This window comes from Chionomys nivalis, chromosome 2, assembly GCF_950005125.1.
Source record: "Chionomys nivalis chromosome 2, mChiNiv1.1, whole genome shotgun sequence".
In the NCBI taxonomy this organism is placed as follows: Eukaryota; Metazoa; Chordata; class Mammalia; order Rodentia; family Cricetidae; genus Chionomys; species Chionomys nivalis.
Window position 1 is genome coordinate 30,887,607 of NC_080087.1, and position 71,684 is coordinate 30,959,290.

General features: G+C 43.3%; 2 protein-coding genes across 2 annotated transcripts; both read left to right on the forward strand.

Annotated features, from left to right (window-relative positions):
- Positions 1-7,298: 7,298 nt before the first annotated feature.
- Ifngr1 (interferon gamma receptor 1) lies at positions 7,299-32,950 on the forward strand. The gene is made up of 7 exons (XM_057763033.1): positions 7,299-7,455; positions 17,773-17,887; positions 21,018-21,181; positions 23,488-23,663; positions 26,086-26,272; positions 29,985-30,109; positions 31,875-32,950. Exons 1-7 carry the CDS (start codon positions 7,344-7,346, stop codon positions 32,427-32,429), a joined length of 1,434 nt encoding a protein of 477 aa, XP_057619016.1. The 5' UTR covers positions 7,299-7,343; the 3' UTR covers positions 32,430-32,950.
- A 9,997-nt stretch (positions 32,951-42,947) lies between these two features.
- Il22ra2 (interleukin 22 receptor subunit alpha 2) lies at positions 42,948-54,071 on the forward strand. Its single transcript, XM_057763228.1, has 5 exons — positions 42,948-43,058; positions 45,404-45,539; positions 47,636-47,814; positions 52,572-52,741; positions 53,922-54,071. Exons 1-5 carry the CDS (start codon positions 42,998-43,000, stop codon positions 54,069-54,071), a joined length of 696 nt encoding a protein of 231 aa, XP_057619211.1. The 5' UTR covers positions 42,948-42,997.
- The last annotated feature ends 17,613 nt before the right edge of the window (positions 54,072-71,684 follow it).

Genomic DNA, 71,684 nt, shown 5'->3' on the forward strand with positions numbered 1-71,684 from the left:
TATAAGCCTGATCATAAGCAGCCAGGTCTTTCTTTGTATTTCCAAGGAGAACTGTCTATACTAAGGGAGACAAGATTTCTCTTTATGTCTCAAAGAACGTAGCTACCTCTTTCTTTAGATGTAAATGCCCAGGCTGACTTTGGAAGGTGCCCTTGCCTGCATAGGCACCAGTAGATCCAGGGTGACTGACACTTGGGGTACGAATTTAAACAAGAGAGGCCAGGCCTAGTCATACACATTTGCATCTTAGGCTGAGACAGGAGGCCTAAGAGTTTGAGGCTAGTCCAGTTGAATGACAGACTTTGTCTCGATAACAAACAAGCAAAGGACAAGAAGTCTTTTATTTGCTCTAAATAAGAAATAATCTCCCTTAGAGACCATCACTGACAGTCAATACAACAGCAATAATACTATTAAACACTGAGCAGGAATGTATGCCCTCTTTCTCTCTGTCGACCGAATACAACAAGCCTCTTACTTGAATCCAATCACCAAACTGCTAATGTAAGTAAGAAAAGGCACACCCCTCTTTTGAACAATGAGCGACCACATCATTGGTGGCAGTTCAAAGATTCCTTTGTTCAGGGAAAAATAAATTAATTTCTGCTTTCTTTTTAAGACTCCCACCGGCCAACACCATTTCTGAACATTCATATTGCAGTTGACTAAGAACTATTTTAGGGTCAACGCATTTATTTGGAGTGCCAGTCCCAAACTGATCAAATACTGATGTCAGTAAACTAATTTGTTTAATCATGCCCCAAATCCATGTTTAAAAAAAAATTTGCCTAGATGTAGGTGAAAGGGAAGAATGGAGAGAAATTTTAAAGCTTTGCAAATCAGAGCAGCTCTAGCCAGGAGGAGGCTCTTTGTGTGCAAGCAGTGAGAGAAAGAGAACAACGTCAGGCACAGGAGAGCTGAGTTCCCTTTCTGAAGTGGAGAGGGGATGGGGGTTGAGGGTGATGTGCACTAAAACAGGAAGTAATGGGGCACTGGGGACAGACTGTTTGCTTCTTTAGGTCACTCAGTTCTTGGTCGCAACGCTTTTTTTCAACCCACTATTTTGACCCATGCAGGGAAGAGTCTCAAAGTGCACGGGAGCTATCCTTTTGGAAGACTGACCACATGGCTGCAAATTCTACTCACGGTGTTCTTGTAACTGCGAAGCTCCAACACTCCAGGTGACCAGGGATGTTACAAAGGGAGAACTTCCTTAGGATGGTCTGACACTGAGTGAGAAAAAAACTTGGCACAATGAATGGAAAATCAACTTGACAATAGTTTCAACCAATAAGCATTTGTTTGTCAGAGACCAGCGTTGACAAGTATACCACTTACCAGGGTAGGGGCATAGGGGTTAGGAAAGTTAGTAAAGGGTATGAAGACAAGAGTGGAAATAATAAAACAGAAAACATAGGATAGTACCGGGAGGGAGTTCCAGTGAGTACTGAAATCACCCATGTTTAATTTTCATTTGCTTAAAATACCCCTGGTCCCAAAGGTAGGAGCATAATAAAAAACTGTGTTAACATGATACAAGGAAATGAACAGACCAATTGAAGATTGTGGGCTGCATTCTTAGTTAAACATTCTGTTGCTATAACAAAACAAGTCATGTTCACACCCTAGACCAAAACATTCTGTAGGCAAACCACTCCCTGGGTGGAATCCATTGTTATCTCCTTAAGGGAGTAGGAACTTAGTAGGATCCTTTGACTTTTGTGGGGTATAGAAACATTTATTTTCCTCTCTGTGGCAAATGTGCCTACATGATAGGTCATAGACATTGATACAATGCTCAATACTAACACTGAAGACTCAGGCTTCCAGTATCCACAGTCTTCCATTAGTGTACATGGTGTGTGTGTCGGGGGGGGGGGGGAGGGTTAAGGGTACATAAGTGCATGCATGTTGTAATGGTAAAAGTAAAATGCTGCAGATCCCCAAGTGTCTGCAGTGGGTAGCGAGCCCTGAGACCACGCAGCAGGTCCCCCAAATGGGGGGGGTGCACTAGTCCCAGGCAGGGGCCACGTGGTGGGTGAGAGACCTCAACGGGGCAGCCAGTCCCACAAGGAGAGACAGACAGACGAGCACGCCACAAGACCATGGTCTCCAAAGGCGGCTGGTTCCAGGCAGAGAGCCATATAGCTGGCGAGAGACAGAGACATGGATAGCCATGCCATACAGAGTGAGGTTGGATATTTATTTAGTGGGGTATGGAAAGAAAGAGGAGAAGGGGGAAAAGCAAAGAGAGATGGGGCAGGGGAGGAGAGAAGTGGGGAGAAGGGAAAGACAAAAGCTGTCTGGAGAGGGAGACTGAAAAGGAAGGGACTCAGGCTGGAAGCTGAAGATCAGCTTGCCTCAGTGGATGGGGGTGAGGGGTGGGCATGGCTTGTCTCTTAAAGGGACAGAGCAGACCATTACACATGTATATGCTCATTTGGGTGTGCAAGTGAGCATGCATAGTTTTCACTGGCATAAGGAAGCCAGAGGTAGATTGTAAGGTCTTCATCAATTATTCTCCATGATATCTTTTGAGACAGTGTTTCCCATTAAATCTGGAGCTCATCAGTTTGGCTAGAATGACTAGCCAATGAACTCCGAGGATCTGCTCCATCACTGGTGCTACAGACATTTTGCTGGTTGCAAAACATGGGTGCTGCAGATCTGAATCAGGCCCTCACGCTTATGTGGCAGACACTTTGCCAACTAAGCCATCACCCCAGTTGCACTTCCATTTTTAGCTGTTGGTTTGTTTTCTCCTCAGACTTATTGCAGGAGGGTCGCCCATTGCCACTGTGTGGATCAAGCTAGCATGTTCTCTTGTTGCTTCTGTTCTTATAAAGCTCTCCAGTCATGCAATACAGACTCTTGCTTACAGATTATTGATCAAAATGAAGTCATAGGACTATATTTTCCTACCCCTAAGGTTGGAAAAGTAATATTGAGCTTTTAGAGCCACAATAGCAAGAACGTTGTGAGGACAGGAGATTGAAATGACTTAATGAGATACGTCTGACATGTGCCACAAGGCACACAGCAACTCTTCATGTAGCCCTCTAAGAGAAACCGTATGGTAGGTGTCAGTTTCCAAAAGAAACCCAGGGCAAGTCACACTCAGTACCTGGGGCTCCTCCCAGCACCTCTTATATCACCCCAACCCCAAAGCTCTCCAGCCCTGGGGCTGGGCTTTTCTGCCCACCTCCAGCTTCTCCTTCCTACGTAAATCAGCCATTTGGGCCACTTGCTCTCTTAGTCCTCTGGGTTCTTCTCTCCCTCTCGGTCTCTTGGCTCCTGACTGGCTCACTTTTGACCTTTGGCTCGCTTGGCCTCTTGGTTCAAGGCTCCTTTCTTGGTCTGCTTGTCCTCTCCCCCATCTCTTCTCTTCCTCTCCCTATCTCCCCACTTCTTTCTCCTCTTATGGTCCGTTTAGTATGGACCCCTACCAGATGCCCCTGGCTGTGCTCTCCATCATATCTACAATAAAATACTTCTCTCCTCATCCATATCTAGGAATGGTCATGTCCTCATTTTCATTCAGTGGGTGACTTGCCTGTCCCACAAATAACTGACTTTAAGGCAGGGGATCAGATAACAGTGTGACAAATGAGAAGAGTATGAGTAGCAAAAATAAATAATGCTTTTCTTAGCATTGGTATGATATGTAAACACTTGGAACTCCCACCAGTGACCCAGTTATATTATAGCCAACTACAAACTAAATTATATATGATTCCACCCTCTATCTCTTGGGGTTTTTTTCTTTTGTTTATTTGATAAAGATTAATGTGCTGTTAGATACTTGTCCAGGGGTAAGAGAAGTGGCAGTGAGGGAAACAAGGAGTTTGTCTTTCTGGTAAAATACCTAGTAACTTTCCATCAAAAGTTTAGCTTTCTAATAAAGAAAGACAAGTTAAAGAAATGTGTGTGTGTGTGTGTGTGTTACACATTTACCCACCTATGCATTTCTTACATCTCATATAAAATCCCTTTTTGTGTTCCTATAATCCTGCCGCATTCTCTAGTAATCATAAACACAATTTCATTAACTATTTGTGGTGACAGTGTCGCCTAAATTTATACAATTTGTAAAAAAAATAGGGTACATACAACACATGTACTTTGAGTGTATATAATTGTAGCGAGCTCTCCAGATGGTGATAAAGACTCCATCAAACGGAAAGTTAGATAAGGAGCAGTGTGCAGAGGCCTGGGGAAGCGTGTGGGGTTAACGGTATTGGCTATAATTTATAGACTGGGGAAGAGAATGTGAAACTCTGTGCTCTAGCTACAGACTCTCAAGCTCTCTGCTTTAAAGGGAAGCAGGCAAACATGCCTGCCCTGCTAAAGGGGAAGGAAATGCCAGGGCCTAGACACAGTGTGTGTTGCGCATTGTTCTCGCTGGCTCATGCTTTATTTCTAAGCTTTTAGCTTATTTTATTTGGCTTATTGATTTTTTTTTCTAAGCCATGGTAAGTATGGCCTTCAAACCATAGCTCCCGTCCTGAGCAGCAATTTTACGTCCATTTAGCTTTGGATGATCCACCCTTACCTCAAATTTGTTTTCTTGGTTTAAAAATCTACCTGAGGCTACAAAGGGGACCATCATATAGTTGGATATTCCCCAATGATTAGGCATTAGAAATTGCCAAAGAAGCCAAAGCACTGATTATTTATTCCTTTCTGTATTGGCTTCACAAAATTTGTATAATTGGATTTTTAAAATATATAAAGTTTATTTTTCTTCTAATCTTATTAGCTTGTAGAACTTACCCCTTGTCCCACCCCAACCTCCTAATTTAGCAGGCTACAGCATTGTAACGTCTTTCAGAAAAGATTTCCTGGACTATAGGTACAGCCCAGTTGGTAGAGTACTTGGGAAGCATGCACGGAACCCTGGGATTGCACCCCAACATTGCAGAAACCTGGTGTGACGATGCATACCTATAATCCCAACACTCAGGAGGTAGGAAGATTAGGAAGACAGCATGATTGGAAGTTTAAGGCTACTAGTGAGTATGTAGCCAGACTGAGATACATGAGGCCCTAACTCAACCAACCAGCCAACCAAACAAACAAATAAACACCTTTTCAAAATTAAAATCTAGACTCAGCCACCCCCAACCCTACCCTCCATCCCCCACCACACATACTTAGGATACTTTAATCTCATTGTTCTCCTTGAGAACTGGCTAGGCTGTGGTATTGCCCTTTCAATGCATGTCCCTGAGTAGACGCAAGCTCCGTGGGGGTAGGTGCCATGTCTGCTTTGTTCAGGTCTGTACTTAAGCTCATAGCTATCTTGGGTAGTCACAGAAGCACTCGACAACATTCAGTGAATGCATACGCATCCTCCGTTCCTGAGGGACAACAGTATTTCCGAAAGGATGTTCTGCTTTGTGCGTGTGTGGTGTGCTTGTGAACCTTTGTCCAAACCCTTCCTCAGAAATGGAAGACTTCGTCCCATCCCCCACCTGCCACCAGGAGGGCTGCTGCTAGGGATCACCTCAGCTGCGGGCCTTCTTTGGGGAGGTGATTCAGCTAAAGTCACTGGAAGCCCCAAATTGTGTCCCCTTCTAGCTTGTGTTCAGGACTGGTAAGGCATGGTTTCACTTCTCACACCCATCTAGGACATCCCTAGGGTCACCCCAACTCCAGGTGCAGCTCGTGAGGTTGGGATGTCCTCACACAGCAGTTCTTGTGCTGCTTCTTCCAACCTCCCTTTTACAGGGGTTTATCCCAGCAGCAGCACCTAAGAGATGTTCTGCACCTTGCTTTCCAATTCCTGTATCCACTACAACAAAGTCTGCAAATCACGTAGCGTGGTCTAGCCTACTCTACACTCCTAAACAGCAAAGTGCAGTCATTTCCCTTCCCACCCACACAATGCCCAGAAATGCGATGTAGATCATAAGCAAACCAAAGGAAATCGGCTTGCAGATGGCATAAAGCCTTTCTATTCCAAGGAGCATGGTATTTCCTGTGTACCTTTTCCAGAAATGCAGAAACATCACTGATATCTATACTGACATTAAAGTCTAAGAAATACTAGGCATGAGGCTAACATATACAGCATGCTTTACCTGGTAATTTCTAGTCTGTACAATGTCTTCATAACAGTTTGCTTAAAGACAGGACTTTCTTTCGTTCAGCAAAGACTGACTGAATGTCATGCGGAGATTTCAGCCTTATAGAGCTTGCATTCTAAGAAGCAGAGAAAACCAATCAGTGTGTATATTGTAGTGTGTGTGTGTGAGGGTGGAAAGATGTCATTAAAAATAGGGTGGGATAAAGAGAATGGGAGAGTGAGTTGCAGTCTAAAATCTTTGCAAAGATGGTGATAAGCAGAGGGCAGAAGCGGGTGAGGCAGCTTGTTTGAGGATAAGTCTTAAGTAGTGTCTATATTAAGGGTAAGGACACTAAGTGGATGTGAGAGACACAAAGGGGCTGATCTCTTGATAAGAGACTACGTGATAATTTGCCATTTAACAGTTATTTATTAAAATGGACATGTACTTTTTTTGTGTGTGCTTGCTTTTTCTAAGAACGAAGTGCTTACCTCAAGCACATTGGGTTTGCGTTTTGGGTGTCTGCACAAACAAAAACCAGGGGTTCAAGTTCCACAGACAAAGCAGGCAGGAATTGGAGAAGGCTTTTTGAATTCTTCTGAAACCCTAGGCTCCAAGACGCCTAGATGGTAGATGGATGAGATAAACATGGTGTCTGGGTTGTGCTCCAAGACAAAGCTCTGCAACAAACACAGAAAGAGGAATTGCTGAAGGTTGTGTCAAGTTGAAAGAAAATGGTAACTTTTGGAGCAGAGTTCCCCAGTATCCCAGAGGTCAGGTCTTGAATAGAGAGAAGGCACGTACAGCTTCCAGCCTCGGGCTAGTCCACTCCTCCAGCTCGCCTAATCTTTCCGCTCACGCCCTGCTCCGCGAGCCAGACCTCGCAAAGCCAGACCTCGCCCTTTCCCGGCGTCCCAGTTCACTTTTGACCCGTCTAAAACCCGCCTAAGACCCGCCTTCTCGTGGAGACCCTACCCCTTCCCCCACGCTCCAGTCAATGCTTACATTTGCACATTGTTCTCGCCCCTCTGCCCAGACCCCGCCCTGACTCCGCCCCCGATGGGCCGTCTTTACCTTTGTCTCTACTCTTCGCCCTGCCAAGGCTCCGCCTCCTTCTAAAGTCACGCCCCTCAGGGGCTGGAGTCTTTGACTTTGGTCCCGCCCATCCCTCCAGACCCGCCCCCTACGGGTTTAAGCGCTACTCGGGCGGACGTGACGCCAGGCCCGAGCCGTGGGCTGCACCGGGACCTTGTCAGACCTGCCACTTGCTCAGGAATGGACCCGCTGGTCGCAGCCAGCAGCATGATTCTGCTGGTGGTCCTGATGCTGTCTGCGGAGGCCGCGAGCAGAGCCGTGACTATCACCGAGGATCCAGAGACGCCCTCGGGTAATGACTCCGAGCCTCTGCGGGCAGGGTTGGGGCTGGAGGTCAGGCGGGAGGCCGGGAAGTCCCTTCTAATCGGGCTGCCTCTCTTTGGGCAAGGCAGTCCCGGGTCCGGGGACCATAGGGACGCACGGCTCACCGCGGTTTACACGCCGCTCTTGCCTCTTCTTTGCCAACGCAATAACGCAAACCTTTAGTAACTAAAGTTTAATCTGTTATAGTTAGTTTCCAGGGCAGCGTTTGGCATTGCAAATACAACTCACTGTTTACAGACTTATTTTCCGGGTGTTGTCCAAATTCTTTGTGTAGGAGAGAAGAAAGATGTGCCAATTGATAGTGATTCTGGTTTGCTAGTCTGGTTTTTAAGTATATAACTGTAGGGATTTTAGGGGTTCTTCCTATAGAGCAATCCTCAGAACCTTTGATTTCACCCGCTAATCACATTAACCACCAAGGAATACATATTGGGGATAGTTTTCCGTGAATAGAGCTCTAGAAAGAGCGATGAAACTTGGCATCCACTCCCTCCCAGTCGCTGGTCTTAAGTGCCAGAGATGTTTCCAGTTAGCAGCTGCTGGAAGGCCTGGAGATACCCAACCCCCTTTAACTCCCAGGCGCTCCAGTTAGGTGTGCAACATTCCGGTTCAGCCCTGCCTTGACTTCATCTTCAAAGGCTAAGCAAAACTAATCATAATAGATAGGAAATAGCCACCTAGATGTCAGTCAGCAGAAGAACAGATAAAGAAAATGAGGTGCGTATACAAAATGAAATTCCATTCAGGTATAAGGAAACAGGAAATAATAATTGCAGAAAAATAGAATTAGAAATAATGTTAGTTGTGTTAAGTGAAATAAGCCAGGTTGAGAAAATTCAGAAAACAAATACTATGTTTTCTTACCATATATAAACCTAGATTTTAGGTGTGTGTGGTGTTTGCGTGTGCTTGTGTGTGTGTGCGCGCACGAGTGCGTGCGTACGTGTGTGTGTGTGCGCGTGTGTGTGTGCGCGCAAGTGTGTGTGTGCGCAAGTGTGTGTGTGTGCGTGCGTGTGTGTGCGTGCGTCAAGGAGACCATGAGAGGGAGGAGAAATAAAACGATAAAAACAGGGTAATAAAACACATGCATGGGACATGAATGCAAAAGGGAGGGTTCTTGGGGGAGGGAGGCGACCAGAAACAGAGGCAGGAGCAACTGGGGGACAAATTAGAAAGCATGATGACATGTATGTAGCCTGTATGAAAATGCTGTGCGAAAATCTATTACTTTGGTACTTTAACATTTATAATTAAATAGAGAATGCAGTCAGTCATTCAAGAAAATGTGAAGCAAACAAATCGTTAGTCATCCCTTAGGATAGGCATGGTGCCAAGGGCTAGGAAGACAAGTTTGGTTAGGACTTACTGGGTGCTGGCAGCTGTCTTAGCAGAAGGCATAACAGGTCTGTTTTCGCAGTCACCTCTAATGTAGCGGCGCTGGTATCTCCATCTACAGTGAGGCACACAGGGCTGCCCAAGAGGTAGAGACCACGTTCTTAACCACTCTGCCAACAGCCATTACCCAGGGCAAGCTGCCTGTCCCCGTGGGCCATTGCAGCACACCGCGATAAGAACTTGAACTTACTTAAAGGCTGCTGGGAACTAAGATAAGAGTCCTAAACCCCACCTAGGGGACTCTGAGAAGATTTCACAGAGAAAGTTAGCCCAAGCTTAGCCCCAGAGGTCTAGAGAGAATCGCATTTACAGAGATGGGAAGTGCCATGTTAAGCTAGAGGGATAGTAAGTGTCTTACCATAGACTGTGTGTCAGGACAGCAGGACGAAGCAATTGAAAGTCTTGTGTGTAACAGAAAGGGATGGAAATGTGGCTTTCGCTGAGAAGTTTATTGGTTCAGAGAAGCCAAGATAAGCAGAAAATGAGGGCGATCACCTTGGTTTCAGGAAGCTAGCACTCGGAACACAGGAAGGCTGCAGTTTACCATTTCTTATTTCTAGAGGCCTGGCTATGGACAGATTCCCTATTTGGCAATAGTCGTGAGTGCTGGTAGCCTTTGGGTTTTAAAATCTTGCAACTTCTATCCAAGCAAAATCCCACAAGGAAGGCTCTGATTTCTCTAGCTTGACTGGATGCCAACTGGTGTAGGAAGGACATTGTTGGAAGGTGTGGTATGGGATTTTCAAAAATAGAAGCATAATGTTCCCGACAGGAGTGAAGGGCCTGCGCCAAGAAAATAATGCGCCCCCTATGCCTGGTGTGATGGATGACCTCGTGCAGGTTTAGATAATGCTAGTTAAGAAAAGCCAGGCATCATATAAAGTAGTCTGAGGAAGAAAACCCATTAGGAGGCCAGAGCTCAAGGCGGCAGAGGGATTCCTTGAGGAGTGGCTGTGTAATGGAGGAGAGGCGACCTTTGAAGGAATACTGAGAAGGCAGAGTCCCTTGGACTCTGGCTGTGGGCGGAGAGAATGATCCAGCTGCCTGGTGGGGCAGAGCCTTAAATGGAGTGCCAGGCACTTCCTTCTGCTGAGGTTCCTCTCTGTGACTTCGTGGTTTTCAAGTCTTCAAATCCTGCCTTCTGTGATAAGTTCTGCTCCCTTCTGCACTGTACCCTAGCATTTTATACTAATTTTTAATATATTATTATATATTATTTATATGTTAATTCTATAATATAATTTGAAAAGTTAACATGCAAAATTTAGCAACATGCAGAAATGGTGTATATGGTTTTGTTTTAATTGTGCAGATAATCAGAACGAGATTTTGGTTAGTATGAAGTGACTTCAAGAGAGAAAGGAATTGGTTCATTTGTAATTTTCTTATTAAAGGGGCATCTTTATTTTAGATTCATAAATAATAAGAATACAAAATACCCATTTTAGTCCTGTCTGAGTTATGGAAGGGACTTGCTGTAATGCGTTATTCAGGTTTCGCGGTGAGCCATAAAGCAGCATGATTGCGTGAGGCAGATTCTTGTGAAGTTGTCAGACAGAAATCATCTCCACTCTGCCTTTCTATGTGGAGGCAATAGCCCTTGTTTTAGTAAGCAGTCACAGGGATGTTTAGTGAAAACGAACAAGGCACTGTGTGCTGTTATCTTTTCTTACCTTCCCTAAAGTTTGTTTTCTCCTTCATAAAGTCTGTACCATAATCCTGCCATTCATGGGATGGCTTGGAGAATATCTGAGCTGTGCCCTGTAGAGTATGGTATACAGGAATCACTATCACTTAGAGTGTGTAGCATTACTTCAACAGATAATAGTTAATGTTAAATTATTTTAGTTATGTATGAAGATCTGGATTGGCCTTTTTAAAAAAAATCATCAAGATCAATATAAGAAATTTAAAATTTGCTCAGGAGTGAAACTCGTTTTTCTAGCATTCACTTGTTTTTTTATTTTGTTTTTATCAGAAAAGGCCAGTTTGCTTTTTTTTTTTTCCAGTTCCCATTTTTTCTATTTTTCACTTTAAGAATAAATTAGCCCAGGGGCTTCAACTATAGTTCAGTGGCAGAACACATGCCTGGTATCCACAAGGCCCTGGGTTCAGTGACTGAAATAAAGGAAGTAGAAAGGAGTCTGAAGACACCCCTATTCAGCTTAACCCACGACCTGGGGCTGCCTCCCCAAACAGAAGCTGAAATGCATGAAGGGAAACAGCTCTTCCCACAGATTGGGAATGGTCCATTCCAGAGGGAGAAGGTAGTCATAAATTTATTTTGACAGAAATAACAAAACCTTGGTATTTTCTACTTATGTAGATTCCTCATTGCAGTTCTCAGTTTGCAATAAGACATCACCCTTGTGAAAACAGAGGTGCCTCCATGCAGCTCTTCTATCTGCAGGCCAGTAGACCTTTGCTCTGAAGGTCAGCCATTTGGAAAAGGGCCCAGATGTTTGATTTCATTATGACCTTTGGTTTTGAGTTGAAGGAGTCTGGGAATTAAATAATTCAGAGCCCTTTTTCTGAAAACAAGTTCCAGAAAACGTCTGTTTTCAAGAGACCACAAAATCTGTAAGATTGTTTCAGTCTCTGAAACTATTCTAGCGTCATCTTAAACTCCAGAGATAATAATGCCTCTTTGTTTCCTCTGTGTGTATTTTTACTTATACAGTGTAAATATATCCCGAATAGAAGCTTGCTATGAACCTTAGTTACGTCAACCACTCTGCACTGTAATTTAGAGGTCAGGTGATAAAATCTGAAACTTACTGAAGAATGTGACAGTTGTCGTGTAAGTTTGGCAAAGACAAAAGTGGTGTCTAGTAGCCTAACCACATGGTTTCTCTTCTGGTTGTATTAAACCACAGGTGATGTCATTTGGTATAATAACCAAAAGTTTCTCTTTAGTAGTAAGTCATGCTATAATCCGTTGAAACTTCTTCCTACCACCTGTTTGCTTGATGTGGGATATATAGTGATTTGGAGGTCGGCCTGGGCTACTGTCTCAAACAAGAAGGTCGACACACGTAGATAGTATTTTATTATGATGAGGGTCATCACACACAATTCACACTCTAAATTCTTCACTGTGGTTGTAAGCCTATCTCCCCAAGGCTGCTCTCCTGGGCAACATATCTTAGCTGAAGGTCAAGTCCAGTCTCTTAGCAGTCTCTGATTCAAGGGCCAGGATCCTGGGAGAGTCTCTCCCTCCTTCTCCCTCCTGTCACAGGGCAGATCAAGCTGGCATCTCTCCCGATGTGCAGAGCAGGGCATTGCCCTTGGTCTCTGCTTATATGCTGTCCAGTATGAGTTTTGGAGTACTAGTCATGTGTCTGTTTTCTTGAGTGAGTGATGTCCTTGGATTCTGGCTGTTAGGTGCAGCCTTGGGTATAATGGTGATCCTGACTAAGCTGATTTTATATGTCTAAAAGACGTTTTTTTACTATGCTCATTACATCTACAGTGTGATCCTGTCTCAAAAAAGCCAACCAATCAATCAATCAACAACAAAGCACCCGATGCTGTACAAGACTGTTATTGCTTGCGGTTTTAGGTTGCATAACTCAGTGGCTTCTTCCTAAATATAAATGAACTTTGATAATGTTGCAAGGATTCAGAGTGGCTTCTTTGTGCCTTTTCCTCAAGGCAGGAATTTCATATTGTATATATACAGTTAGAAACCGACTTTACTTCTATTGGGAATAGTTAAAAAGAGGATCTTAAGGGGGCTGGAGAGATGGCTCGGAGGTTGAGAGCATTGCCTGCTCTTCCAAGGGTCCTGGGTTCGATTCCCAGCAACCACATGGTGGCTCACAACCATCTGTGGTGGGGTCTGGTGCCCTCTTCTGGCCTGCAGGCATGCACACAGACGGAATATTATAAACATAATAAATAAATAAATATTAAAAAAAAGAGAAGATCTTAAGTAGTAGAGAGATAACTCAGGGTTAAAGATGCTTGCTGCTCTTGCAGAAGACTCAAGTTTTGTTCCCAGTATCCATATGGCAGCCAACAACCATGTGTAACCATGTATAACTCCACTTCCCAGGGATCAGGCCTCCACGGGCACCAGGCACTCCTGGGATGTGCACCTACACATGCAGGCAAACACTCATGCACATAAAAATAAATCTTAAAAAACTTAAACGGTTTTAAAAGGAAGAGCTCGCTGTTAGAAGTTGGAGGAAGGGGCATCCTTATACTATAGAGGAGGCTTAGCAGCTTTCATGATATACAAGTAGAAAGTGTGCTCCTGGTCCTGGGTGATCAGCCCAGGAGGCTCCCAAGCAAGGTGTGGAAGGCACCACCTGGTCTTTGCTCATTTCTTGTCAAAATGTGAACGCCAGCAGGTTAACTATGGAAAAGTGGTTTAGAGGAAATCAGGATAGCAGATCTCTCGTTGAGGTTCCTGATCCATTTGCAGTTTTGTCCAGGGTGAGGGATGAGGGTCCAGCTCCATTCTTCTGCGTGCAGCTGTCCGCTCTGTCCAGCACCGTTTGCTGAAAATGCTGTCTCTTCCTCAATGCGTTTTTTGGCATCTTTGTCAAAACTCAGGTGACTATAGAAGCATGGGCTTACATTTGGATCCTCAGTGCTACTCAGTTGATTAATGTCTCCGTTTTTATGCAGTCACTATGCTATTTTTATTGCAATAGTTTTGTAGTATAGCCAGAACTCAGGGAATGTGATCCCTCTAGCAGTGTTTCTATTGCTTATGATTCTTTGGGCTTCCCTGTGTCTTTTGTGCTTCCATATGAATTTTAAGATAATTTTCAGTTTCTGTGAAGAATTGCTTTGGAATTTTGTTGAGGATTACATTGAAGCTGTGCATTGCTTTTGGTAGGATGGCCATTTTCAGAATATCAACCCTACAAATCCATGTACACGGAAGATCTTTTGTCTTCTGACATCTAATTTCTTTCCTCATTGTTTTAAAGTTTTCATTGTACAGGTCTTTTACTTCCTTGGTTAGGTTTATTCTAAGATAAATTGTTTTGTTTGTTTTTTAGGATAAATGTCAAACCATTCAAAATCCCATCTTGGTTGGGAGAAGGAATCATGAAGACCTCCTCTCACTAAGGAGCAGTTGACGGCTACTGGGGGAAGGAGAGTGCCAGTTAAATTCAGAGATAGTCTCACCCCAGCCCCCTCAGGCTGTATATGTTCCCAGCAGATGGCTCTACAGCCAGGCACAGACAGGCAGCCTTAAGGGACTTAGAGCTCTTAAAAAAACAAAAAAACAGCTCCAGAAGTTTAGCAGGACACAGGGTGATAAGGGATATGGATGGAGGGAGTGGGGGATAAATTTGATCAAAACATCATGTGCATGTATGCAGTTCTCACAGAAAGAGCAAGGAGAGCGAGAGAGAACTGATGTTTTGCTGTTTTCAAGCTCTGTAGAGGCCGCCGATGCCGAAACCAAGAAATGACTTCTGAAAGTAGTTCAGATTCATCATGAACACCCACCTCCACCTGACCTGTTTTTTTTTTTTTTATTATTTTATTTTTTAATCTCACAGGCTGATCTTGGAATTCTAAACACTCCCATTCAAATGCCACTTAAATGCTGGCATTATAGGCGTGCCCCACCACACCTGGTTCACTTAGTGTGTTGGTTTGAGATTTATGTGTGTGTGCGCATGTGTGCGTGCGTGTGTGCGCGCACACAGGCTGCTTGACTTATATATGCTGTAGTCATTGTGGGCTGGTTATTTGGTATTAATGTTGAATTGTTCTTGAGAGGGGGAGTAGAAGCTTTTATTTATTCTTAAACCATGGTTTATTAACTGGAACCTAGGCTGTTTGGGAAGGCAGAAGTCCAGACACACTCTCTGAAAGAACACCCTCCTAAGGGAGCCCCAGGTTTCCATACTGTGAGTGACCGTGGGTAGTCTTCAGGAAATCAGGAAAGGAAGGAGCCAAGCAAGAGCAGTGTGTTTAGGCTTGCCCTCAAGGAAACACTTAGAAAACCAAAGCTTATGGGTACTGATGTCCCAGCATGCATCTGTGGTGTTTCTGGAAGCATAGTAGAAAGTTTGCAGTTGTCTGGCTAATGGCCACAGAAAGATCAAGCAAGTCCTGTTGAGTTCCTGAATCTGGAGACAACCACCCCACTCCCCTTCTTCATAATCTCAGTCTTTGCCATAAGCTTTACCCTATGTTGATAAATAATATAGAAACTAGATATATTTTCAAAACAAATGTACTGGGAAAGAATGAAATACAGTAATCATAAAGCATTTTAGAATAAAAGCATTTCCCCCTTCAAACAGTAAAGAGCAACTTAAAATTATAAACATACATAGTGCGTTTCTCCAACTGTTACCCTCTTGACCTTGAGCTGGATATTCGTTGCCATGGTGCTCCTCTGTCCATAGCATTGTTGGATCCTCAGCAGCCTCTCTGACCTTTACCCTCCAGATGCCTGTGGTGGACCCCTTCCCAACTTAGAGTCCAAGTTATCAGGACCAAAAATGTCTACAGACATTGCATACTGTCCCCTTGGGGACAAAGATCATGTGTTTTTGTAAGTCAAAACTTAAGGAAGAAGTACTGGGGGGAGGGGGGAATGGCAGTAGGATTTGTGACCTTTAATGTTGTAGCATGGGGTGCAGGCATTGGAATATTAGCCTGCAGCCTCCCTCATACTAGGCAACCACTCTTTCACTGACTTACAGTCCCCTAGGTAGAAAGATAATGCATGTGTTAAACCATTATGAATTAAAACAGCGGAGCAGTGTGGTCTTAAATATTAAAAATGTTTATTATAGGAGAAAACATCTGGTAGGTGTTTCCAAGCAGGTATTTTACATATGTAAACTAATAGGTGTCCTAGTTTTATTTCCGTTGCTGTGATGAAAACTCCCTGGCAAAAACAGTCGAAAGGAAGAGGGTTTATTTGGGCTCACATTTCCAGATTACTGTCTGTCATCGCGGGGAAGTCCAGGCACAGGGAACTTGAAGTAGCTAGCCACATCATACCCACTCTCAAAGCACAGAGAAGGGAATGAATGTGTGCATACTAATTGCTCAGCTTCCAAATCCAGGAATTGCACAACCCATTTTTAGGTTTCTTCACGTCCACACAGCAACCTGATCTATGTAATCCTTCCCTGAGACTCTCTTCCCAGATAATGTCTAGGCTGTGTCAAGTGGGATAATTAAAATTATCACAATGTCTCACTCAACAGAAGACAAAGTCCAAAAGAGCGATCTAACAGATAACTGGGAAAGGACCAGGGTTTCTTAATGATTTGGCCTGGGGTGTAATTCTTGATTAGAATAATCTAAGTAAGCATAATTCGTATCATTATATTGAAAAAAATATAAGCATGGGCATGGGTGCTCTTAGAGCACTCGTGGAAGATGGCCAGGTGTGCAAGGGAGCCACCTTACCTGCGCACATCCTCATGCATTGATGGGCTTTAGCTTTCTAACTCAGTCATGCTTAATGTCCAGGTAAGATGGAATGATCTTAAATTTGGGGTCACATCACCATCTTTACATTTATGGTCATCCACCAGCCCTCTCCCTGTGATTCTTGGGAGTCCTCCCTATAAATCTTTCAGGAGTGGTTTAAAGGGAGAAAAGGCACAGCCCAGGAAGCAGTGTTGATGACCAGTGTCTGCTTCAGTTGTTGCTAGGCAGATTTCCGTGTGCTGTTTAGAAAAGAACAGCACACCTTCCCCCCGGGAGGCAGCGTTGAGAGCCTGGTGGCATTCTCGAGTAAGAGTGTGGCCAGTTCTTCTGTAGACACCGAGAGAGCAGTCTGCGCTGGCAAAGACTGAGAACTCTGTGATCACAGTGATGCGAATAAAGATTGTTATTATGGTAGGCAGTGTGTTTGTTTATTGGAGCCGTTCAAATGTTGTGGGAGTTGTCTTATGCTGTGTTTGTTTTTTGTTTTCTTTGTTTTTTTTTTTGGTTTTTCGAGACAGGGTTTCTCTGTGGTTTTGGAGCCTGTCCTGGAACTAGCTCTTGTAGACCAGGCTGGTCTCGAACTCACAAAGATCCGCCTGCCTTTGCCTCCCGAGGGCTGGGATTAAAGGCGTGCGCCACCACCGCCAGGCTTCTTATGCTGTGTTTGTGTTTCCCATATATAACAGTTCATGTTCCCGCTGCTGTTTCAAAATACCCAACCAAAGCAACTGTTTTGACTCACAGTCTGAGGGCTGCAGTTTGTCCTTGGGAGGAGGGGTGGCAGCAGAGGGGAGGAGTCAACTCAGTCACACTGAACCCAGTCAGGAAGAGATATAATGATGATCTCTACTTCTTCCCCCACCTTTCTCTTTTTGTTCAGTCTGGGACCCCTTAGAACAGTGGTCTCAACCTTCCTAATGCTATGACCCTTTAATACAGTTCCTCATGTTGCGGTGACCCCATCAACCATAGAATTATTTTCATTGCTACTTCATAACTATAATTTTGCTACTGTTATGAATCACAGTTTTTTTTTTTTTTTTTTTAGATAGAAAGTTGCCATAGGGGAATCAACCCAGGGGTTGAGGACCACTGTCTTAGAATGATGCCTCCCACATCCAGGGTGGGTCTTCTTTTCTCAGCTAGCTTCTCCAGAAACTGCTAGACCTGCCGAGGTTTCTCTAGTGGGTGACTACATATATTCAAGGGCACATCGAGGATTAACCATCACGGCTTATGTCGTGGTGATGTTGCATAGCCTAAAGTGAATCAGAACTCGTCTGCACTTTTTCAGTAGGACACGTCCTATGTGTTCGCTCTGATTGAAATGGCTTCAGTAGCTGCTGCACTGCCTCCACTTCCGGGTGCATGTTGGACTAACATGCCGTTGCATAAGGCTTTCTGTTGCTGATGTTAGTTCCTTACTGTGACCCCTTTTGGTTTGGTTTTGAATCTCTTACAGTGCCTGCACCAACAAATGTTCTGATTACGTCTTATAACTTGAACCCTATCCTGTGCTGGAAATACCAGGATATGCCAGAGACTCCCACTTTTACTGCGCAGATAAAAAACTATGGGTGAGTATTGCTCAGTTATTATTTCTATTCGGTTTTAAGCCGGATCCTTTCGTAGTCCATTCATCTCTGTGATCCTCCATCATCCCTCATCAAACTTACATCAGCTGTCTGCAGATGTCACAAAATGCTAAGGATCCAGATTAGCCCCACTCTGGTCTCTGAGTAAACTAAGGTTTGTTAGCTGTTAGCAAGGACTAGCCACATACAGTGCAGTTAAGGTCAGAGAGGGCAAACACCACCTGGACAGCGGCTTACCAGTCTTTCAGAATACATACTCACAAGTCAAGTCTTGGAAAACAAAACTTCAGTGTGGATCTGTCGCCTCATGATTTAATAAGGAATGGAGGTTAACAACTTGATAGGCATGCTACAAAGGCAACCTTTGTATCTGCCCTTCAGATCACAGTGAATGCTTATCCCAGGCTTGGTATCATGCAAACTGGTAATTTGATAAAGGTGTTAGCACTCAAGTCTATCCTGAGTGTGTTCTTTTAAGTAACCTGTGGAGCAAAACCGCACGAAGGCATGAGTATCCTGTTCAGCACAAGTCCACAGATATTTCAGGAGCTGTTCATTACTATAACTCTGTCTAGTTAGGCTTTCTGTTACTGCAGTGAAGCACCATGACAAAAGCAACTTGGGAGGAAAGGGTTTATTTGGCTTACACTTCCATATCACTGTTCGTCACTGCAGGGAGGTCAGGACAGGAACTCAAACAGGGCAGGATCCTGGAGGCAAGAACCGATGCAGAGGCCATGGAGGGATGCTGCTTACTGGCTTGCTCCCCATGGCTTGCTCAGTCCAATACCACCAGCCCAGGAGTGTTCCCACCCACAGTAGACCGGGCCGCCCCCATCAATCACTCAGAAAATACCCCACAGGCTGTGTCCAGGCTCCTTTTATGGAGGCATTTTCTTAGTCAAGGTTCCCTCTCTCAAATGATTTTTAGCTTATGTCAAATTGACACAAAACTCCAACACGGTCTCTTAGTAAATTGACAGAAACATTAAACCCTGAAAACATTCTGTTTGAAAACTCGGGGAGACAGAAACCCTCATAATAATTAATATGAATGCAAATAGATCTGGCTCTGGGGAAAGAACTTTTGTCTGACAAACCTTACTATGCATACCTTGGCACATTTTTTTTTGTGGTGCAGGAGATCAAACCCAAGGCTCTACACATGCTAGGTAAGCTGTCTACCACTGCACTGCACCGCCATCTCCCATGCTACATTTGTGTTTGTTGTATGCATGAGTGCAGGTTTGTGTGTGTGTGAGTGTATGTGTATGCAAGAGTGTGCGCATGTATGTACACATACATGTGGAGGGTGGGGACAACTTCAAATGTCATTCCTTGGTTATTTTTTGTTTTGTTTAATGTAGGTTCTGAGGCTTGAACTCAGATCCTGATGCTTTGCACAGCAAGGACTTGATTGACTGAGCTGTCTCTTCTGTCAGCGTTTGCTTTTAGGGTTAGGAACTTACCTGAAAGACACACTGTTCTACAAATACAACTTGAGATTCAATAGGAGATTGAACACATGACTGCTATAAAAATGGGTTACTGTATTAGCTTTGTAAAATATGAAGAATATTTCATATTTTATGGACCTAAATATAGTGATTTCCAGATGATATTGTTCAGTGAAAAGTTAAGTTCTATAAGGTCTATGCACTGTGCCCCGCTGGGGAAGATGAAACAGATGGACTGTCTGTGTGGCTGCTGTCTTACTCTGGGAAAAGAAGGGCAGGGAGTGAGAACCCTGAAGCCAGAGAGATCAGCTTTCTGCAGGAATGGCTAACAAGCAATGTTGTGGAAACCAACTGGAAGAACCTTATGTTTCTTAGAGAAATGCTGATTCCAGTGTTAAGCCAAGAAAGAAAATGAAGGTTTTTATAGGGATTTGAGGGAGTTTGATTTGTTAGATTGGTTAATCGGGTTTTTGCCTTTGTGGGGCTAAGGTCCAACTTGTTCGCATAAACAACAAACACTGTACCTCCAAGCAATAGCCTCAGCCTGGGAAGGCAGGAAAGTAATTAGAAAGTCTCCCTATGGCAGACACAGATGATGGGGACATGTCCAAAGGATCTTGAAGCCATCTTGAAGTAGGTTCTTACTAACCAAAGGATGGGACAGCTTAAGCAGCAATATCAATTAAGAACATGATAAATTGAGAACTAAGAAAGAAAACCTGTATCTATGTTGTCATTGACTAGTAATGAAGTTGGGAGAATGAAAGGTTCTTGTGTGGACAGGAACTTCTAAAGTGTTAATGTTTTGGCAAGTGAAGCTGATACCTTAGGTGCTGTCTTCCTATGATACCGGTAAATTTTACTAGAAAGATAAATTTAAAAGAAAAACCTGACCACAATGAAGAGCTTTTGTAATATGTCTGATTATGTAATTGACTCACATTTGTATTAACAGGATTCATAAGGGTTTAAAAGTGTAGTCTGAAACTTAATTATGAAATGTATTATGTGAGTTCTCTCTCCTACAAAAGAGTTCACAGCGAAGGTTATATATGCCTTATCTCAAATGCTTGGGGCCAGGAATATTTCATATTCTGACTTTTTAGATCCTGAAAGGTTTATATATACCTAAGTAGATACCTAAGGGGGGACCTAAGTCTAAACATCAGACTTAGGTCATGTATACCTTATCCACATATAACCTAAAAGTAGCAGTTGTAGTTTTTATGGTGTTTTGTTCATTTTATTAAAATATAATTTTTTGTATTTGAAAATTTGGATTGAAGACAGAGCTTAATGCATGTCCCACAAACTTTCTGTCACTCAGCTGCTCCCCTAGTTTATATGATATTTTGAATAATGAATTTCATGTGGGAAACAAACAGCTTTGAATGGTGTAGCATCTTTTCTCTGTAACATCAGATGGCTGCCCAAAAGGCTTGGACTTTAGAGTCATTTGGATTTCCAGGGTTTTTTGGATTAAGGGTGCTGGGCTTGCACATCCAATTCAAGAGGAAGGGTTTCTTTCATTTGGCTTCTCTATCTTGTTCTATTTCAGCTCTTCCAAGCAAATACCAGGAATCAAAGTAGAGTACAGAGGGATAACTGAAGTTTGTGTGGTGATAAGGTTCATCGTGTGTCTCTCTTCATTTTAGGGGAGAATGGATTGACTCCTGCACCAACGTTTCTGGTCATTGTTGTAATATCTATGAACAAATTATAGACCCAGAAGCATCTGTTTGGGCCAGAGTTAAAGCCAATCTTGGACAGAAAGGATCTGCCTATGCAGAGTCAGAAGAGTTTGTTTTGTGCCGACATGGTAAGTAGTTTGTGTACACAGATAACTCCTTAAAATATCTATCTGTCTGTCTGTCTGTCTGTCCATCTACAATGTAAGTAGATTGTGTGCATGGATAACTCCTTAAGATATCTATCTGTCTATCTATCTATCTATCTATCTATCTATCTATCTATCTATCTATCTACACAGTAAGTAGATTGTGTGCATGGATAACTCCTTAAGATTTCTATCTATCTGTCTGTATGTATGTCTGTGCACCATATTTATGCAGTACCCTCAGAAGCCTGAAGAGGGCGTTGGATCCCCCTGGTACTGCCATTATAGGTGTTTGCTAACTACCATCTAGGTACTGGAAACCAAACCTGGGTCCTCTGGGAAAGTAGCCAGTGCTCTTAACCACTGAACCATATCTCTAGCCCTACATGGATACATTTTAATTGGGAAGTTCTTACACTTCTATGTGTGTTTGCTTTATTGATAGTTGCTACAAGTGTCTAGTAAACTTATGACAGAATTTAAGGAGCCAATGTCTTTGCCTTCCAGGCCCCACAAAACAACACTCAACTGGCCTTTCCTTTGCCATTTTTCACACTATTTAGCATCCAGTCCTTTCAAATCTTTATCAATGCAGTTCAGCATGGTTAGCCATCAGCCTTTCCCTCCCTGACTAATGTAGAATTTATTTCAAAGTTAGATCACAGAGGACTTGGCCACTAGGTTCATTCCTGCTACCTCCCTTAAGCCCTTGAAGCATAAATACCAACATAATAATACATTGACATAATACATTAATACATTAGAGTTTCAAGCCCATACCTGTCATCCAGCAGGCAGGAGAATCAGGCAGGAAGATCAAGGGTTAGTGAAGAATTTGAAACCTTCCTGTCCCAAAGAAACAGAAGTTCAGAGTTCTTTCATGTGTCTGAGCCTAAGGTTTTCAGTTTTTTGCCATCCCAGCATCTTACCCTGTGGTTCACTGGTCTCGGCTCTCACTGCAATTCCAGAATGTTTGGAGTCAGGTCTCATCTCTGGTGGGGCATCCCACCTTAGCCTGTGCCCTAGTCCGCTCACCCCCATGACATCCTTTTCAACTTCCCTTCCTTCCTAGCTCACCCCCTGTGCCTGGTTATGGCCATGCCATCATGCCTGTGGTGCCCACTTGCCTTGATTCTGCTCTAGCTTTCTGGGTGTACCCAAGGCTTTCCCGTCAGCCCCCTTTTTGCTTACTTTAGGTATTCCTGTTCTCTGAGTTCATCTAGTACACGCCATCTTTAGGTCAGATTTGTCTGCCACAGATTTATCAAGGACCTACCATGTCCCAGAAAGTATGCCTGAGATACACTGGAGAGTCCACACCACACCTGTGTGCGCTACATGTGGAAAGCACAGGTACATGTTCACCACACAAGCCCCATACACCAGAAACACAGAGGTTGTGCAAAGGCTACTTGAGTCCCTGGTTCTGATTTTCATGGTAAAAAGTGAACCATTAGCAGGCTTTTTTAGAACCATCTTCCAGACCCCCACGGATGTTAAAGACGCTGGGTTGAGTTAGGAAGATAGCTGAAGAACTTTCCGGGAGGTGGACATATGGCCCTATGGTTAAGAACACTGGCTGTTCTTCCAGAGGACCTGGCTCAAATTCCAGCACCTACCTGGCAGCTCAGAACCACCTATAACTTCAATTCCAGGGGACCCTGGGACTCTTCTAAGCTCCATAGACACCAGGCATGTGTGTGACATGTAGACTCACATGTGGGCAAAATACTCACATACTTAAATAAACAAACAAACAAACAAATAAGGACCTTTTCAGAATCAATTTTTAGAAAACAGGGTCCTTAAGCTACAAAATAAATATAAAAGAAAAGGTATTTGCTTGAGTTTCTATTTTGTGTGTTTATGTGGGGGCATGCTGGAGAATGAACTCTGGGCCTTACGTTGTTAGGCAAGTGCTCTACCCACAAGCTACATCTCCAGCCTGCTGTCTGCTTTTCATTTTGACACTCATAGCTGTTGAGTTTAATGGTCTTCCTGCTCTACCCTGCTAAACAGTAGGCAGTACAGGCGAGTACCACCAGCCCAGCCTTTTTATCTTCGGAAAACCCACGTTTATGACAAAGTGTTCCTTCCTAAAGACAAAGTCAGAGGTGAAATTAAATCAGCAAAGCAGGCTTTAGGCAAGAGCTTCCTGTCTGAGATTTATTAAACACTGTATTCTTAGACTTTCTTCTAGATCTTTGCAGAGTTGTTCACCTGTGTCCTTTGATTTGGGTAAATGTGGTAGCCATGCTGGAGGAATTACACTTTCCCTTTCTTCCCAGGAAAAGTTGGACCACCGGCCCTGGACATCAGCGTGAAGGGAGATCAGCTCGTGGTCAATGTGCTCCACCCTGCGGTTGTTATAAATGGAGAGAAGTATGGGGTCATGTATGGGGATGAGAGTGCCTGCCACACGTTCTCCTACACCCTATATGTGCGAAAATTTATAAATGGGGAGGTGTGTGTTTCTCTTTTATCTTTTTTAAAGATAGGAATCATTCTATTGCTTGTGCGAGTTGTTGTCATAAACTGTAATGCAGGTGCACTGCTCACGTGTGTGTGATAAGATGTGTGGGGCATAGATTGCTGGTAAGAAAAGAAAACCTATGTAAATGCTATTGGAGGAGCCAGTATGGAGTTAGTCGCCAGCACTGGCCAGACGATGCAGTCTTCTCTTCGCCTCTCTAGGATGTCTTCTTCTCTATGTATCTGTTTTCTCCACTCGTAAGACAGAGACCATCCGAGGATTTTTTTTTCTTTCTTCCTTACTGATAATATGCAGTGTATAAAATAGTATATAGCTATGATTTATTTCTGAAAGGTAAGCTAACAGTATAACTACAGTGATATAATTACTTTACTCTGGCACTGGTGTAGAGACCATAATTGATTCAAACTCTTCTCCTTCCTTTCTGCACGGTGTTGTCATTTAGTCATCGAAACCATACTGTGTGCTGTCTAAGGACACAGAACTACACAAGTGAACCACACAGACAAAACTCAGGATAATCCCAGTGCAGCGGAGGAGGCCGTGGGCAGCCTGCAGGGATGGGTAGTGGCTTTCAGTGGAGGGGTCAGAGAACTCTCCTGGGAAAGGAGATGGCTGGAGTCAGTACTGGGGTTAGAAGCTGGTCCCTGCAGCTATATGTGGGGACATCATTTGAAACATAAGACATAGGAAAGGCAGAGATCTCAGCAGAGCACAGTTGGCATGTGGGGACAGCATCAGGGGCCATTGAGCTTGGGGGAGGGGTACAAGGGACATGTGGAAACAGCAGGCATTGGACAGGTTGACTTGTTCTTTTCTCTTGAGTAAGATGCTGCTTGCCCCCTGACTCATTGGAAGCTCCATACACTTTCCCATAATGCCCTTCACCATTCCCATCTGGCACATTCCCGCTTACTCTTTGGGTTCAGGGGTTGCTGTCTCCTCTTTGCATTCTTTCCATACTCAGCAGGTTATTTCATTTTGGGTGATCTGGTTGGTTTTCCCTTTATTCCTTATAGGATTCATCTTATAATGCTCCTGACTTTCTGACTTTTTTAGCTCTTATCCTCACTGAATTGTTATTAAACAGTTATTAAACAAAGGCATATTAAACCACCAGCGCTGTAATACACGTGTATTAGTCACCTGACTAAACACCCAAGCCAGCCAGCTTGCAAAGTGGGAAAGTTTATTGAGCATAGTTTTAGGAGACACGAAGGGTGATGTTTGCATCCACTCAGCTCTGGTGAGGGCAGCAGTGGGGCACATCACTGCGGCGTGTGTACAAGTGATAACCACTCTTTCTCCCCGTCTCCTGATGCTGAGAACCAAACCCATGACCTCATGCACATAAGGCATGCACCACACTATATACCATGATCACAAGAGATTTCACCTCAAACTAGAGCAGAAGCATGGAGGCCATGGCGGGATCGGGACACAGGGCACGACTCCCAATCTACTTCAAGAACATGCCTCTGTGAGCTAGGACCTCTGTATTCACTGTTTTCTCATCACCGTGACCACAGATCTGACAGAAATAGCCTAAGGATGTAAAGGTTCATTTGGGCTCTCAGGTTCTGAGGATTCAGTCCATGGTCACCTGGCTTCGTATGTTTGGACAGGACATGCTGAAGCATGAGGCAGGAGTGGCCAGGACAAGGCGCCCTCAGGGGCTAAACCCCAAATGACCCACTTACTTCACTTAGACTCCACTTCTAAAACTTTCCAGAACTTCCCATAATATCGCTACCAACTGAAGACCTAGGCCTTATTATATAAGCTGGTGAGGGACATTTTATACTCAGAGCTTAACCCATGGGGCTTGTCTCATAGAGGTCTCGGCCAGGTATACCCTCAGTCCGAGACTAGCCCTTTAATACACGAGTCACACTGGATACCTAGCCAACCTCCATCCTGCTTTTGTGTGTCCAGGCCCTATCGTGGGTGACCGTGTGCTGTAACTAGTGGAATGAACGAACTGTGAGTGCACAAAGGATCCCTTGGGGCATTATGATGCACTTTCCACACAGTGACCCTGCAGCTTTATGTAGCTACTTCCTTACGCTTTCTGTAAAATGCTTTCCTTCCCCAGATGTTTCTAGTGCTCTAAGAACTGGATAAGCAAGCATTGGCTAGTTCCACAGACCCTGAACCCTTAGAATCTCCAAGTTTCAAACAATACCTGTTCCCATGGAGAACATTTTAACAGATATACTTCCTCATGCTGTTTGACATCACTGGTTGACTTATTATTTGATATCAAAGCTGATTCGAAGTTCATGTTCATTCTCTGCATGTTTTCCTTCAGTGTTTACCTAGGATAGTGCAATGATTGTCCCCCTGAGATTAAAGAAGTCATACACTTTCATGTTGTTGTTTTTCTACGTAGGTCCTATATACAAGTCATAAAATCGATATGGACAATTGCAATGAAGATGGTTGCCAATTCAACATCTCAGTGTCTGCATTGGATTCCAGATACTGTGTTTCAGTACACGGACACTCAGAATACTGGGACATTATGACAAATAAATCGGAGGACGTCTGTGTCTCCCTTGTCGATAACAGCAGAAAGGGTAAGCGCTTGCCTTCCCCCAGCTGAAGACAGAGTGCTAACTCAAGTGCGGCGGTGTGCAAGAAACGAGATGCTTTACAACTTACACATACCTTTTCTTTTAAAAACATCCAACATCCTTTCCCCAGAGAAGCTCCTAATTAAAAACAAGACAGTTTCTCTGGCTTTGAGGTATACTACAGCAACCAAATTAGGAAGCCACCAGATGAGTGACCCGGGAAAGGAAAGATACGTAACAAATTTATAAAATCATGCACACAGGTGTCTGTCCTTCGAATAGTCCCTGGAAACTGTACCGTGGAGAGACTGGAATTCAGGAGAGTCAGCAGCAGATTACTTTATCTTGGGCTGGTTGTCACCTTCTGGAACAGCCATGCCTTGCCCCACTCTGAATCTGAACTAACACCTTGTGAAAATAAGTAAAAATCTCAGAAGTGAGGGGTGCCCACTTAGAACACTAGCTTCCACCAGTCCAAGAGCTAGGACTGTCGTCAGCATCGTGAGCCTGTAAGATAGCTCCCCCATCTCCATGTGCCTGCCTCTCTGGTGCACCCACCAACATATTTAAAACTTACCTTGACTTATGACTTTCTTCTGTAAAACTCTAAAAACCCCCTGAAGCTGTTTCCACATTAGAACACGGAATTTTGGATGAAGTAAATCTGGTCTGTGGTCACTCATAGTAACTCAAGAATAAACTGTCTCTTGTTCCCTTTAAGGTGAGAGCTCTGTTTTTTATGTCAACAATAGTAAAAATGGAAAAAAATGCCAAATGTAGTACTTCACATTTCTGACCGAAGGCGAGGTACTCTTCTGAGCGCGGGTTCTCGCGCGGGTTCTCCTGTGACAGTGCACCGCAATGCTGCTCAGAGTTTGTCTTCGTAGCTAGGCTTTCTGTTGCTGTGATAAAACACCATGGCCCAAGCACCTTGAGGAGGAAAAGGAATCAGTTGTTTTGCTTACATTTCCACTTTATAGTCCATCACTGAAGGAAGTCAAACAGGCCAGGAACCGGGAGGCAGAAGCTGATGCAGAGACCATGGAGGGGTGCTGCTTACTGGCTTGCTCCTCATGGCTTGCTCACCCTGCTTTCTTATAGAATCCAGGACCATACCAATTTGCCAATAATACATTAATAGAAAAAATCACTAATTAAAACCCAAACAAAACTCCTTACAGTTTACTAGAATACCAATGACATGTGTAAACTAAACCTATCTGAACACTGACCATTTATCATGGCCCTATATATGTACAACTTTTGCTAACTTAATAAATGTTTTATCACAAGATTTAACCCTTCTGCTGATATTATGTCAGTAATCCCTTAATGTAAAAAACATTGCCAATATGCTTCCCATTTACACACTAGCCATCAGAAAACAGTAGATAGATACAGTGATAAAAGAATGTTTCCATGTTCACATAGCCACTAAGAATGCTGTCCTAGTAATTGATTAAGTAAAAATGCCATGGATCCCTAAGCGGCTGCAGTGGCAGAAATGCTGCAGGTCCCCAAGCGGCGGCAGTGGGCAGCGGGTCCCGAGAGCAGCCAGTCCCAAGCAGGGATGGCACAGTTCCCCAAGTGGCTGCAGTGGGTCACGAGGGGCAGTGAGTCCCACAAGGAGAGATAGATAGATGGGCATGCCACAAGACCACACTGCAGGTCTCCAAAGGCTGCTGGTCCCTGGCAGAAAGCCACACAGCAGATGAGAGACAGAGACATGGATAGGCACGCCATGCAGAGTGAGGTTGGATATTTATTTAGTAGGTTATGGAAGGGAAGAGGAGAAAGGGGTAAGAGGAGAAGGGGGAAGAACAGAGAGAAACAGAGACAGAGAGGGGGGAAGGGGAGAGTGGAGCGAGGCAGAAGGCTCTTGGGGGGGAGAGATGGAAAAGAGAGGGGGACTCATGCTGGAAGCTGAAGATCAGCTTGCCTGGGCAGACAGGGGAGGGTGTGGCTTGTCTCTTAAAGGGATAGAGCAGACCATTATAGTCCTTATGCTCAACTTAGTTTGGGGCCATTAAATAATATGAGCATAATTACCTTATCAGCAAAATTTAGCAGGTGACGGGTATCATAAACTGACTTTATGGCAACACAGGAAACACTGACCTAATAGCTTATTGTCTGCAGAAATCCCAGGCTCTGTTGTATTGGTTGTTATCCTGAATTATTTCTTTTCACCAAATTTAATATTGATGCTGTTGATTTTGTATCCTGTACCTTTTCTGTATTCATTTAACATTTTTTTAAAATTTTATTTTATGTATATGGGTGTTGTGTCTTTGTGTTTGTTTTATGGGCCACATGTATGCAGTTCCTGAGAAGGCCAGAAGAGGGCATTAGATCCCCTGAGACTGTATGATTGTAAGCTGCCCCGTGGGTGCTGGGAATTTAACCCCCAGGTCCTCTAAAAGAGTAGCCAGTGCTCTTAACCACTGAGCTATTCCTTCAGCCCAATAGATGTCTTTTTTGGATGATGAAAATCTAGGCTGAAATTTTAGACCATTTGTGTAAAATTTAATATTAATAACTTTTAGGCCATTCTATGAAAACTTCAAATATGACTTAAAACAGTGTAGTGCATTTTGTACTGATGTGCATTCAGCTATTTAGAAAACAAAATCCTACTTTATATACAAAATTGATGCGCTTATCCCAAATCTAATTTTGTAAAAAGTCTAAATTTAAAAACAAACAAACAAAAAAAGGAATTGATTTAGTGGTCACATGGTGGCAGCAACTTACCTAGTGTTTTATCCCTTGTCACATGTAGGTCGTGCATGCTGTTTGCTCAGCCCAGTGGGATTTCAGTGGGACTTCTGATGCAACACTCATAATCATTATTTTGTGGGTTTTTTGGTTTTTTTTTATTTATTGCTATTGTAATGATCTAATATTATAATGATTTATATAAATGATATATATAAACAAATAATGATATATTTGTTTAACCACGGCCCATAGTAGACATGGTAGAAGCGTTCGTTAAGTAGTAACATGTAATTATTATTCCAGAGAAGCAGCTGTAGAGCAGAATTAGAGTCACGGGATGCTGTTAAGGAGATACACACTGTCACAATATCTAGACTACTGTTTATTTTTTAGAAGAGAGGACTCTGGGAAATGCTGATGATGACTTTTTGGGAATAAGAGAGCGGAGTAAGAACAAAATCACAATGGCTATGTGTGCGCACACAATCCTCACTGCTGTGCCTGCTCCTCCGTGGGCCTGAGTGTGTGTGTGTGTGTGTGTGTGTGTACGACTCCTCTTTGTTGTTACAGGCACAGGAGTCTTCGGATGGTTAAGTGGTGAGGAAGGAACATGGCTGAATTGTTTTAAGAGCTATCAGCAGTGTTGCTGGAATTATTTCTCCCAAGGCAGGGCATTTTAAAAATGCCTTTCTAAGTGAGGGGAAAGCATCCCTTGGTCACACCCTGCTGTGAGGCTGTGGAGAGGTTTAAGAAGCTATTTCAGCTACCTTGTGTCCGGACAGTGTAGTCCCAGGGTACTTCAGAACTGCAGCCCCGGAGGAGCCTGCCGTCTAGCTAGGATGTGCAGCGCTGTGCGCTCAGTCGCGTTGCCCAGTTCTGTCCAGTGTTCTTTCAAGTACTGCTGATATGAACATGTGCATCTGCTGAAGAATGACGCTAAGACTTCTTTGATGCAGAATAGAAGTATTCTATTTGTTTCTTTCTTTCTTTTTAGATTCGATTTGGATTCTGGTTGTTGCTCCTCTAACCCTCTTTTTCATTGTTATCCTGGTATTTGCATATTGGCATATGAAGAAGAATCCATGTAAGAGAAAAAGCATAACGCTACCTAAGTCCTTGGTAATATATTTAATTATTTATTTAATTATACACGCTAACATTAATTTGAACCTTCTTTAGGAGTCCCTTCGATACTAAGTATCATTCAGAAAAATGCTGTATGTGCTGTGATGAATAGTGTTCTGTTTAATCTTATCATAGTACTTTTCACTAAAAAATAGTCTTTCGATCTGCCATACACCCAAAGCCATATATATTCCACTGTGCACCAGTGAAATTTTTGTATAATTTCCAGGATGGAAACTGACACATTTGGTAAGGAGCTAAAGGTCCAGAAGGAACAGTATAGTACAATCAGTGTAAGTGCATAGAGGCTTGTGCGTGAGCCAGTGAAGAGCTTGCCCACTTGGTGGATGGGGGTTGGTTATGACTCTTCAAGAGGCAATGATGCGCTAGCCCTCGGGAGCAGCATATGGGAGAGCCAGCCTACAGCCCCCAAAACTTGGCTTCTGAAGAGCTGCAAAAATGCAAATATTTCATCGCAGCCCGCATATAGAAGGCAAGATGGCCCAAAGTGCAACTATCATACTTGACATTGAAGTGTAGGCACACTCTAGTCTTTCGACATGGTTTAAAGAACGCGGAAGGGGAATAAAATGATGACACATTGATTCAGAAATGACAAGAATAACATCTGTGATGCGCAGAGGGTGCGGTGGAATTGGCTGCAGCAAAGCTGTCGCTAAGGTGGTGGAGAACTATCAACAGTGAGGAGACAGTGCATATATGTCCCCTATACGTCCTCCTCACTAGGAGGTAAGCAGAGACCACCATGTCTTTAGCCACACCTTCCTCACTGGAGCAGGAAAACGAAGCTGACCCTGCAGCAGCGGCAGCAAAGATTAACTGTATGCCCCTTGCCAGGAAGCTGCCGGCACGGCAGCCTTTTACATAATCTTTCCAGTCGTTTATCCTGAGGAAATAATTTCATAAATAAGAATGCGTGAAAGATTCTAAATGTTCTGTGCCTTTTAAAGAAAACATCACTCCAAAGCAATGCCAAGTCACTGGCATGAAATTTGCATTGCACAGACACATAGGAGATGGTGTGCAAAAGGCAACGTGCATTTATGAGATGCCTAATGACGTCATATTTTTAGTCTTAAATAAGTTCTATTAAAAAGGAAAGACAAGGGCTAGAGAAATGGCTCAGTGGTTAAGAACATTGGCAGTTCTTCCAGAGGTCCTGAGTTCAAATCCCAGCATTCACATGGTGGCTCACAGCCATCTATTTTGGGATCTGATGCTCTCTTCTGACCTGCAGGTGTACATGGAGATAGAGCACTGTATACATAAAATAAATAAATCTTTTAAAAAGCATTTTAAAAAGAAAAGGCCACCTGGGTGTGGTGGCTCACATTTAATCCCAGCACTTGGAAAACAGAGGCAGGTAAATCTCTGTGAGTTTGAGGCCAGCTTGAGTTCTAAGCCAACAAGAGCTATGTAGTAAGACTTTGTCTCTAAAGAAATAAATAGAAAAGTCAAGGCACTTGGTGATACACATTTTATGTCCTAGTCCTTGGGAGGTAAAAGCAGGCTTGTCACAAAGTTCAGGGTCACCCTCTGCTACATAGTGTCTTCAAAACCAGCCTAGGCTACATGAGACCTTGTCTCAAACAAACAAAAAAGATCAAGAAAAAGAATGCAGTGAGCTTATTTTAATCATGTTTAATGGAATAAGTCATTTGCTTTTTAGGCCTTTTCTATTTTAATAGGCACTTAAGCTCAATAATTTTCTATCTTTACTCGCTTTCTTTCAATTTAGCTCTCTGTTGTAAAAAATGCCACCTCAGAGACAAAACCTGAATCCAAGTATACCTCACTTGTCACATCGTGCCAGCCAGCTGTGCTGGAGAATGAGACCGTGGTCTGTGAAGAGCACCTGTCCACGGTGGCCCTTCCAGGAGACCCAGGAACAACAGAACACGAAAAACTTTCCAGCGAAGCAGAGCCTATGATCCCCGAAGGAAGCACTGCTGTGGCCCCCGACAGCCCTCCAACGCCAATACAGAGAGGCAGTTCTTCCCTTTTGAGTAGTAACCAGTCCGAGCCCTGTAGTCTCACGCCCTACCACTCCAGAAGCGGCTCCGACAGTGGCCTCGTGGGATCCGGCAGCTCCATAGCCGACTCTGAATTCCTCCTGCACAATAACCCGGAAACAAAGACACCAGAACAAGAGACCGTGCCGGTGATGAAGGCACCCACCTCCTTTGGTTATGATAAACCGCACGTGCTCGTGGATGTGCTGGTGGATGGCGGCGATGGGAAGGAGTCTTTGATTGGGTATAGACTCCCAACAGATGCCAAGGAGCCATCCTGAGACCACCTGAGTTCAGCCGACGGTGAAGGATCGGATTTTCCTCGGTGATTTTTCTGCTTTGATTTCATGAAGAGGGGGTTGTACCTTTGCAGATACTAACGGCACAGAACGTCTTGATTTAGATCCATGTGTAAGGAGCCTGTGGACACTGCGGGGTTTACTCTGAAAACTTGGAGACTTTTTTAAAGGACTGTATCATTGCTTATGAGATCCTTTCTGGGTGTGTTACCAGCGGTGAATTTTCCTCTGTTAGCGTTGCTTCCTGCAGTTGCTGCTTTTCCATCCTTAGCACCTCAAGTGACATGTTGGGCAATTTTTTTTTTCATATGCCTTCACAATTGTAAGTTCATGTATATAGTATGTTTAAAGTTTCACTTTTATGGGAAAGCTGAAAGCTCCTCAAAGTTGGACTTTAAAGTTTACTTCAAGCTGACAGAATTTGATAGAGCATCTCAGTGGAAGTTTGTACATATTTTTTCTATGGAGCATTACTTGTTATTTTTAAGTAAAATGTTTTGAAACCAAAACTTATTTGGGTGTTCATTTATCGAAGCATGAGGGCAATCTTTCATAGTTAGTTAATGTGTTTCATTACTTGTTGCTACTCATTAATACTATAGAATTATTTTCTAGTTTATATATCTAAGCTTTAAAGTAATTCTAAAAGGAATCTCTTTTAAAATGGGTGGGGAGTGAAGGGCTGCTCAGTTGTTAAGAGCATTTGCTGATCTTGCTGCAGAGGGCTGGAGTTCAATTCCCAGTACCCACACGGTGGTTCACAAACATTCATAACTCCAGTTTTCCAGGAGATCCAGCGCCTGCTTCTGACCCTGTTGGCACCATGCACAAATATGGTATACAGGCATACATACGGGCAAAACATTCACACATTAAAAAAAAAAAAAAAACCCTTACAGAATGGGACATTTCTATAGTAAGTAGCCAGTGAGGAATAGCCTGTTCCAAGTAGTTCCGAAAGAAAAGCAGGACTCACTGGAGAGCTGGGGTCAAGGACGCTTTCCCTGTGCAGTGAAGGAGGAAACCTTGAGACGAGTGCTGTGCAGAGAGAATGCTTAACACGTGGGTGCCAGCAGTGTCGGTCTTACAGGAATTATTGCGATCACTAAGACAGTAGAAATACAGCCCCTGCTTAGAAAGATTGCTGCATGACTGTGGTGCAGGATAGTCATGGGGGCCTGAGTCTAGATCCTCAACAACATATAAAAAGCTGGGAATGGCTGCACCTGGAGGTAGCCCCCAAACAGGCCTCACCTACCAGCCAGCCTAGCTGGAAACAGTGAGCATCAGTTCCAGGGAAGGCTATCTAATAGGTAAGCTGGAGAACATGAGGAAGGTACCAGAAGCCCAACCCTGGATTTTGCCCGTGCTCTTACCATGCTCAGTGGCAACTTCCTGTATTAATTGCTTTATGTTCATGTGATCCAAAACCTCACAAGAAGCAATATAGGTAGAAAGTTTGTTCTGGCTTACAGGCTGAAGGGCTCCAGCCCCTCACAGCATGGAAAACTCGGTGGGAAGGGCAGGAAACCTAGCAGTCACGTTGTACAGCAGTTGGGAAGCAGAGTTAGTAGAAGGGGGGAAGGGGCAATTTAAAAGCCTCCAGTGACCCACTTCCCCCAGTGACCTTCCACCTCCTAAAATTATACAACCTTCCAAGAAAAGTGACGCCAGCTGGGTGCTGTATGAGCTAAAGACATGACCACGCCAAGATAGTTTAAGGGAAGGTTTTTTTGTAGATATAAGGGAGAAAACAGCCAGAGGCATCTGGAAGCAGAGGAAAAAAGGACCAAGAACGGGCCAAAAGACATCAGGGAAAGTGTAGCCAAAATAAGGAGTAGCTGGGGGAGGGAAGCTCCTGGGCCTGGGGAAGCTTAAGGTAGGAGGATAGATGATAGGCCAGAAGAGCTAAGGACAGCACGGACTCTGCAACAGGTACCTGTGATACTGAGGGAGTCTGGAAGCCAGCCTGGGCCTTGGTGTGCTGATAAGGACCTCAGATAGCCATTTGTCCCTTCTGCCAGTGATAAGGAAAGTGGTTCCTTTGGTGGAGGGGAACCAGCTTCCCGAGTTCCTGAGGAATGCTTGCTCTTGTCTAACCACCGGAAGTTGGGAAATGAAATTTCCTTTGGACTTGCCAGGCACCAAATGTTCAAACACATGGCTGACAAGGAAGATTTTCACATAGTGAGAATAACTTGAAATGTATCCTGTGCAGTGCAGGGAAAGTGAAGGGGATAACAAAGACAGCAAGACAGCCAGCCGGGAGGGAGTGGGACTGGTCTTTGGGGTGAGCAGCCGGAAAGCCACCGTTAAGGCGATATTTAAGCAGGCACGAAGGAGGTGAAGCAATGAGCTTGTACCTCTCAGGAATGCATTCAAGAGAGGGGAGAGAGTGTGCCTGGCGCAGCAAAGGAATTTCAGGAAGGTTGTAAAGTCTGGAGAGCCGTAGAGAAAGTGGAGAGTGTGCAGGGCATGAATTTAAGAGTTGACGGAGACAGCTCCTGGAAGGTCCAAGAAACAGATGTTTGGTTTTCATTCTGATTGAGACGGGAAGGTTGGCATGTTCTGAGGACGATGTTCTCATTTCATGTTTAAAAGGAATACTCCACTTAGTGCACAGGACAGTAGTAGTAATAGGAAGACTGGTCAGGAGGTCATGGCCACAGCTCTGCCAAAACATCATGATAGCAGGGACCTGACGGTCAAGATGGAGGAAGGAATGCCCAGTGCCATTCAGATTCCAATGAAAGCTCTTTCCAGAGTCGCCAAACACTTGAAGGGCTTAGGAAAGGACTTAATGGTTTCCAAGGTCACTGAATGACCTTGATCAAGAACAATCAAAATAGGCTCCCTAAACAGGACCGGAACAAGGATGGCAACAATAAACGCGTTAATGTGGATAGTAGAAGGCACGGAAGGCCTCGACCCTAGACGAAGACTAAAGAAGACTGAGAGGCCAAGAATCAGTCTTCCCCAGAGAAGAACGTGCCAATGGTCAGCTCTGGGAATATACACGTACATGAAGCAGACCACACAGACGTGCCATTCTTTGGAAAAAAAAACAAAAGCAGTCAAAACAAAATCAATCGTCTCTCTTGTCCAGAAATATATATATATATAAAACAGATAGTGTTAATTTCATGAAGTCTTATTAAGTTTTGTGAAAGGAGATTTTCAGATGTCACACAAATCAAGTGGTCTTTATCGGAAATGCTTAGGACTGGAATTCCTTCAGCTTTTGGAAATGTCCTATATTTTAGAATGTTTGCATATACATGAATACCTTAGGAGTGGAGTCGGAGTCTAAACACACACTTCGTTTATGTTTTATTTCTGTCTCAGTTTGTACACAGAGCCTGGAGGGCTTGGGCTGGTGTTTATAGAGCAGCTGCCTGCGACCATTCTCCATGGCGTGAGCCTGGAGCATCTCAGCACTCCAAGAGTTCCACCGTGGAACAGGTTAGAGTTCTTTCGTATATTCAGAGCGAGGATGTTCAACCTGTGATGTATTGTTGTTGAAGGTCCAAATGACCAAAATTAAACTTAGGTTGCTCCCGACACAGCACAATGGGGACACCTGTTGTCGTAGCCACATAGACCCTCCCTCCTGAGCAGTGGAAGGTAGGAAGGAAAGGAAAGAAAACGTGTCTAAAGCTTACATTTCATGACTGAAGGAAGGAGAGCAGAGGCCCCCATGAACTGATTGATGTTATTTTCACACAAGATGACTTCAAATTTCATTTGCAACAATCCTGTACATGTTCACTGGCTGCCAGGTTAATGGGGAAAATATAATTCGTCTTTTTGTCAACTTAATGAACGATTAGAGATGTTGGCTTTACACAGTTGTCATTTACACAGGTTGTCACTGAGACAGCTCATGGAATGGCGGCAAGATGGGTTTGGTTTCTGAAGTGTGACATGACGAAAGCTCGGGTTATTGAGAGAATTTAGTCCTCAGAGACATTTCTTTTTCTTTCTGTGCTTTGGATGCTAAGGACCGAAGCCAGGGTGGAGAACTCACTTGGCAAACACTCTGCCACTGAAATATAGTTCCAGCCAGAGTTCAGTTCCTAAGGACTTTTACATAACTTTCCCCTTCCTCCCAACTTCTTATTTGTTCTACAGAATCAGTGACTCCATGCAAACCCTAATCTTACTCACCGCTGCTCAACATAATACTCTAAACTCAGGCATTTCCCCTCCCCCTTGAACTGGAACCAGGAGCCATTTAATTGCTTCGAAATAAGATTCATTGGTGGTGAAGACATTGACTATGGCATGTGTTCAAATCCAGACGATCACCTTCCCTTCCCTTCCCTTCCCTTCCCTTCCCTTCCCTTCCCTTCCCTTCCCTTCCCTTCCCTTCCCTTCCCTTCCCTTCCCTTCCTTCCTTCCTTCCTTCCTTCCTTCCTTCCTTTCTTTCTTTCTTTCTTTCTTTCTTCTTTCTGTCTTCCTTTCTTTCTGTCTTCCTTCCTTCCTTCCTTCCTTCCTTCCTTCCTTCCTTCCTTCCTTCCTTCCTTCATTTGGTGCTAAAATCTCAGACCAGTCATGTTCCCTTTCCCTTTGTTATTTCTTTTTTTCATTCATTTGTGCATGGAAATCTGGGAATGGCAAAAATGAGCTCCCTTCTGGGAAACTCAGTGGATCTGACCCAAGCTGCTAATCTGACTTTTCTAAGGTATGTATGGATCATGTTTTTCTGTTGGCTTCTGCCAGCCACAAAACCTGATTTCAAACTCTGGAGTCTGGTTCTTCAGCTGACACCCCTCCCTACTTTCTAACTGTTACTCTCTGGCCTCTGGCCTGCTTCACCCACACAAACATCTCCTTTCCTCCTATTCTCCCTTCTCCTTCTCTCCTGGATATATGTCACCACCAGCTGCCTGCTCTGCTTACTGTGGCTACAAAAGTCACACAGGTGTTCCAGGAAGGCCCTCCCATCCTCACTGGGCTCAAATTACAAGAACAAGAGATGCCTTTCTTCTGTGACTTGGAACATTTTTCTCTCTGACAAGTTTCTCTTTCTTCTTGGGGATGTCATAGATGGAAATTCTTGTCACCATTACACTTTATCCACCTCAGCTGGTTCTGAGTTCTGACTTGCTACACCTGTCTGGGTCTCTACTACTGGATCCCTTTTCCCTGCTCCCTCTTAGCTTTCTCTAGCCTTCCTTGAGGAACTATGGCCTGCCTGCAGTCCCACTAAGTCACCTGTCAGTCCTGCCTGCAGCCTCAGTAAGCCATCTGTCAGCTATGCCTGCAGTCCCATTAAGACACCTGTCAGTCCTGCCTGCAGCCCCACTAAAACACCTGTCAGCTTCTGCCTGCAGCCCCACTAAGCCTCCTGTCAACTCCTGCATTCCCAGAGCTTCATTTCTCAGCCCCGTCCTGGAACTTACAGGAACACCCGTCCCTGGCACACAATGTTCCACTTTGTGACTCTCTTTGTCATCTACAGGCTCATACTTTATTACCACAGATTGGCCTCAGTACAGAACAAAGGCCTAAAATTGGCACAGTTGATTTTCAAATTCTCACAGATTGTAACAACTTCTGCTACCACAAAAGTAAATGACCCCAAAGTCTCTTATCTCTAAGGTTCCACATCTTCTCATTCTTAAAAATATTATCTCTATGATTTTTCTGTGCTCTGCTAAGGAAAAACAAACTCTTAAGACTATGCTGTAAACTCTGTCTCAGGATTTATAAGTTCATTGGGTATGGTTTAAAATATGTAAAATCTGTCACAAATTTTGTCTTAAAACTTATAACAAAAGGCTTATAATTAAACACTATACATAGGAATTCTAATTTGCCACAATATACGACATATGTGATTCAACTCTGGTTTAGAATCTACTATATATGTAACTTAGATTTGACTCTTATATAGGAAACTTGGTGTTTTTAAATAGTAGCTGTATGGCTCTCCTCAATATTGGTTGATGACATCATCAAGATGTAAGCAGCCACATAACCGGTAGCCATCTTTACAAGGTTAAAGGATATATGCACTATGACACCACCGTCTTAAGATGACCACATGGTTTAAAACAACAATGATAGAACTTCTCAGTCCTACTGAGCCCTTAGTTTCTCATTGTGTCCCCTTTTAGACTAAGGAAGCAACAACAGGTGTCTAAAATATTTTGGATTGGTCTGCACTTTTGTATGGTGACAAAATTTTAAGGTTATAAAGGTCAGATTAACAAGAGCTGATTTATGATGTATTTCTAACTACTTATGTCTTTGCTAACTGTTCAATACCATGCTTCTAAAAAATTTAGATAAGTAACCACATATGTTTAATACATAAAGTATATTTGATAAATATGGTTTATAAATTCCTAAGGTCTACTTAGGTTCACAGTCATATTTGTCTAGTTCCTTTGTCTTTGGTGACTTTGTTAATCTACTAACTTGTAAACTGTTGTTCACTTAGTGACAACCTTTATTTGGCTTCTTATGTGTTTTCCAAGTTAAGCCTAAAGCAAGTAAAAAAAAAATGCTCATGGATAGATGGTCCTCAAATTCTTAAGAGATCTGTTGAAGATGCATTTTTAATGTTTAAGCTTCCCACAAAAGACAATGCTGCCCCTCCTAGCGGGAACCCTTAAGGTCTCCGAGGAAGACATATGGGACACGATGACTCCACCTGGATTGTGGTGAGGCTAACCCTGCCTGAAACCGCCTCATGCCCTGCCTACCACCAGTGCTCTGCACAAACTGGACATTTTTTTATTGCTTGCCCTATTTTGTCCGGTAAAAGTAAGGTCAGCGTTCCCAAGTTCCATTACAGGAAAAATTTCTGAGACCTGGGTCTGGACAGCCAAAGGCCTCTGCTATCCTGTATGACATCCAGAGTGTTGCGCTGGAACCTCCAGCTAGCCCCAGCATGATCCAAAAAGTCCCCCCCCCCCCTCTCTCTCTCCAAATACTTCCTGTTCATAGAGTCTCTGAACAGAAGAAAGGCCCCCAAAAGTCCAATTCCTGATGGCTACTGCAGCTCCCTCCCCTGAAGTTTCCAGCTGACCAAGCCCCTACCTTAGTACTCCATTTTCAACCACACTTGGGCACAAACCCAGCTTGTGGCAGGCATGCCATCACCCCTCGCCTCCAACGCATGGGGTGTAACTTCTCTGGCCTTGATCTCTGGGATTGGAGAATTTGCCTGGGAGTTGCTCTGCTCAAACAGCATCATCATCATCATCATCATCATCCTTTCTACCCCAGCAATGCTTCTTAAGCATGCGTGGGCAGCCCGTTTATGGCGGTTCTCCAGTTGTTCCTCTCCACAGTCTTCCTTTATGTGGTAGCTGCCTCCTTGATAACGAGACTGGAACTGACCAGTTATGTCCTCTAGAAACCCGGGGAATTTAGTATGTGGGTGGAAAGAGATCCAGCTGGTCGGCTCAAGGCTACCACACTAAGAGGAAGAGACCTGGTCAGCCGTCCTCATCCACTCAGACCATGACCCAATATGGATCGGACTGCTCAAATACACCTGTTATTCTACTTTTCCAATTCACCTTGATCTTACTGCATCAGTGGAGACTCTTATTTGTGGGGGAGACAGAAAACATTACAAAGCTCAACGACTTCTGTCCCCAAAGAACTCTGGGAGCCTAGGGTAACCTGTCTAGGTAATGGATCTCAGTTGTTTTAATTGATACATAGACCATATTTGAGATTATTCTTCTGGCTATAATTTATCCTTCTCGGATCTCTGATGACATTGACTAACTGTTGTATCTTTATCAGTTTAACATCTGCAAGTACCCAACTCCACCCCCCACTCCCCCACACACTCCCCACCCCATCCCCCAGGCTTCAGCTGCCTCTTCCTCAGTTCTCCTGACAGAGAAAAATCAGGCCTTATTCACCTGGAGTTTCTAGGTCCCCAGCTGAGAAAGACAAAGAGTTTATCTTGCTACCAGACTCTGAAAAGAGATTAAACTCACAAAACAGGTTTCCAAGTAACTTTTTGCTGTTCCTTTATTTAAAGGAACTTCCTTTACAGTGAGGGCTCTCAGTTACCAACCACCTATGTCTCATGGTAAATAACTGGACTAAAAATGTTTAAAGTCTATGCATGTTATAAAAGTGTAAGAAAGTGATTCAAAGTATATAAAAATGAAAAAACAATCTTTATATCGCTATGCTATTGTTAAGCTAAGACTTCAAAAGTTCAGAGTTTTGACATTAGTCAACAGAAGTCTGACAAGATCTTAATCTAGCTCTGGTAAACACTATTATAGTCACAAGCTCAAGATTTTGAATTGCCTTTGGTTGTCTTCTTAGAATAAGTGCTTCTCATGCTAAAAACGTCTGTTCAGCCTGTATACACCGTCTGGAGAGAGGAAAGAGAATTCATATTTTTAACCCCAAATAATTTTTGTGTCCCCAAGCTTGTGCTACAGTTCAAAAGTCTACTGCCCTTTCTACAATGTGGATTTTAATGCTGATTATAAACAGTGGTAATGCTAACCTATCTAAAACTTTTGTCTCTATTTGTAAACTTAACAAAACAGTTCTTGTAAGCTTCGGAGAATCTACTTGGATCCATCTCTCACAGTCAGATAGATTTCAGATAACTCCTGTCAATCAGAAGCCTAAGTTTTCCTGTCTACTGCCTATTCCTGAGGGTGGGCTTTTCCCCATTTCCCTAATCTTGGGACTCCCCTCCCCAAACTACCAGAACTATAACTCTATGGGTCTAAAAGTTTCGAATGTACACACTGGCTAAACATTTTCCCCTAAACTCCTTAACTTTTCCTCTTTCCCTAGTCTATCTGACCCAGCAGATTTTAAACCAGCCACAGGATTCTCCAACAACTTGCTCTCCCCAGATGATCCAGCCCCACAAAGTGCTCCAAAATCCTGCCTGCATGTCCCTAGCCCTAGGATGTCCCGCAAAGTATGGACACGGAGTGAAAGAGCCTTCTCTTGGCCAGCATTCTGGCTTTTCTGTCCCACCCCTACCTGCCTCAATATCAATGCTCCAATGTCAGCAGGAAATACTCATAGAGAAGAGCGCTTTGTCCTTGATTTACTTATTATCAACAAAAGCAGTTAGGTTTCAAACCCAGGACAAATGGCTGGGGTGCCTATTTAACACATCAATGTGGTCCTGGCTGCCAGGTTCTCCCTGTCATTCCTCAGTCCAAGCCTGTTGCAGGGCCCTCCTGGCTGGCACACCCCACCACTACCTGAACTCTCCATCCCTGAGGGCTGGGCTGCCCTTGTCATATAATCCAACCATTTTGGTACCCTCTCTCTTTGTGACTTTGGGCGTCCTGACTGCTGAACCTGGTTCGCATCTCTCCTCTTTTCTTTCCCTCCCTTCTCCTCATGGCTCAGGGTCATGTCCACTCTGGACTCTCCATGATGTCCCTGCCTCTGGCTATGCTCTTCGACATGTCTATAATTAAATTTCTCTTCCACCATTGCTAGGAGCAGTCATGTTCCTTCTCATTTCTTTTTTTCATCCATATACAATGAAAAAGAAGCCAGAGTGCGTTTCCTCTTTTGACCTCAAGAGCCTCTTCGAAGCATAAAAAAGCAAAGCAAACAAAGAAACAAAATCCCCACGACTTTGCTGTGCTTATATGCATAATTTTTAGTGCCTCCAAAAGCACAGAGGGAATTTGTTGGTAAAGCAATGTAATGAAGCTCTGACAAAGGGCCCATGAGTTGGTTCAGTCTGACTTCACGGAGCTGTGAACCGGATTTGATGCAGCTCAGACTGATGGCCCTCTTCAGTCGTCATTTACTATGGCAACTTTGAAGATCTTCCTTGAGATTAATTGCTGGAAACTGTGGGGTGGAACTGGGAAAGGAGGGGCATCTATTGAAAGGGGCTCAAGGCCACCTTGGAGAAGAAAAAGTTAACAGTATAGCAGGGAGCTCTCGGGAGAGTTAGGAGTGCCAAGGGGCCTTAGGCATAAATATCAGGGAGAGAGAAGCTATCCAAAAAGCACTGCCTACAACTCTTTGAACAGCTGCCAGGGGCTGAGGCTGCTACAATTGCCAAGCGCATTATTCTGAAGTCCTCCTGGTCCCCAAAACACATCCGGCCTCTTAGAGCCAAATTCCCTCAAGATTCATTCAACTCACCTTGCATAATTCCTGTCCCACCCTGTCCTCAGGATTTGCTATCAAACTGCCAGATAAACATTCAGGCGTGTATGTATATATATATATACAGTTCAGAGATTCAATCTCTCTCTCTCTCTCTCTCTCTCTCTCTCTCTCTCTCTCTTTCTCTCAATGTCATCAAGCGATTATGGGCACAAAACACAAAACCCCAAGTCACATAGTCAGAACATATGCATATGTGTGTGTATATACATATATTTATAAATGTAAATATGTGTTAAGAGATTCCTAATTTTTAGTGTAACAAAAGTAACGTAACAAAATAAATTTCTTTTAAGGAAACATTTGCCATTGGTTGAGCCCACGGAAGTGACGGTCCATGTGTGGATTTTTACAGTTCCCTCTTCTCAGCTGTCTCCTCACTGAAAGGAGGCACACTTGCAACCATGATGCTGAAGCTTTACTTTCTAGGCTTCCTCATCAGGTCCCTCCTGACCATTGGAATAGGTAAGCACTTTACTATTTTCTTTTAACTGGCCAGTTTTGAGTCTGATCAAGACAAGTTTAGGAATGGCTTGAATGGTTTTCTGGACTCTGTAAGGTCACTAAATGGTCCCAGGAGACATAGGGTCAGTTGCTCTCTGCATCCTGAATGAATAGTGGGTACCTGAGTTCATGGCAGAGGGACCACTTTCATGGTAGAAAACAGATCATGGTCTCAATCTCTCTCTCTCTCTCTGTCTCTCTCTTTATCTCTTGCCTCTCTCTCTCTCTCTCTCTCTCTCTCTCTCTCTCTCTCTCTCTCTCTCTCCCTTGCTCTCTCCCTCCCTCCCTCCTAATATCATCAAGTGATTAAGAGCACAAGACCCAAGACCCTAAACCACATAGACAGAACCTAGAGTTCACCTGCCATTTGTTACCTAGAAAAACAGGTATTTTACCTAACACCCTATCCGAGACTTTTCTTGTCTGTGGAATGAAGATTCGTAGGTTACTGGGGAGACTTGGGGTTAGTGTAAAGGGTGAGCATTTAAAGCAGCCTCCCCCACAGAACAGAGGCCACAAACAAATGGTGCCTACAGAGAATTCTTCAAGAATGTTTTATCAAGACAAACCTCTCAGAAAGGCCCCTGGAGTCCCGAGTCAGTAGATGGGGACTCTCACTTAAGTGGCTTAGGTAAGTGTCCACAATTATGCAGTTGTTCTATGACTCTGCATTAAAGTGACCCCTGTCCTATCTGACAGAAATAAGGGAACTAGAGTAGGCTATTCCTCTTGTCCTTGGTAGCAAGGACGCACTTAGCAGAAATTCAAGGGCTGGTAAAATGACCCTGCTTCCCTACTGTACCGCACCTGTAAGGGGGGGGGGGCGTGGCGTGACTTTGCTGAGCCTGTATCCACACCTGGAAATGCAGCAACAATAGTATCTCTCTTATGCAGTTGTCCATGGATACTTTGAAAAGAATGAGCACAGCTTCTGATGGATATTTCTATATGACTAATAAGAGTCAAGAAGGAAGGAATTGAAGGAGGCAAAGGCTTGTAATTACTGCATTGCTCTGCCTCCACCATCAGCTCCTCTTGCCCGGAACTGTATTTTCAGTTTTCAGTAGTAAGAAGCAGGCTATAGAATCAGCCTGGGCACAAAATCAGCTTTAACACCTGAGCCTGAGCAGATCCCTTCACTTCTCCAAGGCTGGGTCTCTAGACCAGACGAGAAAGACTCCGATGGTATCTTTATCAAGGAGGAGTTGGGCAAGTTCAATGAGCAGGTGATGACAAAGCCCCTCGGTGCTTTGTGCACTGTGAGCTGTCACTGAGAACAGTGGTGACAGAGAAGCTGTGAGAAAAATCCAAGGCGAGTCCAAAGACATAAGAGACAACGCAAGGAGCCAGCCATCTTCAGGTTAGCAAGCCAACTCTGGGTGGGTCTTCAAGAAATTGTGCCTGTCATCTGCTACTAATTTTTATGTACTAACTAGGATTAAGCAGGTAGTGATCTGGGCGCACAAAATAAGCCATGGGAATAGACATTTTACAAGTCCATACCAACATTCATGCATTGCAGAAGACCTTCAAAACATATACAAAAAAATTGGCAATGTCAACACCATAACAGCATTCAGTGGGTAAGAAGAAATATCCAAGGAAACCATTCTTTCTCCTTTGTCGGAAACTTTGAACCCTGAAATACATTTTGTTATTGATCCCCAGCCTCTATAAGATTAAATGCAGGTAAAGCTAGGTCACCCATGCCATATGATTTGAAGAAGGGAATGCAAATAATCCTGCCAAGCAAAGTCTTGTCCTCTCCTGCCTATGACTTCACACCCTCACCAGAGTCCACTGTCTTGAGTGTGGGCCAGTGGATCTGAACAACTCTACGTAGGTACTTATAGCAAGTAGACAGGCAATGGGTTTTTGTTTGTTTGTTTTTTCACAGTCATTACATCCCATTGCTAATTGGGTATAAACTAGAGTTTATGCTCTCTATTCTTTTCATGAGTTTTAGTTTCTTTACCCATTGGGAAGTGCTGAGGGGTGGTGGTAGTGATATCATTAACTGTTTTTCTAGTATGAAAGACATCATTCTGCAATTTTACTTTAGACTAAGGGTGTAGCTCAGTGGCAGAGAACTTGCCCTGAGTTCATGCACTAGAACTGGAGAAGGGAGGGGCTTCTCACCATCATACCGAAGAGTCGAAAATGTTGATTTTTGACCCTGCCACCACTGCCTTCCCTTGGAGTGACTCCCCGGGCCCTCCTGATGCAGAGATTTCATGAAAACCTTCTGCCGCTCAGAGCAGCAGTCATCACAGCCTTGCCCACCGCGGTCCTTCTTGCCACTTTAGAAACTCAGCCAGCCTATGGATCTCTGAAGCCTCGGAACGTCCAGTTTCAGTCCAGAAATTTCCACAACATTTTGCGATGGCAGCCAGGGAGCTTCCTCACCGGCAACGGCAGCGTCTACTTTGTGCAATACAAAATGTAAGTGCATTCAGTTGGCAGGGGCTACCAGCGGATATTGGAATGCAACAGAGGGTGAGGATCTGAACACCTTTGGATTTTGCTTTATTTGGCTTTTTGAGGAGTTCCAGGCAGGAGGGTTTAGAAGAAGCAGAGGTAGGGACAGAAGGTTGTCCGGGGACACAAAGGTACAATAATGTGTGCAGTCTTTAAGACAGGTAAGTCGGCTCCAGGGAGCTCTGGATAGGAGTCCTTAGGCGTCAGGCATTTCCATCACATGATGGCTCTTCAAGTTGCCAAATGGATGTTGGCAGCCACTCGCTCGGCCCAGAGCAAACACTCAATTAAGACAAAACTACTGGTGGTTGAGCTTGAGGCAGACATGGGAGTATGTAAAAGATATTATTAATTGGTAAATTTGTCTTTGGGTAGGTTTACGGTCTACCAGATTCTTTGTAAGTATTAATGATTTCTGTGAGCGTGCACACACACTAGGACACGCAGCAGCATGTTCCTCTTGTCGGATCTCCGTGCTTGCTTTGCCGGTTCAATGCCAAAACTCAGATGTAATCAACTCCTTTCCTTTGTCAAGGCTGAGAAATAGTGACTCCTGATTGGAGAGTGGCATGTATTCAACCTACACATTCCATAGGGGTTTTGAGATTCTCCTCCTCCTAAATAGTTTGGAAACTTGGCTAAGTAAAAGGCAGGAGCAATTGCAGCTTAGCTTTCGTGGTCTGCAGTAAAAAGTCCAGGAAATCAGGTGTAGCTACGAGCCAGAATAATGCCTCTTAATCCATAAATCCATCCAGGTCCCTTTAGTTGGAGTGGCCTGGGAGGGGGGCTCCTTGCTCAGATTTTCCTCTGAATTAATTTTAAAAAACAATATCCCAGGGTTTTTCTTTAATTTCCCTCTGTAAAATGTAGCAATCTTTTCAGCAAAAGCTTCTCTGTTTCCAAACAAGGTTTGTACCCAGCTGGAGAAGCTTGCGGCGGTGGGAAATAGGGACCGGCGTTCTGTTCACATGTCCCCCGCACACAGTACAAGCAGGTCCAAAATGAGCCCATCTGTGGCCAAAGAAACAAGAGGATCTGAAACTGTTCCACCATGAAGCTAAGATTCAACCTGAGACCCCACGAAACTTTAATCTGTAATTCTTTAAGTTTCATAAAATTCAGACCTCGGAGTATCTGGGATGATTCCTGTCCCTACCGTATTTTCGACAGCACAAGACACATGTCTAATTTTGAGAACTTTCATTTGTTTGCATGGCTTATAGTTAATTCACATCTGAACTATTTTGAATAGAACACACACAAAATCTTATCATAAAGGACAGAGAAAAACTCAGTCACAGCAGACGCGCTCCTATGACAATGACGATGTGTCGTCACTAAACGATGATCCAAGCTCATCCGATTGCACTGTGTTTGTGTTGCTGCTTCTGTCTTAATCCTGACACCATGAAACTACTGTAATTACGTGGAGTGTAGAGGAGAGGGAGCAGCAATATCGCTCACTATATGGAAGGACAAAGTCAGTCCTTCAATCAGGGCCCTTCCTCCTCAGCCTCCTGCTTGCCACACTCCATGGTCTTCCTCTCTCTCTTGTGAGCAGTAGGGAGGTTTGGTTGTCACGCCACCCCGTGGGCTCAGGTTGGCCTTTTGCTTCACCCTGTTTTTGCAGCGTTCTTTCTCCCAGGTCCTTAGTACCAGAACTCCCTAAGGAACCCTCAGAGCAACTTCCACTCAATTGTCAAGAGCTGGGCCATGTGTGTTCATTCGGTAAGCATCGCCTGAGAAGGCATGCGGCACTAGTTGAGGCTTCCGAAGTGGGAAGAATGTGGACGGAGTACTGAAAACGGAAGCCGGTCCACATACCAGAAGAAGCACACCGCTGCACACCAAAGGAAATAAGCCCTTGTGTTAGTGACACAGAAGGCTTCAAAGTTCAATTTAGCGTTCAGCAAGCCAGTGCCTTGGCTGACATGAAAGAACTTTCATAGATTCTTGAAGATAGCCTAGGATTTCAATCTGTAGAAAGAGCAACACACTAGAAAAACTGGCATCCTCAGGAGGGAGAGAAGAAACTCACGTTTGTGATTTCCCTTCTGTAGGTATGGGCAGAGACAATGGAAAAATAAAACGGACTGCTGGGGAACCACAGCGCTCTTCTGTGACCTGACCAATGAAACCCTAGACCTGTATGAGCCGTACTATGGGAGGGTGATGACAGCCCGGGCTGGGAGCTACTCTCCCTGGAGCATGACACCCCGCTTCACCCCGTGGTGGGAAAGTGAGTTTCGCTTGCCATTTCCTTTCTGCCTTTCAACAACCTCTGGGTGCTTGGCCAGGTCCTGTGCTCTGCTGAGACCCCTACTGTCAATCTGGTGGAATCCTCAGGCCTACACTAGGCACTTGTGTTTATAACCTGTTTGATAACCCTGGAAATCTGGGTCAGAGTTTCAAAGCTCCAGCACCCTGCTTACACAGAAACCTTCCAATCTATTAACCCCCAAACACTCAGAAACAACAATTATTTCTCTCTTTATCCCAATGCTTTCTCACTTCACAGATCCTGTCCCTTTTATTTACAGTCCCTGTAAAAATACAGGGTTTCTCTGTGAAACAGTCCTGGCTGTCCTGGAACTTGCTCTGGGGAACAGACTGGTCACAAACTCACAGAGATCCACCTGTATGAATGCTCTATCTGCTTGTACAATTTTATGCCAGAAGAGGGCCTCAGATCCCACTATAGATGGTTGTGAACCACATGCGGTTGCTGAGAATAGAACTCTGGTCCTCTGTAAGAGCAGCCAGTGCTCTTAACTGCTGAGTCATCTCTCCAGCCCCATATAAATGTTCTTAGTTCTAAGTACAAATACTGGAAGTCGGGCAGACATTTGCCAACCGTGTTAGCAGTGTTTGTGAGAACATATCCCAAGACCTGAACTTCCTTCTGGTTAGCATCTGTAGTGATGGTTTGGCTCCCCTGCTCTGAAGAGCTTGGGACTCATCTGTCTACCTCCTCTAAGTGATGCAATGTCCACTTAGACTTAAACTTAGTGACTTAGGTTCAAAATGCTAGATGCGATGGAACTCAGGAGAAAGGTTGCTTTATTTATTGATTGATTGACTGATCATCTTGAGCTTTTTTTTTGTTTGTTTGTTTGGTTTTTCGAGGCAGGGTTTCTCTGTAGCTTTGGTGCCTGTCCCGGAACTAGCTCTTGTAGACCAGGCTGGCCTCGAACTCCCAGAGATCCGCCTGCCTCTGTCTCCCGAGTGCTGGGATTAAAGGCATGCGCCACCACCGCCAGGCTCCATCTTGAGCTTTTTACTTGGGAGATGAACAGAAGAAATTAACAAACCCACCTGTACTCTCTAGCATCTTTTCTGGGCACGACTTGAAACTCAAGTCAGTCCATGAACAATTCTCTGAGGTAAAGGAGGAAGCTGCGTGATTGAGCTGGTTTGTACTATTCAGTGGATATGTGGGTCATTCGTTATATTTAAGGCTAGAAATGGGATCAAGTTCAAATATTTATCAACGTCTGACTCATCAGATAAGAACAGCCCAAGACGCCGGCTCAGAGCAGTGGAGACTTTTGGCTGTCCTACTTAGACAGGGATGGTATCTAGTTAACAAGGGTTTAGGTTATTTCTATCATACGCCTTGCATGTGGGGGGTTCTTTTGTAGTTTCCCAAGTAGAAGAGACACCCAGCATCTAAAACAGTTAAGCTGAGCTACCTGAAGCCCTTGGGAGGAGTCCCACCCCCTCCTCTGACTCTTCACTCTCCTCTTGGTCCTCTTCTCCCACAACTCCTGAGGCGGTGCAAACATCCGGTGTTGAAAAACAGGTTTTCAGGATCTGAGGACACTATGTTCCTAGACCCTGGTGTTACAGTTAATGAACCACCTGTATGCATTGGCACTCCCAAGCCCTGCTCTGAGAAGCATCCTGTCACAGCTCACGGAGCTCCTACTCCTGAGGTCTGTCTAGAAACAAAGCAGTTAATAAGGAAAATTGTTACATTAAATGTCATCTGGTGCCGGATAAGACTTCAATTATGTGGTACCAGGATTCTTTGGATTAAAAAAATATATATGGGTTTTGGATATAGGCTATAGCCATATGAAAAATCATCTCGCCTCTTCTATAAACTGACAATGCAACTGTTCCAGGACATTCTTAAGGGGAAAGCTTTTATTGTAGATATGAGAGAAAGGACAGCCAGTGGCATCTAGAAGAGTTCAGAGCAGGTGGGGAGAGAGTAGTGGACCAAACATGGCCAGCAAACTAGACCTGGCCATGGGAGATGCAGGAAGGAGGAGGGGGGAGGAAAGGAGGAGGGAAGGAGGGAAGGGGAGGGAGGGAACAAGAGATGGAGGGAAGGAAGAAGAGAGAGGAGCATAGAGAACAGAGAGGAGAGAGAGATGGGGGGGAGTGGGGGGGAGGAAGGCAGGGAGGGCACAACACAAAGTTGTGCATGAGAAATGTGATACCGAGGGGCCTGAGGCCAGCATGAGCCTTGGCATGCTCATAGGCGACAGAGATAACATTTGTCCCTTCTGCCTTTTGACATTTGAGGAACTGGAGTTTCCTTTGAACCTGACATCTCCTTTATTCACACAGCAACTATCTACAAGGTACTTACTTCACATTTGTCTGGTCCAGAGGGAATATGGCAAGCAGAGCAAGCAGACAAGTCTCTTCCCGGAGTTTTCTGTTTGGTAGGGAAGACTCATATGGACGCAGTAGCCACATACCCACAAAATGGTACCCATGATGGATGCTGTAGAAACAAAATGAGCTCTATGAGATCTTAGCCAAGGAGGGACCTGGCCAGGGGTGTTTGGAAAAGTGGTTCTGGGAAAGGACACTTGAGCCGTTCTCAAGATGAATAGGTGTTAAACAAACAGAAGGAAGGGGAGAGCATCCCAGACAAAGGGAACAGCATTTGCAAAAGCCCTCTTACAAGAGGAAGCAGAACCAGTGTTAGGGACCGAAAAGCGGTTGGTGCAATGAAGCAAGGCATGCCGTGGGGCAGTGTGGAAAGGGAGTCAGTCGAGAGAGCTTTTCTTTTAAGGAGTTATGGCTTCCTCCAGAAAAGGAAATGGCAAAGCAAGCACTACAGCACCAAGCAGGGTCCCAAGTTTCACAAGATGTAATTTTGATCTCATCATCAGACTTCCCAGGAGACCGTGTTGTCAGGCTTGTGTTTTGTAAAGATCAGTTTGACTATATTGGTGGAAAAACATAAAGAACACATACAGAATGCAGGAAGGGGAAGCGGTAGGCTAGCTTATGGTAACAGGCTACAGGAAAACAACTGTGGCCTGCATTAGGCTCATGAGAAGGACTGTCGAAAATCTAACATTGGACGGACAGGGTGAGCGGTTGGATATACTGGAGAGGGAGAAGAACACGAGAAAGACGGCCTCTGTGTCTATCTCTGGTACAGCTACATAGACCAGAGGTTATTTTTGGATACAATATCATGAGAAAAGAGCAGTTTTGTGGCATATTGGGTAATCACGAATATGAGTTTAGTTTTTACCACATTGAACTTAAGATGCCTGGATCCACCCCCACACAATGTCTATACAGATCCAGTCCTCAAAGCTAAGGATGCCTTCTGTGAAAAGACACAAATCTGTGAGTCATTTTCATATCCTGTAATGGACATCGATAAATTTGGATAGGAAAAGTTTATTGAAAGACAGGCACTGTTCTGTGAGACTAGACATTAGGGTATCTCACCAAAAGATGGCCCAGCGGGAAGAATTTTAGATTTGTAACAAATACCCAAAGATACAGGGAGATTAACAATCCGGTGTGTTCACAAGCACCACAGGGAGACAATGTTTCCAGGACAGGAGTATCAGGGCTGGGGACCTAGCTTATGTAGAACATAGAAGTCCCTGTTTTCTATCCCTGCACAACAAAAGCAGGAGAGTTGCCAGAGACCCTTAGTCAAGTCAGCAGGCATTTCTAAGTCTTTTCTCTGCAAGCAGTCAGATAAAAATTCTAGATGACTGAAAACTCAGTTTACTTTTGGTCCCAAATTAAGAAGCCAGGGTAGGAGGGTGTGTATTAAAAACTGAGCTCTTCCAAACACTTAGAAGTTGGAAAAGAAAAAAAAAATAATAACATGGTCAACTTACAAAATACAAAAATCTCTGAGACAAAAATTGTGGATTCAAGCTCAGGTCAGCTACTGCTGAAGAAGAAACTCACAGACTAGAAACAGATCTGAAAAAAAAACAGTCAAATAAGCTATTTTGAAGAAAAAAATAAAAAAATAAGAGACGCTGAGATGCATGGCAAACAGAATAAGAAAATTTAGCAGATACAGAATCAAAATTCCGGGAGACAAAGTATATACAGAGCTCTGTATCTATGTAGATAGAGTATGTGTCTATCTATCATCTATCTATCTGTCTGTCTATCTATCTATCTATCTATCTATCTATCAATCTATCTATAATAACTTTCAAGAATTATAAAAGATATGAATCTATAAAGTGAAAATTTGCAAAGAAGTAAGAAAATCACCACTGCAAATTTTAGTAAATCTGGAATCAATTAAAATAACAATGTTTTATTTATTTATTAATAATAATCTGGTTATTGACAATAAAATGCATGACCTCAAAATTCTCTTTCTACCCAGCCATTCCCATAATATACAACATAATCCTGTTGAATTAATTTAATAGCTACAAGTCTTTGAATGGTTTTAAAACTGTTCTGAAATCTTACCTCTTTAAGGAACTAGATAATATCTTTCTTGTTCTAAGCCCTCCCTCTACATAACTTTTATACTTAAATTTTCTGACGAAATCATAGTGTTGACAAAATGATTGGCAGACATTCTCTCAATATTGAAAGAGACTGAAATCGGTCTTTTACAAATGGAAGGAAAACTATCTTCGTAATGATTTTTGACACACTTCAGAACACAGCATTGATTTGGCGTGATGCATAGTGCCAGTTTGTAACAGTTCGCTGTTTAGAATGCTTTATCAACACTGCTGATTTTTTCTTCAGCAAAGCTGGACCCTCCCGCCGTGACTACGGTCCCAGTTAACGGATCTTTGCTGGTGCTCCTCCGTGCCCCAGAGCTGCCGTACAGAAACCGAAATGGAAACAATACATCTACGGAAAATTACTATAACTTGGTATACCGAGTTTTCATAATTGACAAGTTGTTAGAAAAGGTGAGTTCTGATGACTAGATGTCTGGGTCTTTCGTTTGCTTAACAAGCATTTTGATTCTATCCCACGGCCTGTCTCTTTATGCCTCCAGATCTTTCCCTGTCTTTTTATTCTTTCATCTTCCCTGAGAAGCCGAGTGAGTGTCTCTATCAGCATCAGAACTTCTATGTGCATGCATTCCTGTATGTAGTGCATGCAACCTTTCAGATAGTCAGCTACCCTCCTTAGGCTTCCTTGCATAGCGAAAAGTCAATATAAACATTTCATTCATTCTTCTGTTGCTAATGTTACTTTGTTAGCTTTCTACTCCCTATTTATTTCAGTAGCCTTTGAATTGCAGTATCATTTGGTAGTCTCTTTGGGGGTATTGATTGATTGATTGATTGATTGATTGATTGATTGATTGATTGATTTTACATCCCGGTCACAGTTTTCCCTCCCTCCTCTCTGGCCAGTCCCTCCCCTCCCCATTCCCACCCTTGTTTAGCAGTCTTGCTGTGGTAGTTTGTATTAGAAAGCCCACTATCAGCACTTTTATCTAGGTTCTATGGTGAACAGAATGACCCTTTTCTGTATCCATCTAAGTCAGGGCTAATTTAGCTGGAAGGAAAAAAAAAAAACACTGAAACTGTTCAACTACAGAAGAAGAGGGCTAGTTCAGGAAGACACAAGAAGCCATCCATGACAGTCAGAAACAGGAAACAGGTGCTGCCAGACTTTCTAAGAATCCGAGAAGTAAAATGGGAGCTGAGTCTACAGATTCCCTCTTTGTCTTTGCTCTCTCTCTCTCTCTCTCTCTCTCTCTCTCTCTCTCTCTCTCTCCCTCTCCCTCTCTCTCTCTCTCTCTCTCTCTCCTTCCCTCCCCCCGGCACCCCTTCCCTCTCTTTGACCAAGTTTGCCTGTGCAGTAACCTCTGCAAGTCCAGGCCATTTCCTGACTCAGAACTCATATACTTGAAAATGAGACTCTAGCCACGGCTCCAACCATCCTTAGCCTTCAAGGAGAAGTCTTGTGGCTTGACCACTTAACAAGTGGCTTTCTCCAGTCGTGGCCCAGGACTTTGGGGAAGGAAGCTTTACCTGAAGATCTCCAACGATCACATACAAATCACTGATTTTAACAAAGAAGAAGCAAATCAGTAGCTCACTGGAAACTTCATCCTCTGATTTCTCTCCTGTGTAGGAGCAAAAGGCCTATGAAGGAACTCAGAGAACTGTTCAAATTGAAGGTCTGACTCCTAGCTCCGGTTACTGCGTAGTGGCGGAAATATATCAGCCCATGTTAAGCAGAAAAAGCCCGAGAAGTGAGCGGAGATGTGTGCAGATTCCATGAGCTGGTCCAAGGCGCTCTGCAGTGCCGAAACCAAATGCATAATGAAGATGGGGTGGCTTGTACCTGCAACAGCTTGCTGACTTCTGCTTCTGTTTTCTTAGAGCAATGCCTACCAACACCTTGCAAGGGTTTCCTGATCAATACTTTCTTTTCTGTTTTAGTTACAAGGTAAATTTGAACTGATTCAAAGATTAGAATTTAAAGAAGAGAAAGAGATTAGAGAGCTGTGATAGCTTGTGTCTTTAATTCCAGCATAAGAGAGGCAGAGACAGGTAGATCTCTGACTTTGGGGCCAACCTGGTCTCCTTAGAGAGTTACAGGCTAACCAGGGCTACATAGTGAGACCCTGCCTCAATAAAATAGGATAGTGAGATAAAGATTTTCTATAAAACACAGAACTTTATTCCTGAATATAGCAACCCTAACAATAATCTTTTTTTTCTGTTAAAACGGCAAAATAAGGATCAAGAAATAACAGGCATTTAATAAAATATAGTAATAATTTTTAATGCATTATAAACAGACAATCCTGTTTCAATAATTTTTTGCTTTGCTATAGATACACTGACTTAGTATTTTATGTGAATGACATGTTTCTGTACATTTCTATTTTACATGAATATATTTTCATAGTTTTATTTCTTATGAGATATTTTTACTTAGTGACCAATGCTTTAAAAATAGCCTCTTGTGGCTCTGAATTAATCTCTAGATTAAGATTTTTCAACAATAGCATATAAATATTGAAGAAAATCTCCATAATACAATCTCTCTTCACTTAACACTTAATCTTAGTAAAATTACCTTTTCTGTTTCTTTTTTTTTTTAATATTGCCTTAGAATTTACCTGTATTGTCTAAATGAAGCAGGTCATTATCAGCAGGAAAGGCAGAAGAAGTACATAGGCCACACTGGAGTCATTAAGGCAAAGGGGTCTCTTCTATTAGAATGACAGCTTGACTGAAGACAATTGAATTCCATGGAGGAAACTTGGTTTGAAGCTAAAGGCACACAGCAGAAGCTTAAATTGTTTCAGGGATTATAATGAAAATCAAACCCCTGTAAACTCTACTGCCTCTCCCAAGCAAAGATCAGGTGCCCTAAGGCTCAGAAATTGGCCAACTTCCCCTGGTTTAAATCTTTCTGTAACTCCTTGAACTACTAGCGAGGAGACATGCATGAGAAAACATCTGTGATCTTCATGAAAGATGCTCCAAAATCTAACTCCCAAAATTACTGTTCATGATGAACGGCCACAGGTTCTTCAAACTGTGGGAGAAATGTGTAAAGCAACATCTGGAGCATTGGCCCTGCTGTTGTGTGTGATCAGAAAACATTGGTTTTTTTTCTCCTAATTTTGAACTATTCAATTTTTATTTCTCTTTGTGTCTTAGTACCTTTTTTGTGCTTTTGAACCTGGGGAAGGGCAATGACTTGAGAAGGATACCATCAGTGAGGCTCAGGCGTGTGCAGCGTGGTAGAAGTATTTAGGCTGTGAACTCGGTCATCTAGAGCCTCATAACACGAAAAGCAATGGTTGGCACATGGATGTTGTCAGATAACATAGAGTTTGGTTTTGATTTTGTTTTGCTTTGGGTTTGCCTTCATACCTGAGCACAGCTATGCTTATGCAAGTGAGAAATGCTTTGAGAAACATTGCAATTTTCACATACCATGATTATGTTAAGAACATATTGCCATATTACTTCAATAAATCTGACTTCGCACATTGACGTCGTCCTTGCTATTTGGTGTGAGTCTGTGTGATGAAGTCCTACTTAGTCATCTTGGGTTTCCAGGAGCTACAGCTACGATGGAGCCCTGTGAGTGAGCCTCCAGGCACTCATTGAGCATGTCCTGCCATCATTATTGTACAACTGAAAATATGTATTTGGTGCAAACATGTTTGCATCTGAAACCATATTGTACACGAGACTGATAATCCTGAAATTGACTCTATTTGATTGGTTTAGACATTTGCCCTTCTTTTATGCACATGCTGTGTCTTAGCAGGAAGCCCAGGACTCCTGAATGGCACCGCCAAAGTCTAGCACACTTGCTCCCTCCATTTCCCTATCCCTATTTGTCATCTACTCAGAGGGACCATCCCATTTCCATCCCTAACATACACACAGGGTAATCACCTGGTGGGACTTGTCTTGAGTAGGACAGTCAGGGTTCTTTCCAGCCATTAATATAGGGAGTGTAGGACATGGTCTATTGTCACCGCTGGAATCACGTACTGCGGCATCAGGTGAGCCTGAAGCTTCCAAAGGCAAAGGTTCCAGCAGGAGGAGAAAGCCTAGAAGAGAAGGAAGTTCCCAAGGACATCAGGGCAGATAGGGGAGAGAGGCTGTTTGATGATATAATCCAGCTGAGCTGAGAACCAACCCTACTTCAAAACTTAGGGTTCTAAGTAGACAAATAAATTCCTTCTTCTTCCTACTTTAACTGGGCTTGAATTTCTGTCCTTTTCAATCAGAAGATCCGTGAATGAGACGACACAAAGGAGGTAGTGTAGACTGTGTACTTCATTTACCAAAGTAATCTTTGGTCCATTGCCCTACAGGAGTGTTTGTGTTTATTCTGGTCAGAGCTTTCCAGAAATGATTCCAATCAAGGGTTTGTATTACCAGCAAATTCTCAGCTCACTCTACCACTTGGTTCAAATTTCAGTCTTCTTGGCTCTAAATACAAGCATGATTTCATTTCCACTCATTAGAACAGTGAGTCCAGGGTGTGTGGTGGTCTCCAGAGGTCACAGGCTGTGTGATTACTACACCGAAGACCAAGTGCTCTCCTTTGCTCTGTGAATATCACCTTTAAGAGCAAAATGTCTTTTATTTTTAAACTGAGAGAAGGTCTTGCTCTATAAAAACCTAGGTTTGGCTTCAATTCATGATCCTCTTTCCTCCATCTCCCAAGGACTAATATTGCAGGCACAAGAAAACAAGCCCAAATCAAGTTCTTTGATTTCTTAATATTCTAAATTTATGCCAGAAATGATTTTTGGCATCCTGAGACAAGGCCAGGACAGTGTTAGCAAACAAACTTTTATGGATCTCATGTATAATGTCCTCAGGGCTTGGTCAAATAGTTTCTTGCATGTTGTCTCTGCCTCTCTGTCTCTATTTCTATGTCTCTTCATTTCTGTCTCTGTCTGTCTGTCTCTGTGTCTCTGTCTCTGTGTGTCTGCCTCTCCGTGTCTTTCTCCTCCAACAATCTCCTCTCTTGCTGTCATCTCTACTGTTTTAAGAATAAGGTGTTGTTTAATCCCAGCACTTGGGAGGCAGAGGCAGGCGGATCTCTGTGAGTTCGAGACCAGCCTGGTCTACAAGAGCTAGTTCCAGGACAGGCTCCAAAACCACAGAGAAACCCTGTATCAAAAAAAAAAAAAATTAAGAATAAGGTGTTGTAAAGAAGCAGCTGTCAGTCCTCCTCAGATAAATTTCTTTGTGCAACTGAAGGTGGTTACTACAGATGTTCACAACTCATGGAAGTGCAGACAACAGACGGCTGTGGGGAGCTCAGCCCCAAGAGGGACAACTATATTACACCTCCTCCCCAAGGCTCAACGACCACCTAGGAAAAAGGGGTAGAGAATGTGTAAGAGTCAGAGGTCAGAGAGGGCCAAGGTCAAACAGCGTCTTCTGCCCACGACAGGACCACTATACTCATGAAGTGACAGCTGCTGAGTTACCTGCATGAGAAATGTAGAAGATCAAGCCAGTCAACAGTCCGGCACAGAGTTCAAAGCGCTTCATCAGCCCTAACACCTAACTGAGGAGATACACAGAGACGATGGCTTCTGAGGTAGAGGAAGTCGACTTTCTTTAAAGCTTTGGCACTTGGTAAATGGACCATGCTTGAGTGGATAGCATAAGCCAGAAAATATAAGTTATTAAATTATTAAAAAGGAGGACCCAAGTTGAGGGGGCAGATCTGTGAGGAGTTAGAGGAGGAGTTGGGAAGGAATATAGTGAAAACATATTGTATGAAATTCTCAAAGAATTAATAAAACATTTATTTTATTTTATTTTTGGTTTTTCGAGATAAGATTTCTTTGTGTAACAGCCCTCGCTGTCATGGAACTCCTGGCACAGTCTGAAGATCAGTCATTTATACCCAGGAACCAGGGAAGTCAGTTGGCCCAAAGTGAGGTTCGTGTTCCTTTAGATTTAGTAAGGTTGCTAAAAACCTAAGCAAGTGTTAACCGATGATTATCAAAAACCCCAGGAGACATAAAAAGATGTGACTCTGGAAATGTGAAGACTAAGAATGAAGAGAAATGTTTAATCTTTACTATAATCCTTCGACCTAACAACTTTAATTAGTTTCGTGGACTTTAAAATATTTTTTATTTTATGAGGCTTAGAGAATTAATGAGTTATGATTTTATAATAATTACATTTTGAAAGGCTTCTTATTAGATTTTAATAAGTGTTAAATGTTTGGAGATAAGATTTTTATTACCTGTGTAAATATGCAATTATTTAGGGAATGTTGCCTTTAAAAAAATGCCATTTGATTAAAAGTTAAAAATGATTCTTAACTGAACATTAAACCATTAGTAACCACTAAGAACAAGTTTTTCTCATATTCTAAAGTTCCTTGAATTTTTTTTCAACCTGTGAGCTCCCTGCTCCGAGCTTCGTGGCCTCAATAACACTAGTCTCATTTCCAATTCTGGTGACCTAATTATGAATTATTAAAAGTATATGGAACTTATCTTGCTCACTACATCCAGTTGTTGACACATACAACCCATACTCAGAACATCTGTTCTCTTAACCCATACCATTCAGCTCTCAGGGAAACATTTCTCTCATGTATTGTCCTATGTCTGGAAATAAAATAGAGTACAGAATCGGGGATGGGGTGGAGATAGGGTGGCTCTCTCTTTGCCTGCCACACAGTGTGAGGACCTCAGTTCAGATCCCCAGCACCCACAGAAAAGGCCAAACAATGTTGTAATTGATATAGTTTCTATGTTATTATTCAGGACTGAAAGGCTGGAAAATGAATGCACGGTCTTTACCTACAATCACGTATATGATAGTCAGAATTTATTACCCTGAGATGAGACCAAACTGTATCAACGGTAATGAAATTCTTTGAAACACTTTAGGGATTAAACCAACGATTTCCATCTGCTTAAATATCAATAATTTCTGGAGCACATATCAAATTTAACTTTACAAACCACTCAGATAGGAACAAGTGTGCTGAGTCACAGTTGTTAAATCAATGCTGTTGTTTGTAAAAAAAAAAATCCAAACAATGACTAAATGGCCCTAAAAGAAGAGCAGAGACATTCTCTGCAAAACTCTGCTGGAAAATAAAATGCATTTGAATGTTTTTCCTCTGCAGTTATTTGATATGGAACACTGTATAGTACCAAAAGCTTCTTAAAAATAAAGTGGAGAAACCACCACCACCCAGCTCAGTTAAGTTGTTTCAATTTTTTTAAGCCATTCAAAGGCCTCAGTGGGGGAAAAGCTTCACCAAATTAAAATCAGAAAGAAACTAAAAACTGAAACAACAGCAGGAATGGGAGCATGCCATCACTGCAACGTAAAACAAGATAAACTGTCAGTGTCTAGTGTGTTGGGGTCCCTGGTTAAGAGTCTCGCCCAAATCAGGACACAGGGGATGCAGAGTATGATCAACTGCATAACAAGCTTTATTTTGTATGGCCTTTTACACAGACTAAAAAGTATTACCTCAACTCTGAAACTCCCCCTTTACTCACATACATGATCACGAGAAACTCTTGCCTCTCCTTGCAAGAAACAATACCTCAATTAATAACAGTAATAAAAATGAAAAGAAGTACATAGAAACAAGGCAACATGTATACAGAAGCAAACACTCCTTTGTAACTGGTAGAGCGTGAAGAACTGAGCTCAAAGGCCACTTCCTTATCCAAGGTACAGATTCTGACAGAACGTTTGAGAAATGGGCAGATAAAGTTTGCTCTCATCTATGCTTGGTTTGCCAAGCAGCCGTTTCCCAGGTTCATCTCATCTGTCCCAGGAGGAGCCTGTACTCTAAGCCAGTTCTGTGTCTCCACAATAAACAGCAATCATTATTTGAAAAAAAAATTATTAGTAATTATAAATAGAAGTTATTAGAAAGGAGGTCCAAGGAATACATGTTACAGAGTTGTAGTAGGAGGGCCACTTGTTTGTTCCTGGCTGCTCAGCCCCGAAATAATCACTCAGAAACTATATTATTTAAATCAAGCTCTAGCTTCTTATTGGCTAACTCTTACATATTAATTTAAACCATTTCTATTAATCTATGTATCACCACGTGGCTGTGGCTTACCGGTAAAGTTCCGGGATCTGTCTCCAGCGGGGCTCCATGACTTCGTTCTCACTCCACCTTCCTTCTCCCAGCATTCAGTTTAGTTTTCCCTACCTAGCTCTGTTCTACCCTATCAGGCCAAGTCAGTTTCTTTATTCATTAACCAATCGTATTCACAGCATACAGATGGGAATCCCACATCATAGAGTGATAGCAGGTAGGCAGAATATTCATCTAAATATTATTGATCCTTTAATAGGAAGCTTAGATATATGTAACAATATTGAAGTTCAACCATCTTTGATATTCAACTGACTTTCTTCTTCCCCATTCATTGAAAATATTTTTCTCACATAATGTATCCTGACTATGGTTTCCCCTCCCTCTATCCCCCTCCAGTTCCTGCTCACCTCATCTCCCATTTTGATCCACCCTTTCTGTCTCTCATTAGAAAATAAACAGGCTTCTAAGGAATAATATACATAATTAATATGTAATAAGATAAAAACTAACACATCAGAATTGGACAAAATACAAGGAAAATATTCCAAGAGAAGGCACAGGGTGAGAAAATACATATAAGTGTATGTATATGTATATATAAATTATATATATATATGATAAAATTTTTAAAAAGGGAAAAGCCTTGACATGACACTGTGAGACAAAGAACCTTCAAAGATGTTGTTGAGTTCATTTTCTGTTGGTCATGTACTGCTGGGCATGAGACCTACTCTTAAGAGCAATTTGATTCCCAATGAGACTCCCTCGGAGAAAACTGAATTTTCATTTGCATGTGGTTATCAACTGAAGATTGCTTCTGGATTAGGAATAGGGGCTATGTGTCCAGTTCTCCTTTCAACTCTAGGACTCCGCTTGGTGCAGACCTATGCAGTTCTGTGCACACTGCCTCAGTCTCTATGAGTTCATAAGTGCATTGATTCTCTTTATTTAAAGGGCCTTGTTGACTTGGCATCCTCCATTACTTCTGGTCCTTAATTTTTTTTCTCCTCTTCTTCCTCTGGGTTCCTTGAGCCCTGTGGGGAGGGATTTGATGAAGATCCCATTTAGGGATGAGTGTTCCAAAGTCTCTCACTCTCTGCATAATGTCTGGGCTGTGGGTTTTTGTATTTGTTCCCATCTGCTGCAGGAGGAAGCTTCTCTGATGGTGGCTGAGCAAGACACTGATCTATGGGTATAGAAGAATATCATTAGGAGTCTTTTTTTTTTCTTGAACAGTAGCATTTGGCTTTACCCTAGGTCCCTGGGCTATCCAATTAGTGACAGGTGTAGGCTCCATGTCGTGGAGTTGGCCTTAAGTGAAATCAAATATTGGCTGGTTACACACACAAGTTTTGTGCACTATTGCACTATTTAGTACATCTTGCATGCAGGACACAATTGTAGAATAAATGGTTTGTAGCTGGTTTGATGTCTGCATTTTCCCTTTCGTAGTGTGCAGGGCGCCTTCCTGTACCGAAGCCACTGGCACGTAAGGGTGAAGGCTCTACGCAGGTGAAGGCTTGACTTCTCCATGTTCAATGAGTTGTGTAGTAGTTACTGTCTTCAGCAATGGGGCCCAGCCATTAGTTTGTGACGAGCAAGCTATAGACTTGGCAAAACCCTGAGTTATTTGGGGTTTCCCATAAGACCCTTTAGCCAACAACTCAATTAGATGTAACCCAGTCACAGTACCAGGAATTTCATTTGGTGACAAGAGATGCCTAGTTCAGGCTACAGCTCTCCTTTATTTGGCTATTCCATTGGATAACCCTTATATATGTCTATGTTTTAGGAAGCTTCTACTGTACTAGGTTTTCACTCTACCCCTCAAGTGCCCCTTAGTTCCAGTTGTTTTTCTCTGTATTCCTTCCCTCGTCCCCCTCTCTTCTCACCCACCCCACTTGATCCTCCTGTTCTAGCCCTTACCATCCATCAATAACTATATATTCTATTTCCCTTTCTTAGGGAGAGCTATATGACCCTCTAGTCCCTTACTCTATGCCTAACCTCTGTGATTCTATGGATTGTAGCTTGGTTATCATTGACTTAATAGCTGATATCCACATATGAGTAAGTACATACCGTATTTGTCTTTCTGGGTCTGCATTACCTCACTCAGGATGGTTTTTTCCTAGTTCCATCCATTTATCTGTAAATTTCACTTTTTAACAGATGAGTAATACACAGCTTTAAAGGCATTGAACAAGTGTATCACATTTTCTTTATTCTTTTTTTTTTTTCTGTTGCAGGACATCTAGGTTGTTCCAGTGTCTAGCTATTATGAATAGGGCAGCAATGAGATTGGTTGAGCAAGTGTTTCTGTAGGAGGATGGAGGATCCTTTGGGTATATGCATCCAGGTATTTGAAGCACGAGCATTGTTAACTTGTTCACTCTTCAGACAAAAGGCATCCCCAAGACATCCTCCATGCTGGTGCTTTCTCCCCGAACCCGATCACATATTTAACAGGAAGTGAAATGAGATTCCTCTCATCCTCTTGCACTGCTCAGGTATTCTCTGTAGTCTAAGGAATGCAGCCCAGTTCTGCCAGACACCTCTCTCCATACCTGGCATGTGGAGGGCCAAGTAGGCCTTTGACCCTATCACCTACTCACCCTGCCTGCTTCTGGGAAGAAACCTTTACTGCAAGAATCCACAGACATCGTGGTTCTTCTTCCACCCAGCCATCGGAGGGGAATTCCAAGAGAAGGCATGTGGTACAGCAGGATGCAGGTGTCCCACTTCCTCATGGGGCTGGCCCAGCTGCTGGAAGCCATCAGCTTGTCACACCACTACAGAGAAGCAGCTGGTGAGAGCTCTTGGGAGAGTCTAGAATTCTGGATCCACGGGAGAACTGGTGCTGTCCCCGGAACTGTGAATGTGTGAATTTGCACATGTAGATGAAAAGTTTCTTATGAAAAATTATGAATGCATAAATGGTCCAAAATAAAAGCAAGAAGGGGGTGGGAAGAACTAGTAAAATCCACATGTCTGACACTCAGCGCGGCAAGGGTAATGGTGTTCTCACGAGACCAGTGGGACAGCTGGATTCCAGATGTCTTGAAGGAAACCTGGCATTGGGGCTGAGGAAACTAGAGGACTCCAGACACAGTCATCTCCCGAGGGCTGGCACTTTCGGTGTGGTTCCAGGGTGTCTGTCTCTTCAAGTCCTTGCTTCTAGGTATTCACACTCTCATGGCCCCCTTCCTTATAAAACAAAATCCAATCATGTAGCAGAAGAGAGTGTGCTCCATACAGATTGGATCATAACGGGATAGCACGAATATTTATCGCTGTGCTTTCTAGATCCATCTCTCAGATCTGTTGTCTGAGGCCAGCGCACACTTCTCCTCGTGGGAAGAACTCACAGGGATCATGGTTCTTCTTCCACCGAGCTACCTGAGGGAACCCGAGAATGAATCTAGTATAATCAGGAGACTCTTGTGCCAGCGTTTACTTCTTCATATATTCTGGGCACACCACAGCTGTGCCACATCATAAACAAAGGCATGCAGAAAGCCACAGGCTAACAAATTGAGCCTCACCGCTCAAAAGCTCCTGGATCAACCTAACGCTTCTATTTAAGTTCCCTAGCCTCCGTTAAGACCTAAGACTACTGCTTCCTAATCTAACGGCTGGACTTCAACATCATGAGACACTGTGGTCCCAAACCGCTCAGCTAATTCATTCCAGATTTTTTTCATTCTCAGCAACACAAGGTAATGAATGTTTGTTATCTTTAGTGGCTAAATGTTGAGATCATTTACCGTGTGGCAGTAGAAGCGCATGAGTACATCTGTGTGTGTGGATGACCTCTGAAGATGAAAAGGAGGTCACCAACTGTGTCTTACTAATGGCTTTGGATGCCTGCCGTAATGGCATGCGTGACGGTAAAACAAGAGAATAAACCGTACCAACGCAGCTAAAATAAGCTTTCGTTTTTCAGTAAACCTGGTCCAACATTTGGCCCGGGGAAACCTGGAAGGACATAAGAAAATCTAGAGGTGAACATCACCTTCCTAGACCTGGATGGAGAGGGGAGGACCTTGGACTTTCCACAGGGCCGGGAACCCGGACTGCTCTTCGGACTGGAGAGGGAGGAGAAGAGGAGTGGGGGGAGGGGGAGAGGGGCGGGAGGAGGGGGAGGGAAATGGGAGGCGGGGAGAAGGTGGAAAATTTTTTTTCAATAAAAAAAAAAAGATTTAGAAGCAGGAAAAAAAAAGAAAATCTAGAGGTAAGAGGAAAGGTAAATGAAAAGAAAATTATTCCAGCACGTTTCCCTTTTCTATTTATTTATTTATTTTGAGGAAGGATCTCACGTACCCCAAGCTGAACTCCAACTCCCTAGGATGACCTTGAACTTCTGACTCTCTGGTTACCAGCTCCTGAGTGCTGGGATTGTAGGTAGATACCACCAAGCCCCAAGTTTTGCAGTGCTAGGAATGGAACCCAGGCCTCTTTGCTGCTGTAGGCGCTTACACCACAGTTCAGTCCAGAGTTGGGGAGGAAAGAAGTTAAATAGAAGAAGTTTTGATTCCAAAGGTGTTATGATTGCTATTTTAGCCTAATCTGGAGGATTTTGATTTTTTTATTGTGGTAAATATGTATCACATAGCCGTTGTAGGCATACAATACACATGCACACTGCTACGCCACTATTGTCGCCTCCCATCTCCTGATTTTCCCCACATACTCTTAAATTTGAGCCCTACAGGACAGAAACACTGGGTTTCTTTACTTCCACCAAGTCGTTGGCCACCTTGGCTTTCCGAGGTTACCTACTTCAGATACTTTATTTTAGCAGAATTGTTCAGTGTTTGTTATTCGTTGACAGCCTTACAAAAAAACTTAGTGTTCTTAATGGTCATCACCATGTTAAAAGTATATGACCTTTTTAAGAGTGGAAAATTAATAATCTATTGTATAGACATGCTGCACCCTGAATACTTATCTCTTCTCATGAATCAAAGGCCCTTTAGAAATGACATTGAGCATGTGGTTCCCATGACATTCAGACAGAAAGGGCCACGTCAGGCCGTGACTTTCCATGGTCTATGTTTTCAGAGATCAGAAATCTCAAAGAGTGTGTCTTCCTTTTCTAAATTATGTTAATAACATTTCTAGAAAAAAAAGTGTTAATTTCATAATGCAAAGTCCTTACACACATATTTAATAGAATTTAGTCCTTTAAAACCATTGACCTTAAAAGTACCAGTAAAAGAAAATATCAACTCCAAACTTCAATCATGAGAAGCAGCAACAATAGTTCAACATGTCTTATTGTTGTTGTTGCTGCTGCTGCTGTTTGTTTTTGTATGCTTCAATTCTGTTTTTATAAGTTACGGAGAAATTTCACATTGTAATTCACGCACACAAATGTTCTAGCCCAGTAATGGAACATAAAAGGATTTTTCTTTTCATCTAGAAAAATTAGATCAGATAAGCATCTGGGGGAGAGGACTTTTACTTATTTTAGTATTTGCCTGAAATTTAGAGAGGTAATGAAAACCGATCTCCCGAGAAGTGAACACAGAATACAGTGTGGAAGAAGAACACCGTCTCTGGCGGCTTGTGAAGTCAGTGTACAGCATCAGTGACGTGACCTGCCTTCTTTCCAGGGGCAGAACCTTATGCACTTTAGCGAAGTGGGGAGAAGAGAGAGAGAGAAACAAATGCAGGCTTCAAAGAGGGTCCAGCAAAGCCTGAGAGTCCAGGGGAACACCAAGGCAAAGCAGGATAGTTTAATTCATTCTTCAACCTTGAGAATGATGCCAAAGTAAAATCTTCAGGCATTAACTGGTTATTTCCTGATTCCTGAGAAGTTTTAACATAGCGTTGTTCTTTGGGGCATCTATCAGAAACAGGGTCTGGACTGTCTGGAGTGCATTTGATCTCAAATGGTGTTTCTAACATTTGTCTACATTCACATAGCTTTGCAGGTTTCAACTGTTTTTTAAAGAGAATTCTCTTATTTTCAACTGGCAAAAAATTCTATTTTCTTGCCTTGATCTAAAGTTTTTATTGTTTATAGCTAGGTGTGGGATGGCAGACATACTCAAGACTTCCTCAGAGGAGAGGCCAGGAATGAAGGACAAAGGGAACTTTAGTTCTGTGTCGTTGCCCAGGAGTGGACTTGGCAACATTGATTAGAGCTGGAGTCAAGTGTCTCAAGGAGTCAAAGTTGCAGTTTCTGGGAACCCAACTTTCTCCGAGTTGTGGTAATTAATCTTTAGGCGGCTGTGTCTAAGCTATCCCAGGTTCTCAGTGCCAACATTGTCTTGATTTAGCTCTCTGCTGACCTTGGCCATCTCCCACTCTGCTGGCAAACAGTATGATGCTGTACTTCCCAATAAAATAGCTTGGCATGAGTCCCAACTATTGCTTTTGTCTTCTTTATTTTTCATCCCTGATTCTCCTATTTGACACCTTAGTGTCTGGGGACCCTTAGCTCTACAGGTGTGAGCCATCTAGGGCTATAACTCAACAAGCAGAGTGCTTACCTAGCACACAAGTATCTGACCTGGATTCAATTCTTATTATCACATGTTTAAAATCTCAGTGTTTGGGAAGTGGAAGCAAGAGGATCATGGGTTCAAACTCATCCTTGGCTACAATTCAAAAGCAACGTGGGCTACATGGGACCTGTCTAAAATAAAAAAATACTATCTATAATAAAGGTTTACTAATACTTAAGGAATTTATCAGAGTCTGCACAACCAGACACCTTTTTTTGGAAAGCCCCTGTGTGTTTCTCCCAAGGTTCTGGTTTTGGGGTGTCTGGATGTGGACGGGAAGGGGAAAGAAATGCAGAAGAGGTGGAAAGAAGCCTCATGGGAAATGATACTGTATTACGCCGTGCTACTAACTATGTTATGTTTCTTAGAATTTAATGAACTTGGAAAACCCGAGACACTTTCTCAAGGCAATGTTAAAAGAAGAACTAAAAATATTTATGAAGAAAGATGAAAATTTTGAACATAAAGAAATTCAAACTGGGTGGTGGCAGCACATGCCTTTAGTCCCAGCACTTGGGAGGCAGAGACAGGAGGATCTCTGTGAGTTTGAGGCCAGCCTGGTCTACAGAGCAAGTTCCAGGACAGGCTCCAAAGTTACAAAGTTCGGTCAAAAAGACCGTAAAGAAAAATCAAACTAAAGTGAGATAGTATCTTATCTTTAAAAACTCAGCAAAACCTAAGAAGTTTGATAAGATGTGTTTCTGTGTGTGTCACTGTAGGAAAGCAGGTACACACAACACCCCCCCCCCAATAGAATAATGAGTTTAGAGCGAAGGATAGCCTCAAAAGTCAAATTAGGTGCAGCTATTAAAATTACAGGGTATGGGGAAGGACTGGAGAGTTGACTCAGTGGTTACAAGTGTGCACTGCTCTTTTTTCATAGGATCTGAATTCCCAAACACCCGTGTCAGGTGGTTCACAACTGGACACCTCTAGCCTTCATTTGCATGCACTCACATACACACTCATTATAAATAAAATAAATTACAGGTACAAGTGTTTGTTTTACTATGTGTAAGACATATATACTATGTATACTATATATCTTTAAGAGGATTTTAAGCAGCAACAAATTGCAAGCTACCTAAAACGCAAAAATAGAAGGGATTATATTATAGCATATTTATTGTCATGTGCTGCAGAGATATTAAAGAATCAGAACAGACTGATGTGAGACATCGATCATTCCCCCAAAATCATGCTCCTCACTTTCAGGGACGATGCCAGCCTGCCTGCAATACGTTTCAGCCTTCTTTGAAGCTAGGCAAATTCACATATTTTAGCTCTCATCACATAGAAGTGAGTGAAATTGGCATATATACCTGCAAGATCATCCTCTGAAAGACAGTCACTTTTGAATCATTCCTGTTTTTCTGTTTCTAAAGCCATGGGCTGCCTGGTCAAGATGTCTTCATGCATATGGGTCCTAAATGATTTCACAGAATAGAACCTGCTGACTAGTTCTGTGCTGGTAAGAAATAAATGTCGGTCAGGTTTAAGCCAGAGACCTTGTCTTTCCTTGACAGCTCCGTGCTTGCCCTAAGTCATACAGAGAGGGAGCGTGGCACCACCCAAACCAAACTCTAAAGCAGTGGTTCTCAACCTTCCTAATGCTGCAATCCTTTAGTTCAGTTCCTCATGTTATGGTGACTCCCAACCATAAAATTATTTTCATTTTTACTACGTAGTGGTAATTTTGCTACTGTTATGAAGAGTAATATAAATAGCAGTGTTTTCTGATGGTGTCAGGTGACTTCTGTGAAAGGGTTGCAACCCACAGGTTGAGAACCGCTGCTCTAACACATGGCATTGATACAGTGAATGGGATGGGCAGAGAATCCCAAAAAAACATTGCCTAGATCAGGTTGGTTTGTGAACTTCTAGGGGAGGGGGGTCATCTTTACCATGTTAATTGATGTGGGAAAGACCCAGCCTAAAAGGGTGACGCTCTTCCCGGCCCTTAGGTCCTGGGGATAAAAAAGGAGAAAACGGGTTGAGTATATATATGCAAGCGTTCATTCTCTCCCTGCCTTTAACTGGATGGAATAGCTGCTCCAGGATCCTGCCATATTGACCTCTTCAAGATGATGGACTTGTGACTGAAATAAATCCCCTTCCCTGATGGATCCCAGGTATTTCACACCAGAAGTCTGATGGATGTCCCTGCTGTGAGATTCGGTAAAAGTGTCATCTACAATAACTAAACATGTAGGCCCCTGTTGTGGAATATTTGTTTAGTGATAGAAAGATGTGTTGCATTCTTTTATGTTGCATTTGTTTAACTCTGGGAAGCTGTGTTACTTTGCCTGTCTAAAACGCCTGATTGGTCTCATAAAGAGCTGAACAGCCAATAGCAAGGCAGGGGAAAGGAGAGGCGGGGCTGACAAGCAGAGAGAATAAATAGGAGAGGAAAAGAAGGAACGAGAAAAGAAAGAGGTAAGAGCCAGACATCTAGCTACACAGTCAGTCACAGAGTAAGAAGTAAAGAAAGGTATACAGGAATAGAGAAAGATAAAAACTCAGAAGAAAAAGACAGATGGGATAATTTATGTGAAGAATAGCTGGCTAGAAACAAGCCAAGCTAAGGCCAGGCGTTTATAAGAAAGCATAAGCCTCCATGTGTATTTATTTGGGAGCTGGGTGGCGGTTCCCCAAAAGAGTAAAGAGTAATAAAGCGACCAGCTACAGGCCCCTTCTGTTAATTCAATGGAAGCCATTGTAAGCCATGAGAATTCTGAGATGTAATGACTGTCTTGCTATTCATACAAGTATTTCCTTTAAAGCAAAGAATGAAGACAAGACATGGCAAGCCTGCCAGCAGGGATGAGCAGGAATAGGAAGGCAGAGGGTGAGACAGGTAAAGTTTGAAAGGACCGCTGATGGCTGTCCCGAGTAGAGAAATAGAAAACTACTCAACACAGGCTTTCTTGGAGGCCTGCTAATCCTCCTTAGCTGAGGAACCCTTGGGCAAGGAGATTCGCCTTCCTCATTCTTTTCAAGTGACCTCAAGGTACCTGCCATTCAAAGAAGAAAAGAAACTGTCAAAAGAAAGCCACAAGTGAGGAGACTTGTCCTACGGAAGATTTGGGTACAAAAAAGAGCTGGGAGAGTCCTCGGTATCACAGATAGCTCACAGGAAACATAGACATGCCGGCAGGATAGGGGATGCTACAAAATCCCTCATCTGCCAAACACAGTTGCTTTCACAATATATAATTAAAATTGTTTATATTTAGCAAAAGATCAGGACAGCTCATAAAATTACCTCAGTGGAGAAGTGAGGAGAGGGGAGGGCAAGGAAGAGGGTCTTTTACCCTCCGAGCCTTATGAATTTGTCTCCATACAACTGCTTGTGGTGCACAGGGATTGCTCCTATATGCAGAGGTTTATCAGTAAGACACCCCGCTAACAGTAGACTGGACATATGGTGCAGGATGGCTGCTGTCTTCATGTGCAGATCTTACCCAGTGGATCTGGGAATATGCAAACCCAGTTGCACAGAGAGAGAGAATGATGACTGGGAGGTGTAGGAAATCGAGAGGAGAGGGGTGCCCTGCCACGACTCTCAGAGACAAGCTGGCCTCCTGATCAGAGGGCCATAAGTAAACCTTGTAATGACAAGTTCCCATTTTTCTCTGTTTCATTCACTACAGAGTCTGGTACCCAGGGAGGGGTGTAAAGCAGATCACCAGGATGCCAATCTGCTGCCTTCTCGGTGGCTCTGAATTAGGAACAACCAAAAGAGTCAACTCATGGACTCTGTTCCTTAGCTTTGGTAGCAGCAGGCAACACAAACTCTCATATTCCAGTTATAGGAGCAAGGGGACCCAATGTCAGTTAATTTAGGGTTCTTTTGTGAGAAGCAGAGTTGTATGATGAAACACGAAGACAGATGAAATATTCAGGAAGCCTACAGCTCTGGCCACACAGAGGAATCATGGAACATAGAGGCCAAGCCAAATACAGATGTGTTCACTCCCCTGGGGAATCGCTGTGCCCTCCAAAGCATGCCAGCAAGCCAGGTGTTTTCGAGTCATGACTGTTGGCTGATGGGGTACTAAGACTACTCAGCTCAGACCAAGGACTCCCCAGCTGCCGAGTCAACAGTGCTAGGTTACTTTTCTCACTGTGCTGACGACAAAATGCCTGAGAAATACAACTCACAGAGGACACGTTTACTTTCACAATTTGAAGGTACAGCCCACCACGGTAGAGGCAGGAGCGGTGGCACTTGCACGCAGGACTCAGAGAGAGATGAATACTTGTGTTCAGCTTGCGTCTTTTTCAGTGTTGGCCCTTCAGCCTACACAATGGTGTCGCCCACATGTAGAGTGGTTCTCCTTACCTTGATTAACCCAATCTAGAAACTCCCTCATGGACTTGCCCAGAGATTTGTCTCTAGGTAAGGGGAGGTTCTAACACGCTGAGAGTGCCAATCCTCACAGCTGCACAGGGCTCAGTCCCTACTGCACAGACACCTGGTCACAATCACTGTGCCTGGGAAAGAGACCGAATGGGTCCCCTTTTCAGAGTGAACTCCCTTGCTCATGGATCCTAAACAGCCTATACTCCATCTGTGCCACAGAATTACCAACCTGAAGAAATACCACGAGCAAAAGAAGAATTTGTTTAAAAGTAGGAATGGCACTTTTGGTACTCAACCAAGGGCGGACCCAGGGTGTGTTCTGACAAGGGACAGGAGAGGGGATTTTTGAAGAGTCAAGAAGATAGGGAGTGTAATCCTGAATCACTTGTTTCAACACTTTGGGGATGGTTGGTAGGGGCA

What these genes read in the sequence shown, in the direction of transcription:
- Ifngr1 (XM_057763033.1), top strand. Translation starts at nt 7,344, where the DNA reads ATGGACCCGCTGGTCGCAGCCAGCAGCATGATTCTGCTGGTGGTCCTG. An exon ending in GCGCAGATAAAAAACTATGG is followed by an intron (nt 17,888 to 21,017) that starts GTGAGTATTGCT and finishes TCTTCATTTTAG; the next exon opens with GGGAGAATGGATTGACTCCT. An exon ending in TGTCGATAACAGCAGAAAGG is followed by an intron (nt 26,273 to 29,984) that starts GTAAGCGCTTGC and finishes CTTTCTTTTTAG; the next exon opens with ATTCGATTTGGATTCTGGTT.
- Il22ra2 (XM_057763228.1), top strand. Translation starts at nt 42,998, where the DNA reads ATGATGCTGAAGCTTTACTTTCTAGGCTTCCTCATCAGGTCCCTCCTG. An exon ending in CCTCCTGACCATTGGAATAG is followed by an intron (nt 43,059 to 45,403) that starts GTAAGCACTTTA and finishes TTGCCACTTTAG; the next exon opens with AAACTCAGCCAGCCTATGGA. An exon ending in TACTTTGTGCAATACAAAAT is followed by an intron (nt 45,540 to 47,635) that starts GTAAGTGCATTC and finishes TCCCTTCTGTAG; the next exon opens with GTATGGGCAGAGACAATGGA.